Genomic DNA, 71,864 nt, shown 5'->3' on the forward strand with positions numbered 1-71,864 from the left:
TCTAATAATACCAACAGAGAAAGGCGAGGCTACTTCAGCCATCGGCGAGCACCTCATAAATGCTCATTAGCACATATATATTTTTATAATTTAGCTCTGTATACATGTGTTTGTGTTTGCCTGCCACGCAGGGGCATCTGAGTCAGTGGACTGCCCGCAAACGGGCCCAACCGCGCCTCTTTTGTAACTGTGTTTCTCCCACACATTTGCTTTCATGCCGAATTGCATGAAGGAGCACACCTGCACTATGTCCCATGTATGTTGTTAGACATCGATGTGTAGCCTGCCACGTAGTTGCAGTTGGTGAATATTGGTGCAGGAGTGATGAAAATCGTGAAAACTGCTATTCCACATGTCGAACTCTACAACAAGCAACGCGGCAGGGCAAAAAATGTGCAACTTGCTGAAACCTCGTCCGCGCGGACACTCGGTGGGATTGCATAGCGGCCGCTATGCAATGCGAGCAGGTCAGGGCCGCCCTGAATTGTTGGCCACCCAAACCGCCACAGCAGCAGAAATCACGCTTATCGCGACATGAAGCATGGCGTGTTTAAATTTAATCCTTCCCACGTAGCCGTTCAACAAGGCCGGGGACGCCGACAATACCAGTGCTGTCGGTGACTGAGTCTTCGCTAGATCGGCCGCCGAGCAAAAACATCCTCGAAACGCGAAGCCGACTGTACATCATGTCAATGGTGAATGCTTTTCAGGACTAATATATGTAAAAAGTATAACATGCATAATCCCTGACCTTTACGTGAGCGTATGCCACTAAATTAAGTGTGGGGGCGCCGAAGTCGTTCAGAATCTCAACGGCAGCATTTTCTGTTCGGCCTGTGTAGATTATAGCGTAGATTTGCAGTGCTCGTGTTAGCCGTGAGCAATTTTTCCTTGTTTTCAAAGTGCACAGAACCGTGCAAAATGATCAGAGTTGGTGACAAAGAAATGACGAAGAAGCGGTTTTTCTGGAGCCAGCTTACAGCTGCCGATCGGTAGCACAAAGTGCAAGATATCGTCTACTAGATGTGCCTGGACGAGTGCTACGCGAATTGGGAGGTGGCGGGGTGAGTGAGTGAATCAACCTTATTGTCTGGCAGAAAAGGGATCTTTCTTACCCTAGGCCTTCCCCTCTAGAGGAGAGGTGCCTTGGGCAGGTAGAAATCCGCTTCAGATGCTGGCCAAAATGCCTTAGATCTCGGCGGCTTCTTCAGCCAGTACTGCTAGCAGCTGGTGTTTTGGGGTTGGGCTTTCCAGCAAAGCCTTCCAGGAGTCTCTACTGTCAGTGTTGTTTGCCCTGCCTGGGGAATGCAAACACTCCCATTTTATGTGGTTCAGGGTACCCCTCTGCCTGCAAACCCTGCAGCTCTCATCTTCAAAATCTGGGAATATATATTTCTTCAAGACCAGATTTGGATAAACATTAGCTTGCAGATGCCTCCATGGCGTCATCTGTTTTTCATCTAGTCTTGTCTGGAGGGGGTAGTTTCAGACGCTGCCTTTTATAATCTTAATACGACAGCAGATGCCCTTCTCTGTTGTAGTCTTCAGCTTGCTCATTCCAACCTGCTCGGCAGTATGTCGGGGGCCACATGGGAACAGCAGGCTATCGCTGGTCGCTGTTGAGAGCCCCAACTTGTGATTGCTTGCGAAGAGATCCAGTCTTTGCCCGTCAGGCCGGACAATGTACAAGTAAGTGCTCTAGAGTCTCTACGGCACTACAGTCTTAGCATGACGGGAGTCCAATCCAGCGAAGCTGGTGGAGCTGTTCCGCTGTTCATACACAGCCAATGTGCTTTCTAAGAATAGCTGCGTGCTGAGGTGCCGTAAAGTCGGAGAACCTAATTGTTCGTGGGGCTTTGCTGGCTGCAACGTGGACGTTTGGATGAGCAGCAAGTGTTTGTTTTAGAATTCTTGCCCTTGCCACATCAAATCTGATGATAGAATTGGTGACAGATGCATCGCCAGTGTGGGCACTCTTGGCCAGGGTGTCAGCCCATTCATTGCCTGGGACGCCAACATGGGCAGGAAGCCATTGGAGAATGAGGTTTGTGCCTCTGTCCTCAACTGCTCTAAGCTTGTTGCATAATGATTGTACAGCAGGTATGCTGTACTCAGGCTTGCATAGGAGCTGCAAGGCTGAAGGCTGGTTTGGAATCACACAGGATGGCAGCAGCGGCAACATTAGAACTGTTAAGGAGGAAGTCCGCGGCCAGGTGTAGTGCCGCTAGCTCAGCAGTTGTGGAAGAAGCTCCGAAAGGGAGGCGGCAGAGAGCACTTGAGTTGGTGGCAGGGACGAAGCAGGCTGCAGTTGCAGCAGTCCCATCTTGTGCCACCGAACCGTCGGTGTAGATTAGAAGTCTGCCATGGTGTTCTTCGTCTATTAGAGCAGCGGACTCTTGACACATTGCACATATAGGTGTGCTTTGCTTGGAACGTATTCCGCTCACTTTGAGTTGGAGTAGTGGATGAGAGTGAGGGGGAGGCCTCGGAGAGGACTGTGGAGGGGGGTCCGCAAATTCTGTGGCAAACGTACCGACTATGCGACCCATTTTGGAATGAGGGGTGTTGTGAAGCTGTGCGATGATGGCAGCAGTGCCGGGGGCTCGCCTCATGCGCTCAACTGCATTCAGGGCGAACGTTCAGCGTGTAGTGAAGCAGGCCATTGTGCAGCTTCCGCATAAGTAGCTACAACTTGGGAGAAGTGGGGGAGGCATAGGAATTTGCGACTAGCACTCCGCTGGTCAGTGTCAATGGCTTGCCATAGGAGAGGGGGGATGTTGACAAATTGTAGAGCATAAAGGATTTTGGCCAATGCAATGTCATTGTAAAATCTCATGGCAAGAGATGGCAAGGGGAGCACCCTTCACCCTTAGTTAGCAATTTGTTTGTGGCCGAGGTGACTTGGGTGGATGCCTTTCTAAGGGAAGAAACGGCTGGGCGCCAGGAGAGTTTGGGGTCGATTGTGAGCCCCAAATAGCGGGCCGATTTCCTCCAGGGAAGTGGAACTCCTTGTAGTGTGAGTGGCAGTATGAGGTACATAGCCGCAGGACGTAGGTGAAAAACGAGGGCTTCGGTTTTTATGGGGGACAAGGAAAGCCCGACACTTTGGAGAAACTATTGGACTGTGTGTAAGGCAAACTGCAGCTCAGCGCGCTCGGTGGGGCCGCAGTGTCGAGTCGCTGCAGTAAAGGGCTATGTCATCTACACACAGGCAAATGCGTACTCCAGATTGAAGGGCTGTGATGCGACGGGGAAGTTGTGACAGGACGAGGTTAACCCATATATGCCTGAACTTGGGGAAATTAAGAAAAGGGATTTATTTTCCCGTAATAATCGCTTCTGTAGCCTTAGAAAGGAGAATCAACCTTTTATTCAAGAAAAATATTGTTTGAACTGTGTTACAATTTGAAGCATTTGACATGGACTCCGATGTCGCATTTTTCACAGCGTGTGGTGGTCTTCCCATGGCAAAGAGCACGTCTTGTTTGCTTGTCTTGAGGGATCACTGTGTGGTGAATGCGGTCAAATCGGCTTTGGGCGTCCAGTAAAATTGCCGGCTTTTTCCACGCAATGGCTTGGCTCCATAACTCTTCATGTATGATATCGCTATCGTCCTTCGAAAACAGAGGAGCTCTGTTTTGTTCGTTCCCATTCTGTACAACTGGAATGCATTATTTTCGTATGCATCAACCAGATCTGTCAGGAGTGAAGAATACCACTTCTTTCCTCTAATGGCTATGCGGTACTTGGAAATATTTTAGTCTAGTCTACCAACTCCTCCCATGTTGCCATTATACCTAGAAATCAAGAATGGCTGCTCCACCGTGACTTTGGACCTGTTCTCTCTCTAATATCGTTTTACCATTTGCGTTGGTTCGACCCCGTGAGCATTTGAGACGACGGTCACTGTGCTGTTGGCCTTTCAGCGACATACAATAATTTCAGATTCAGCGTCGACTCTGTAATCGTAGAAACCTCGAGTCTTACTTTTCATTTTCTGTGTGAGGATGGGACAGTTTTCTATTCGGTTATCCCGCACGGTGCCCGTGCACTTGACACCCATTGACGAAAGCATTTTAACAAGTTTCAGATTTGAAAAGTTGTCAAAGAAAACATGAAAACAGTAATCAAGCTTTTCTTTCATCCTGGACACCATTTCTGTAACAACAGATCCTCCTAGACCAAGTTTGTTTTTGTCACCCGCATTGACGCCATACTTCCCTTGGTAGGGCTCAACAAAGAGCAAATAGCCCAATGGGGTGCAAACGCACTACAATTTATAACGAAACCTGATTGGTTTGCCTTTCATAAACTTCTTGCATTCATGCTTTCTGAAGTACTCGCACATGCTTTCATCAATGCTGAAGCAGTCTAGTAATGGAGCATACAACAGAAACCGTTCATTCAAGAGACTGAACAGTGGTCGCAGTTTTGTGAGTTTGTCTTCTTGTACTAGGTTGTTGTCAGCCACATCTAGGTTTGTGAAAATGGCTTCAAATCGGTCGCGCCTCATTGAGTTCGCGACGAGTTCATTATGAGAATCACGTGAGTTTTCCCACAACATGCGACGCCTTGGAACCGGCACAGCCACTGAGACGCATAATGCCGAGAAAACATCTCATCTCACCTGCGTTCCCGTTCAACAACCGATTCTTCTGTCGTGCATAGGTGTTGGTGTTTTCAACAAGCACGTTGATGACTTCAGCATCGAAAAATTTTTCAAATGCCTCTACTGGAGTCAGCGGTGCTCCTTCAGCGGAGTCTGAATCACACGAGTGGCCAGTTTGGAAACTCGCGTTCAAGTCGCGTTTATCCCACTTGACACGTCGTTTCTGTTGCTTAGCTGGTGGCTCCTGGTCGTTCTCGTCCTCACTTTACTCGGAACAAGTGTCAACAACTTCAGCACGGAGAGTGCTCCCTGGCAGATGGTCCATACTGGTGCCTTCTTCATCACCGCTTTCTCCATCTGTCACTGCCGCCGCGTGATTTTCGGGCAGAAGAATGGCCACTGTAGACGGTACATCTTCCCCAGCGTCAATCTGGTTTAGAATATCGTTGAGCGTTTGCGGACCTCTTCTGCGGTAAAATGAGCTGCAGGGAATCTCTTGACTGCAAATGGAAAAAATTGGAGGCTTATCAAGGTTAAGCCCAGTGGATGCGAAGCATGTTAAGCAGCTGCCTCAGTGTGGAAGGGGCTTAGTAACGGAGACGTGGTTTTAGGTTAATCGTCGCACTTTATTCTTTGCAGCCCGGCAAACACACTCTTATGGTCCGTAAATGCATGACTCTTGGTTTGCACGTCACTTACGCAAAGACGCTGGCGCGGTTGCGGGCACAGAGACTGACGCGACGGCGGGCGCGCGCCGCTTCATCCCTGGTGTGACGTCACATATCACGTGATGCAGCGATGGTAGCGAGGGCGCGAACCTAAGCGTGGAGGCCTCCGCCGGGCGACGTCCGACGGCGCAATATGAGGCCGCATCTGCAGCCGGTGTGACGTCATCACGTGACGCCATGTCACGTGACCCCACTTCAGGGTCAATGGTGGCCACTGCCGGGCGTCGCACGAAGGCCCGAAACCTACGTTAATATGCTTCGCATAAAAACAAAGTTTCTACTGTACGCCTATATGTATTTTATACGCTACTTCAAAGCTACGCGCACGACGCATCGTGCATTCCAGAGTGACACGACGACCCCCGATCTGCCTAGCGTCCTACATATAGGACACCGCTGTTTGACAGACCAGAAACAAAACAATTTTGCATATACCGCAATGATATCGTTTTCAGAGCATCTTTAGTTACTCAGGAATAACTGAGAAAACTCTCGACAACATCAAAAGTTGTTCGAATTTATATTACTTACGTTTTCTTCCGCGGCATGGCGTTCATCGAAGCTCTCGTGGAACAACAATTTTGAGACTGCATGCACGTGGTGAGCTGTGTTCCCACGCTAACCAAGACTTGCACGCGAGAAGGGTAGGGCCTCAGTAACACCCTATAGGGGGCTCTAGCTTTTTAACAAAAAAAAAATGTTCGAGTTATTCATAAAATTTTCAGCGTCCTACATATAAGACACTAGGCATATATGGGTTAAAGAGAAAGGGGCTGAGTACGCTGCCCTGAGGGACGCCAGAGAGGACACTGCTAGGAGAGCTGAAGAGGAACCAGCCTTAACTCCAAAAGTGCGATCAGAGAAAGTTTTGGATGTAGCCAGAGGTTCCTGACTACACCGAGAGAGCGAAGGGAGTCTAAGATGGAGCTGTGAGATATACAGTTAAAGGCGTTTTGGACATCCAGTAGGAGGAGGTATGCACACTTATGAGTAGCTTTAGACTGCTCGAGAAAAGCAATAACTTCTGTGATGCAGTCAGTTGTGGATCGGCACCTTCTGAATCCGCCCTGTTCCGGTGCAATTGCCCATTGCATCCGCTATCCATTGGAGGCGGTTTAGCACTAGAGACTCTAGGACCTTTCCAGGAACAGAGGGGAGGGAGATAGGTTTATATGAGCTTAGTTGTGAAGGTTGCTTGCCCTTGTTCAAGAATGGGATAACTGTCACTGACCGCCACTCATTGAGAAGGGTGTTGGAATGAAAAAGCGTTATACGCCTTGAGGAGGCGGGCGCGCTGGTTAGTGTCGAGGTTTTTCAACATTTGGTATGTAATACCATCAGGCCCCGGGGCTGACCTTTGCTTCCTAGAAGCTAGACTTGCATCTAGCTCGTGAGGGGTGAAATTATGAGTAAAGAGCTCTAAGATATCATCAGCAAGATGAGCCGGAACAAGGGTGATGCGAGCATGGGAGGTGGCAGCGGGCGCTGCGTCACTAACGGCTAAGGAAGTAGCAAGGGGGTCAGCGAGAAGCTCAGAGAGGGCAGTGTCTGCGATTCCACGTGCTACCGCTATGGCGAGGACAAGTGTTCGGGGGACACGAGGCCGGAGCATTGACGAAAGGATTTGCCACCCTCGTTTCAGCGAGCGGGACCGTCTGGAGCTCTAGAGATTAATCCAGCTGCGTCGGTGGAGTTTTTTGGCATGGTGGCGGTAGCAGGCATCTAGGCGGTTATAGACTGTCCAGTACTCGGGTTTGTCCGTGTGCTTTGCGTCGGGCTGCGCGCAAGTTAAGTAGTTTCACATCCGGGACTTGGGATCCAGGATTCACAGCACAGCGGGTTGTGGCGAAAGTAGCTCAAGCAGCGATGTGTCGAAAGAAGTTTGTCGGCACATTGAGCACTACGCAGCTCCTGGAAGAGATTCTACCGCACGACATGGTAGACGTTCTCAGGGGGCGGGTCTTGGAGCGGAGTGATTTCGATGGGAAGATGGTCCGACCCAGCTGTATCTGCCGAAGTTTTCCACCTGTAGTCGCAGGTGGGGGAGGCGAGCGTGAGGTCATTTGCCGAAGGGGCCGCCCGAGAACACACAAAGGTAGGGGAGCCAGTATTCAAAATATTGAGTCCTGCTGCATAGATGGCGTCGAGCACTTCGTGGCCTTGTCTGGTAGTGCTCCGTGAGCCCCACTCTGTGTTGTGCGAATTGAAGTCACCACATATGAGTGCGTCACCCCCAAGTCGAGCGGTTAAGTGCTCTATGAAGCGAGCATCCCAGTGTGGCCAGGCCGAATGTAGATGGATGCGATGGTGGTGTCCGTATTTCCCACAAGGACCTTGATGGCAATACACTCAATGGGTCCACCTGTAAGATCGTCGACAGCGACTACAGAATAAGGTAGTGAGGCGCACATAAATAGCCGTGTGAGGTGTGCCGGGAGGATGGGAAGTATAGCAGCACGGATTAGCATTGCACAGGGATGAGGCACACATTGTCGCACCACTATATCCCAAATATCCAGGTAGGGGAAAATCTGCGTTAGCGTGGATCTCCTGGCGAGCCAATTCCACTGCTTGAGTGGTAGGATGGCTGCGAACTCTGGTTAGCGGCGGCGGAGGGAGGAACAGTTCCACTGTATCACTGGCGGCCAATATACTTGTTGGTTTTTAGCCATGTTGGTTAAAGCATCATGAGCGGCAAGAGCCGCCGTGCAGAGTTGTCGTGCAGGTGAGTTGGCAGGAAGATGTCCCATGAGAGCCACCACGGCAACTGCGAGTGCGGCTGTGATGACTTCGCGCTGGTCAGTGTGAGCAGGGCGTGGTGCAGGGGTTGCGCGTGGAGACGAGCTCGTGACACCGCAGTAGGGCTGGGGATCGTGGGACGTTGAGTTGCGTGGCTCAGGGCTGGTTGCTGAGTGGTCTCGTGGGGGTTGTACGGAGTTTGTCGGCTTTACTGCTTTGCCAGTGCTTGTAATGGCAGACTTAGCTCAATCCTTCCTCACTAGTTGAACGGCCTCTTGCCGTGTGATGAGTTTTCGCTGTGGCCAAGGTAATGGCGACCTGCCTCTCCTGCTGCCAGCATGGGCACCTGGGCTCTGTAGCGGCATGCTTCCCCTTACAGTTGAGACAGTGAGGGGCGACCACATCGCAGTCTTCAGTTGGGTGAGAAGTACCACAGCGAAGACAGCAGGGGGGCAAGGTGCAAGCCGCAGTGGCATGCCCACATTTGAGGCATTGTAAAAGGCATGGGCGGCGAACGTGCACGGAGCGCCGGAGTTAAAGTCCTTGGAACTCTGAAAGTACCACAATCAGCAGGCGGCGTGTGGGAACGTTGGGTTGTTGTTGCCAGGAATGGTCGAGCGTGGCGAACGTGTCTGCTAGACGACCAAAGCTCCGCTATGGCTCGTGGTGTCCCCCCTGCAAAGGCGTCGTTGATTGATTTTGCGCGGAAAATAATGAATGGTAGTATTAAAGAATGAAAACTTACATGGGACAAGGGTTTACGAAAGTATTTAAAGCTTTGCACGATTGCTGCGCAGCCACGATCGTGTACTTCAGTCCTCGGGCGTGCGTGCACAGCGAGATGCAAGCTTAAGCTTGTTCTATAGCACTTAGTTTCTTGCAGCGTAGGTTATTCTGCTTTATATAGCCGAAATGAGTAATTCTAAAAGGCTCGCAAACGCATGTTCTTGAGACCAGGCAAACTGTTTATAGCAGTCATATATGGCGCGTTCACGTGAGAGCTCGCCTGAAATGTGATGTGTATAGAAAGTTATTCTCTTAGCGCTTGCTGTCTCATTCCCGTCATACTTCTCTTCGTCTTGTCGCGCACTAGTCGGAGTGACATGTTATACAGCTCCAACCACGCTGGCGCGTGAGGCCAGCGCTCTGAATTTGTGGCTAGATGGCCGCCCAATGAAACCTTTTCGCGACTACTTACAAGGGGGGGAGAAAAGGGGGAAGGCGCAGATAAGTAGCAAAGATTTAAAGCGCCAAACCAAGGAGATTATTTGGGTAAGCCTTGCCGTGCAGACAAGCTGTGCGAATGAAATCGGAAAGCTAACGGGAGAGTCCAGCAACCGCGAGGATATGATGTGCTTTCAAAGTGACTGAAGAGACCAGTGCGCAACCCATGCTCGCCAGCATGTGTGCAAGGCAGTCGCACAGCGAGCTATCCGCGAAACCCAACGCTCGTTCGTACCGCTGAAGTCATCGTTCTCGAAAAGTAGTGTGATGCCCCCTTCTCATGACCTTTCCTTGCTGTCGGCTCCTAAGGTTAGCGCACGTTAATGAAGTCAAGGTTATTTAACACTGAACCCTAACGGTTTGGCACCCTTCATGGTCCGTATAGTTTTGGTAATTGTTTTGTACTTAAGGGAAAACAATTCAAATGGGCAACATATATTAGAAAAGCACTGATATAATTGCGGGACTAATTACTCATTAGCCAATATGAATGACCTCCAGAAAAAAAAATGCGCGAAAGTCTGAAAACCAAGCTGTCGCGGACAAAAACTCTACAGCGAAACATGCAATGGAGACTCGCTACAGACGTCAAACTAACTAGTAAATCTCAGGATGAACGTTTAGTGACTCCAGAAACAGCTGATGAGTTCACAAAATACTTAACTCGCAAAGCCAGGCACCCTTCGTTGGAACAATTTTGTCGTGCAAATGCAAGGCTATATTGCCGCATAGAAGACGACGCCAAAGATGATGACTGGGCCCCACAAGCGCGAGCCTGGAAGAGAAGGAAGTTGGAGCGCAAGACTCGTCCAGGTTGATTTATTAAACCCGTCCTATCTTTGGGTCCTCCTTGGCGTTCAATCGAGACGTGACACTGGTGGAGGTGCTGGGTAGACGGTGTTAGGGAGCACCGAATTTCATTCCTTACAGCCTGCACGAGGGCCTCTGACGACTGAGCTTTCGTAACCGAAATTCGCTGCAACTCCTCAAGGACAATTTCTCTAATCATGCCTCGAAGAGTGGTCTGATCTGTGGCAGTCAGCGCCGCCGCAGTCGTCGGCGCACAGCTGGCTGGTCGGTTGTACTGGCGGCACCGATCTTGGAGGGCTCGCTCTATAGCCGTAGCGTCCTTAATGAACTCACTCACGGTTTTAGGTGGGTTGCGTACTAAGCCGGCAAACACCTGTTCTTTGACACCGTGCATGAGATGCCGTAACTTCTTTGGCTCACTCATATCAGGGTCGGCACGGCGAAAAAGGCGAGCCATGTCTTCCGCAAACATAGCCACGCTCTCATTCGGCTTCTGGACACGCACTTCAAGCAGGCGCAGCGCATTGTCGCGTCGATCAGTTCTCGCAAAGGTGTCTACAAGCTGGCGGCGGAAGTCGTTCCATGTGGATAAGCTGGCCTCGTGGTTTTCAAACCACGTTCTAGCATTATCCTGAAGGGCAAAATAAACATTGCAAAGCTTGTGATCTTCGCTCCACTGATTAATCTTGGCCACTCGCTCAAACTGGTCAAGCCAGTCCTCGACATCTTCAAACGCTTCCCCGCGAAAGCACTCTGGCACCTTGGTGTTCTGAAGAAGGTGTACCCTCTTCCTCGCATCGACGATTCCCTTGATCGCCTACGAAATGCACGTTACTTCTCATCAATGGACTTGAAAAGTGGATATTGGCAGATAGAAGTAGACGAGAGAGATCGGGAGAAGACAGCATTCGTCACTCCCGATGGATTGTACGAGTTTAAGGTCCTTCCGTTCGGTTTATGCTCAGCACCAGCAACATTTCAGAGGTTGATGGATACTGTGCTCTCGGGACTTAAGTGGCAAACATGCCTGGTGTATCTTGACGACGTGATTGTGTTTTCGGCCACATTTGAAGAGCATCTACGCCGTCTGCTAGCTGTATTTCAGGCCATATGATCTGCGGGCCTCACACTAAAACCCGAGAAGTGCCACTTCGGGTACGAGGAGCTGCAATTCTTAGGTCACCGTTAGCCAAGAAGGTGTCCGGCCTGATCCTTAAAAGCTCTCCGCAGTCGCCAAGTTCCCGACACCTACGGACAAAAAGACATTGCGGCGTTTCCTGGGTCTTTGCGCCTATTACCGCCGGTTTATTGCTGGTTTCTCACGAATCGCCTGGCCATTAACTTCGCTGACGCGTGACAATGCTGTCTTTCACTGGGGTGAAGAACAGGAACAAGCGTTTAATGAGCTGCGGAGACGTTTACAGACACCACCTGTCCTGGCGCACTTTGATGACGACGCCCCTACACTGCTTCATACGGATGCCAGCAACGTGGGCTTAGGTGCTGTGCTGGTGCAGCGCCAGGGTGGTGTGGAAAAAGTAATTGTTTACGCCAGCAGGACCCTATCTAAAGCAGAAGCGAACTACTCGGCAACCGAAAAAGAATGCCTTGCAGTGGTATGGGCGGTTATGAAGTTCCGCCCTTATTTGTACGCTCGCCCCTTTCAAGTCGTTAGCGACCATCACTCGCTCTGTTGGCTGACGAATCTAAAGGACCCTTCAGGGAGACTCGCGCGTTGGAGCCTTCGATTACAAGAATTCGACATGGCAGTTATTTACAAATCTGGAAAAAAGCACGCGGATGCTGACTGCCTTTCGCGAGCGCCGGTCGAACCTTTCACTATGACCGATGAAGACACTGCATTTTTAGGTGTCATAGATGACGCAACGCTTTCCCAACAGCAGTGAGAAGACCAGGAATTGCTCCCTCTTATTGATTTCTTGGAAAAACGAACTACCGTTGTGCCTAAGATTTTCACCCGAGTAATCTCTTCATTCTTTATTCGCAACAACGTGCTTTACAAGAAGAACTTCCGCCCTGGGGGAAACAGTCATCTACTCGTCGTCCCATCTGTTCTCCGCAGTGAAGTTCTGCAAGCGTGTCACGACGAGCCAACCGCCGGTCACCTAGGCTACACCCGCACGTTGGCTAGAGTCCAGCACGGATACTACTGGCCAAAACTGCCTGCGACAGTGAAACACTATGTACGTACGTGCATAGACTGCCAGCGCCGTAAGTCACCCCCTGTAAAACCAGCTGGCCTACTCCATCCTCTTCAAGTGCCAACAACACCTTTTAAGCAAATCGGCATGGACCTCCTGGGACCATTTCCGACGTCGACAGCCGGAAATAAATGGATAATTGTCGCCACCGATTATCTAACCCGCTACGCGGAGACCAAGGCTCTGCCAAGGGGTACCGCCGCCGAAGCAGCTCGGTTCTTCGTGGAGAACATTGTCCTGAGGCATGGCGCTCCGGCGCTCATTATAACTGACCGAGGAACTGCATTTACGGCCGAACTTTTGGAGACCGTTCTCCGCCTCAGTGGTACCAGTCACCGTAAAACTACAGCCTATCACCCCCAAACCAATGGGTTGACGGAACGCCTCAATAAAACCATTGCAGACATGCTTTGCATGTACGTTGACGGAACCACAAGAATTGGGACGAAATTCTTCCCTACGTCACGTTCGCCTACAATACGGCACGCCAAGACACCACTCGTATGACACCATTCAGCCTCCTTCACGGGCGACCAGTAACAACTATGCTGGATGCAATGTTGCTCCCGAATGCCGACACCGACGATCTCGATCAGGACGCCGAGGAAATCGCTCAGCGTGCAGAGGAAGCCCGCCAACTAGCGCGTGTGCGGATCAAGAATCAGCAAGAGCATGATGCACGACGCTACAATCATAGACGCCGACATGTCATGTACGAACCTGGCGACAAAGTGTGGGTCTGGACGCCTATTCGCCGCCGTGGACTCTCCGAAAAACTATTGCGGCGATATTTCGGGCCATATGTTCTTCAGCGACGTTTAACCGACGTCACTTATGAGGTGGTGCCAGACGGGGTGTCGACCTCGAAGCGACGCCAGCAACAAGCCGACGTCGTCCACGTTGTACGCATGAAGCCGTACAACTCGGACTGACCTTGACCCCCTACTCCCTTTTATGCTCATCGGGACGATGCTTCCTGAGGAGGGGGGCAAATGCCGCATAGAAGACGACGCCAAAGATGATGACTGGGCCCCACAAGCGCGAGCCTGGAAGAGAAGGAAGTTGGAGCGCAAGACTCGTCCAGGTTGATTTATTAAACCCGTCCTATCTTTGGGTCCTCCTTGGCGTTCAATCGAGACGTGACAATATTGTATTTGTGAAGATCCGGCTCATGCGTACCTCCACCCCTTTTGAATCATTAAACGTTTTTCATCACCACCATCAGCACACTGTTCTTTGATTAGCAAACTTTCCACTCGGGACAGTAAACAGCGCTTTGCCTCATTTTCGTTGCTACATCCGAAGGCGCAACACCCCGGCATCTTCGGAGACCCAGAGCGACCATGTTATGCATGTTTTATGCACACGGAACAATATCGAACGAACTTAGTCGTAAGCACGCTGCCCGCATACTGCCGAGGCCCTACGATGACTGCGCGTCGTCTGCTTGAGCGGACCATCTATGGCGAGGCTTGGGCACATGATCGCAGCTGGCCAATGGGCGGCGCCGCGGCAAAAAGAAAACAGCTACGGTACTTTCAGAGTTCCAGTGACTTTAGCCGGAGTTTGTACAAGGCTATCTTTTGTGGTGGCTCAGTTCCTGCAAAGCGGATGACGAGATCTTTGCCGTTGCGCCAGCATCCAAGGATAGGGACGCTGCTTTCAAGACCATTGAGGATCTCGTCCCCAGAGAGGCTGGGGACGACAGAAAATGAGGCCAATGGAGGTCTTGCCACCAGCTTCTTTAGCTCGCACTTTGACTCCACAGATGTCGTTGACAGCCAGGAGAGGATCGAGATCACTTGAGGGGTGGGTGTCCACAGCACTGCCATTGCGGCTCAGGTTTACCCTAACAGACTTAAAGGTAAGGCGGCCAGAAACTTTGCGATGGAGTCCCTGCTGGGAGAGAGGAAGTTGTCTTTTTTGCGAGCAGGAAAAAGAGGATGGTTTCTGGGTTGGCAGCTTCAGAGTCCGTGGGTGGAGCTGAGAAGCGGGCCACTGGGGCTACGCGTATGGAGGCGTTAGAGGTAGTGCCAGGAACACTGGCAGAGGGCTTTTCTTGGGGCACTGTTTGGTCCACGCATATAATTGCCCATGTTTTGGTGAAGTTCGGCAGGAAGAATCCATACAGAGAGGCTGCAATCATCAGTTGCATATGTGGGCTGTTCTTTTCAAACGTCGGCTGCTGCAGGAGGTTGACACTGATTGAATTTGCGCAAAATAAATGTGGATAAAACTAGGCAGTAAGCATCACGGCCACACTGAGGCCGGCCGTAGAGTGCAAATGGTGCGGCGCATCCTAGCTCCCACTTCATTTCCCGCCATTAGGACACGTGACTTCAATGAGGGGAAAACAAAGGCTGCAAAACGGGGAGAATCTTTCTCTCTGCAGTGCATGCAATTTTTTTCCCCACTTTTCTCTTCGCTTCGGCTTTCCTGTCGCCCCCGTGGTTCTGCCTGCTTTGCCGCAATTGATGGGCAGGAGGGATGGACCGATGGACTCGGTAGGACACTGCTTTCTGCGCAATGAGAAGCAGTTCTCTTTCTCCTTCACGCTTTTCCGTGCAGGTGCTAAATCTCTCTCTCTTACCCCCTCCCTCCTGTTCTCCCCCATCGTTCACGAAGCGTCGAGGTCGTCCTTTTTTTTTTTACGGCGTCTGTGGAGCCCTCTCTTGACATTGCTTGTGGCATAGGTTAAACAACGTAAATGTTTTGCACTGCCCTCTTCCGACCAACCTAGATACGGGCCTCCTTCCTGAGCTGCTCCAGGTCCCGACGGACCTGGCCATTACACCTAGGGTCCTGGCAGTGAGGGTGAATCCCTCACGAAACATTGTGGCCGTTGATGCTGCCACTGAGGAGTCTCACTGAGCTCCTGGAGATCCAGGCCCTGGCTGCGTCTCCAGGAGCTCTCCTGTGGTTTACACTAAAGGTCATGGCATTCCGTTCGAATATAGAGGGATGCGTACCAAAACAGTGCACGTGTACTGCTTCGAACTTGATCAGCCCGAAGTTCTGACCAGAGAACTGGAGGCCTATCGTAAGGTTGTGGGGGAGTGATGGAGCATGTGCCTGGGTTCCCTGATGTCCCATCAGGTAATGTCAGGGTCCATATGGAGATGACCAAGGAGCTGCCAAATCTTTTGAAAATCGGGGAGAAGACAGTACAGTGTGAGTACGACAGTGTGGTGCGTGTGTGCCGCAAGTGTGGCGGCAGGGGACATCTGTCCGCAGCATGCACGACACCGCAGTGCTCGCGGTGTGCTAAGTTTGGGCACGAGACGTGCAAATCAGCCTGTCCCAAGTGCGGCGGTGACGACCGGTATGCCGACTGCACTAAGCGGACGTACTCGACGCTGGCAGAGATCCCGGAGGAGCCAGAGGCACCTCCGGAGAATGTATCTTCCCCAGGTCCATCGTCAGAGGCCGTCATCACGCATGTGGAAACAAGCCAGGACGAAGGAGACCTAGCAGCAGCCGGCGCGCCGAGTGGAGCCGAGCAGGCTGCACACTACGCGAAGGCATAAGGTGGCGCTCACGCTGACATGCCTGTAAAGCCCCTTGATACTTTGAAAGTTACGCCAACGATTGAACTTTGCCGCCGCCGCGCTACCTCCTCGCCTCCTCCTCGCCGCTTGCGCGCCCCTTCGCTGAAGGCCGGCTCTCCGCCCGATTTCCTGAGCGACGATTGGTCTCCCTGCCGTTGCCATTGGAAACCGACGCGCGTCCGGCGTTTTCCTTGTGTTTTCTTTTTCCTTCGCGCCATTTTTCCCCCAGTCTCGGCGAGCGAATATTGCGCGCTGTGCTTTTATTGCAGCGTGCAAGCTCTATGCCGTGCTGTTGCGCGTACAACTGCAGCAAGCGACCTGAAGATGGTTATGCGGTATTCATGATATCTCAAGGCAAGCGTGACGGCTCGCGCACGAGTCAATGGATTCACAAGATTAGTCGAAAGACGTATATTCCTAGAAACAACAGAGTTGTTTGCGACGTCGAGTGCCTTTCTCACTCCCCGTAATAACGCGTCACCTGACGCTGCGTTTTTTATTCCTGCTTGCTGCTCAATATTTTTGCAGCGGCAGCATGTTCATTGTATAAAAATAAGGTTGTCCTCTGCAGCATGCTGAATATTCTGCGAGGCTCCAAGGCTCCATCATTTAACACGCTTCGACTTCTGTACAGTGAGAAACAGGGCGCTATAATCTGCTTTTTGCTGTCAGAAATAACTGGAAAATTACAGTCTCTCGATTGCATTTGTCGCGATTATGCTAGGATCCCTGGCCTCCTTCACTAAAAATCAAAATTCGGGCTTGTAGAGGAGCTAGCCTTTCCAGCTTTTACTTGTAGTGTGCGTCGGTTACTCGGGAGCATTGAATGCTGGCCCTGAAAAACTGTTTGGCTAGTAAACCCGAGGTATTGCGGATAATCTGCACTAGTTAGGTCGTATGGCATTTTTTTTTTTTCAATTCTTGAATGTGTCTTGCCATGCTTCGACGCACGCGTGGGTTAAAAAATATGCGTTCGTTTTATCAGGGATACGGCCAATGTGCAGGAGGTGTTCATATGATCACACACTTCTCTTTGACCATGACTACAAGGCGTTGGCAGGTTACCTTCGCTTTGAAAGCTGGAGCTCTAAAAGCGCGATTCCGCGTATTCATTTATTGCGAGAAAAGTTATCCCATCGATGTCAAATCAGCCGGAATCATTGCATCAATTTTCTGTATTTACGAAACTTAAACAATCAATGATGATTATAGTTATTATGTAAAAATAGGGGAACATTTTGCGAGCAACAATTCTTAACACTGTAACATATTACTCATTTCAATTGTATGCAAGATTTTTTTTTTTCACCTAGCCTGAGTAATTATCTCATCGCTCTATGTTCTAGCTACATTTCACTGAAGACCAGTTTGAGCCGCCAATATTACACGAACTCGAATTTTCTCTCACCGACCTGTCCTGAAGTAAAGGAAGCCTCCTTGACAGAGACATGAACCTCGCGCTGATAGTAGCCAGTTATTTCTGTGGCTTGATCTTTTCCCACCTCCATTTATGAGAAAACAAGAAAGTATACGAATTAAAAGTCAATGTATAGTTGTCTCGTCAGATATTATGAGATAATAGAGATATGACTGACAACGTAAGTCAATGAAAATTGAAGTATATCAATGGGTCATGGGACGGCATCAGATTAAATAGTGATGGTTATGAATAGTGATAGGTAAGGATGGTGACTGTTACGGATAATAATAGTAAATTATAGTAATAGGCCCGGATAGTGAGGTGATAGTGTTCGTTGCGGATAGTGACAGTTACGATAGGTCTCTGGCATTAGTAGATATAGTGATAGATAGGATAGCGATAGTTAATGAATTGGCAGTTATATGCTTTCTCATTTCCGCACGTTGAAGACCTATGTGCACCTTGTAATTTTTTTATTTGATTGTTGCGTTCAATGAAATCAAGCTCTTTTACACAGCGCATGAGACCACAGCATGCTTGCCCCAGAACTTCAGTGTATCGGCAATAGGGCCCACCACTTCTCCCAGTGTACCCTGCTGTCTTTTAACCACACGCGAAGTCAGTGAGTGGCCGCGTACTCATAAAATTATTTAATCCCTCCATCAGCATCATATCAAGACTGCCGTGGCTAACCTGTTCCTTGCCTCGAAGCAGCAAGGAACAGCTCAAAATTTCGTTTTATACAAAATTAACTAATGAACGCAGATTATCGCGGATCGCTAACTAGCACAGTGCCATTACACTTGGCCTAAGCTTTCCAACGGTATACGGTTCGGTGTTGCAGCTAAAATTTAGATTTTAATTGCAATTTACTAACTATCAATTAATTTGGCCCAGTAATTGATTGAAATACATGTACAATTAACCAATAATCCAATCTCATGGTTGATCATGTGACATATACTATGCTTAGAGAGATAGCTTGACAGTAGCGAAATAGACTAAGTCCTGCTTTAACCTTCTCTAATCTTGAAGCTCAAAGCACCAGCCTGGATCGTTTTCTGAAGTTTTACCGCGGTGACAGATTTCACGCTCTAAAAGAAACAAACATAAAGTCAGAGGCAGTACTAGATTAAGTGCACAAAGTAAAACCTTATCATGAGACTTAAAAAGTGTCTGTAGCACAGAACTCGCCTGAAAGCTTTGTTTATCAGTATTCCCCATTCAAACAGTTCTAAGAAGAAAGCAATCAATTCATGAACTTTACTATAGGCATTCTCAATGCTTTTCTCGCAATTTTTCAAAAACTTTGTGCACTCCTGGAGCGCAGACCTGGCCCGAAAGCTCGCGCTTCACTCACTGCTGCGGCCGGCCGGCGGGCGTCAGGGGGAAAAAGCGTGTCGTGCGCAGCGCTCGCCGCCGCCGCGCGAGGAGAATCGAGGAGGAAAGCGCGGCGCGGAGGAGAGTGTCGCTACTTTCAAATTATCAAGGGACTTTACATGCCTGAGGTCCCCGCTGGCGAGGGTGGCGGCAGGGGAGGGGGTAAAGCTGCCCCTACCCCTCCTCCTGCGGAGCCACGTGACCAAGCGGTCATGCCAGACGGAGAGCGACAGGCATCAGAGGAACCTGTTGCCTCAGTCGATGCAGTGGCTGCTGAGACTGATTTTCTGCTCGCGCAGACAGCCAGGAAACCCCGCTTGCGCGGCGGCGTCGCCAAGCGCAGGAAGAATGACTTGGAGCAGGACTCAGATGGGAATTCCACCGCGTCACCCTTGGACCAGCCCCTTGCCAAAAGGCCGGAGGTTGAGATCACCGGTGGTTGGTTCGCGTTGCTTTCGGACGACAGCGGCTCGGACACGGAGATGGACGAAAGTGGTGAGAAGGATTCTTCAACCCCTTGTGTTCATTGTAAGTCTTCGTTGCGACTGTTCTGAGCTATCGCCAACCACCATCCCCTCCTCGCCCGAGGCGGCATCTGACGCCTCGAGTACGGAGACCCCCCTTAGCTAAAGTCTCTTGCTCCCCTCTGCTGTGTTCTCCAGCTAGCGCTCTTTCCGTTCCCAGTGTTGTTCTATTATTAATTGGTCGCAGTGTTAGCTGTTCTATTTTAAATAAACAAACCGCCATGGCTTCCGCTCTCACCATTGCCACTTTAAATTGCCGCGGCATTTCTTGCCGTCCGAAACAAGCAGTGGTTATCGAACTCGCGCGAGCTAAGAATATAGATATACTGGTTTTGCAAGAGACTTTTGTTTATTGCTTAAGTCAGATCAGGAACTTCGACGGAACCTTTGGCACCAGATCTTTTTGGAGCTATGGAGCATCGGACTCCCGCGGCGTTGCCATTATTTTAATAAAATGTTCTAGAGATTCTGATGGTCGTGTTTTGTCTTGATCTTGACTAAGGCTTACGCGTGGTGAATGTGTATGCTCCATGCAAGGGATGTGACCAGGATGTATTCTTTCCGTCTTTGGATGCACATCTGGTCAGTCCTTCCAAAGTTGTTTTTGTTTGGGATTTTAATTGTATACTTGATGTTACGGACCAAGTGTCCATTCGTGGCACCCCACGGTGGCGGGACCGCAATGGGGCGTAAGCGCTTGGGGCAATAGTGAATGAGCTAGAAAATGTTGATGCATGGCGCTCGCTCCGCTCAGGACAGTCAGGCATGACTTAGTCTTGGCGGCGCGTGCAGAGCCGGATCGATAGGTTTTACATATCTGTCACCGGTGCCCAGCACGCAATCCATGTGGACATTTTCCACAGCCCTTAGCAATCATAAGTTAGTTATTCTCGGCTTTGCTCACGGTTCGGTAGTTCCTCACGGCAAGGGACTGTGGCGTCTTAACCCGCTATTGTTACTTGATCAGGAGGTAGTGGATGACATTAAGTCTCTTTTAAGCTCCGATCTGAATGATTCTCTCGATGGTGCTGGTTGGGATACAGTGAAGGATAGTGTACGCGATCGCTGCCGGTCCTGGGGAATGCGAAGGGCACGTGAGGAAATTAATATAGTCTCTGGTGCGATCCTCCTGCTTTCCGCGCCTCTCTCCGGGGGACCGGGGATGACTGCTACACTGCAGTCACTTCGCAAAGAATATCGCACTCTCCTCCAGCGCAGATGGAATCGCTTGAGGGTCACACTGCGCGCTGAGAAGTGGGAAAGGGAGACGTGGTGCAGCAGGCATCTGCTCCGACGCCACTTAGCACGCACAGAGTTCACTCTTTCTGCTGTAACGGACCTCGATACAGGTTCCATTGAAAAACACCTGAGGGCATTTTGAAATCGGCAAGGCAGTTTTAAGTTAATTTGTATACACCCTCCCCTCCACCAATGACCTCTTTTCCTTTTGAGAAGCCGTCTGGAACAGTAGATGTCCCAGGTGGTCTTTTAGAGGCAGGTGAAATCTTAGCAGCCACCAAAGGTGTTGAGAAGCCTCATTTTTCATTTCCGCGTTCTTTGTTTCAAACGTCGCGTATTGTTTCAGGGAGCATGATGCACAATGTAGGAATCATATATGTCTGATAAATAATTTATTATTGCATGTTTATACTGAGCAATTTCTGTTTCGGTTTCTGAGCGCCGGATTAGGCCATGACATGACAGCTAGGGAAGCGACACACTGGCTTGGTCACGTGGGGACAAATAGTAGTGACGCAATCTGCTAGTAATTGTCTGCTGTCGCATACACATGCTGCACCGGCGCACCCGGCCAAGCAACAGCTATGTTAGAATTGAATTTCGATGAGAGCGTGTCGTCTTCGGAATACGAGGACATCGACGCCTTTTTCAGCGAGAACGGTGGTGAAAACGCAATTGAGAATTCAGAGAATCATTTTCGCTTAGATGTGCGCGCCAACGATGACGACAGCGAAGCGATGGATGCTCAACAAGATCAGGCGCAACAAGTTCAGCGCAGAGGCAATATTGACTACTAAGACTGTTGGCATTTTCAAGTAGGATGGACAGTTGGGCGAGTTGGTACAATTGCATAGTGGGTGTTGCAGCGCGAAGGCATGAAGCACACAAGAGGAGTACAACAGACGAGCACTCGTCTGTTGTGCTTCTCTTCTTGTATGCTTCGTGTCTTCGCGCTGCAACACCCACTTCAACGCAGGCGGCGTAGCCCCTTAGACGAGTATTCATCGGAGTAGTATATATTTCGTGCATATTGTCCTGTCGCTCTGTGAAATTAATTTTTTTCTCGCTGTTGTGGACTATTACTAAAGGTATAGACTGCTAGAGCTTATAAGAGAAACATATTTACGTCTTCATCGCCAGTGCCTATTACAGTATATTTGGTCATTACAGGTACTACGAACGGTAATGCTGATGTAATGTTTGCCACTTTGTGGTGTTTACTTCGCAGTATGTAGTGCACAATCAATGGTCACATGCAGTCTTCATTGTGGCGCTTTCTGTCTGCATTGCATACGGTACACTACGCATTACGATGAAATGTATATTTATTGCAGGTGCACCTGTGGTCGCTGTCTGCCGATGGATAGCGAACGGGAGTCGGTGTGCTGCTGCGAAATCCCGCAGGTTGCCGCCCGTGTGCCTGACGGGGCAGAGTGCGTAACAAGCCACCCCACATTCGTGCATGCATGCCTGAACATGCATGCACGAATGCACGAATAAGCTCATGTGCTTACATGTGTGAAGCACATGAGCTTATTAAGGGGGGGCGTGGCATTCGGGATCAACTTTCCTATTTCTTCATGGATTCTGATAAACATTGGCAGGGTTACTGGTAATGCCTCTGTGATATCACCATAAAAATTTCAAATCTTGTACCAGGCTTGAGCCATTTACAAAATGAGATAGAAGACTTGTTCAAAGTTCACTGCATTCCATCCAGCATGAATGGATGAGGTCGTGACAAAGAATGCCACAATCTGAACCATTTCTCAAGGAATGCAGCGAAAAAAAACGCATCAAAATAGCTTCAACGGTCACGAAGAAATCAGCTGAACAATCAGAGCAAGTGACAAAAAAAACATTGCTGAGAAAATGGCTTCCGAAATTGCACCTTCTCTTTCAATCATCAAAAGGCACCAGGGTTATAGACTTTTGTGTCCTTTTTAACACGAGGCTTCTTGGATGCCTTGCCTCGAGATTAAAGTGATTTTGCTGCCTTTCTTTTTCGCAAGATATCCTTTTCCGCTGCTCTGCGAAGGGCATGTTGGCCAGTTTGCAGCCCAAGTGTAAGCACGGCGGGTCCCTGCCTTGAACTTGCAAACTGCTTCGTTGAGAGCCGTCTCTGTTGCAGTCAAAGATGCATTTTTATCTTTTGGCAGCAGCGACCAAATTACTGAATGAAGGCTTTCAGCCGCATTCTGGGTTTTTTTCCCAAGACATCGGCTGAGGAGCTGGACATCAGATAGCCGCTGATAAACAGGCAGCAATGCATCTGCGACATGCCTTGCAAGCTGGTAGTTGTGGGAGGGCAGAGGTTTGCCCTCTGCTTCTGCAGCCTGGTTTTTTGCACCAACTCTGTGGTCCTTGGGGACAAAGTTCGTGATGTGGCTGCTCATCGGTAGATGTTACGTGGTAAAAAGTTGCCATTACAGCTTTCTGCATCTCCTCAACGTTGTCATGATCGTGCAGGGACTTGCCATAGTAATTTGTTAACTTCTTAATTAAAACCTGAGTGAGGCCACCTTTCCCACCAATAGGCCGACCCGTTTTGCTTTTTGTGACAAGAGCACGCAGGGCTGTGCCCATCCTTTTCTTGACATGATTGATACAATCCTCCTTTGTGAAGGGGATAAAACCACATGTCTTATCTTCGCAGAGTGCTAAGAAGGTTCTGCTGTCCCCATCACAAACAATGTTTGTGTAACGCAAACCATGCTTTTGAAGGGACCTTCTAAATAAGATTAAGGCCGCTTCAACTTCCATTCTGCCAGATTTAACATCAGTGTTTTTTTGGCAGATGTGGGATGCTTTCCACTCTTCATAACCGTCATCTCCTTCTTTGGGGCCCACCGTGCATCCGTGGCACCGATTTGAAAGTACGACACAATCGAACACCAGTCCCGTGTAGAACTCAAGGACCGTACCAACACCTATGTGGGACGTGTGGCCACGTGTCAACCATGTCCCATCATAGACAACTGTAATATTATTATGAAAGGTGGGGTCCATCTCGCTGTAAACAGCGCGCACAGCTGCCGCAGCATCAGAAAAAATTTTCGCAGCAGCTGTCTCACTGGCCGGTCGGAATTCAGATTTGAGATGTTTTTGAAATGTCTTGTGGTGTAACCCTCTGTGCGAGACATTCATTATCGACCAGAAGTTCAAAGCTGTTGCCCCTTTGCAAATGCTTTTTACAGCTTGTATAGCCCTCAAGTTAACATCGAAAATTCTGCGGCCTTTTTTCCGCGGTGATGACCACTCCTTTGCGACGGTACCGCAGAAAGCGCATGTTAACTCCAATTGTGCTGCCAACCCAAACCTTGTTCCCAGCTGAACCGAAAGTCCTGGTTGAGAGCACTGCTGGCACTTGGCATTGCCGAGAAGCGCATTTAGTGCCGTGACTTGTACAACAACGAACTCGTCCGTTTGTTCTGTAGTAGCAAGCGCCTCGCTGTCACCCGTCAGTTCCATTTTCCGCGCGGTCGCCGGCACGGAACTCAGCTTTGCTTGCGCTTTCACGGCGGCTTCCTGCGATGCTTCTGGCGACACAAAACGCGGCTCCAAGTGCGCCTGAATCGTGCGCCCGATGCTTGTGGACGGCGTGGCGTCATCGTACGAAGTGCCAAGAGAACCCACAACATGCGCGGTGCCTTCACTCGATGTTTCCGACAAAACACGCAGCTCCAAGTGCGCCTGAAGAGTGCGCCCGGTGCTCGTGGACGGCGTGGCGTCGTCGCACGAAGTGCCAAGAGAACCCGCGACGTGCGCGGTGCCTTCATCACTTGATGCTTCCGGCGATGCAGAGCGCGGCGTAGAAAGTTCAGAAGTGGACCCCGTGCTTGCACACGATGTTTCGTCCGCGTGTGAAGTGCTCGGCAGCGGCTCGGGAACGGCGCCACCAACACTCGTAGCCGCGCACGAAGTACTCGCCTGCGCGGCCGGAACTTAGTGTGCTGCACATCATAAGTACTTGAAGCAGAAGACTTCTTCACCATCGGCGATTTTCGCTTACGGGTGCCATAGGCACGTGCCGTCTTGTACTTCAGAGGTCGCCGACCCATGATCGCCAGTGAAAGCCGTATCAGAAACTATGCTCCGCGCGTACTGACAAACATGGCGGCCATGTAATCCGTTTTCGAAACTATGCTCTGCGCACGCAACAGACACGTCGAGCCGATGATTTGTGCGCAAATGACAAACCCGCGTGCGCAGCGAGCATGGCGAGCAGCGGAGTCGCCGAGTCAAGAGGCGCGCGAAGCAGACGACGCACCCGTCAAGGAGACCAGTTGCGCAGCGCGCTGCTGTCACGTGGCGCGCGCAGCCAATCGGAAATTACCGCGCAACCTTGAAACTTTTGCTTTTTATGCGTTGGTTTCCGCGCTGAGGAGACCGCTGGAGTGGGAAATTTGAAGTCGGAGGAACGCGCTTTCCATAGAGACCAAGATGGCCGCGCTACGTTTGGCGGTTGCCGAGAGATCGGGGCTTGAAAAACGCCGTTTTTTCGCGACTTGGAAGAAATTTTCCGCCACCCCTGATCATCAAAACGATGATTTGATGTACTTGATAGTTTTCGACGATGAAAATTTATAATTACACAAAGTATGACTTGTAAAAGCAGAAAATAAATATTACAAAAAATCGCTTTTTTGAACATTTTCCGTGAATTGAAAGCCGCGTCCCCCCTTAAGCGTGTGTACTGTTCACGTGCAGCAGAAGATATTTCGGAAACACAAGCGATTTTTCCACGCACCGCAACGATAGAGCAGCTTGATTTAGCTCTCTTTCGCGTAATGCAGAACGCCATGGCTACCACTAGATTTTTTTTTTTCAATCTATATGTGTTCTTTCTCCATCACTAGTTTTATCTTACAAGTCGGAATTTAACCCCCGAATTTCGTAAGCAAATCCGAGAATTTTTATGCACATACTGGGCACTCCATGCACGAATTCTTATTTTCCGTCATGCCATGCAAAAAAAATTCAGCCATTACCTAGCATCCATGCCCAAAAATAGCACTAGCTGTCATCATTTGCAAAAATGGATAAGACAGCTGGTCATTGCCCATAATGATGCCTCTCCAGTCTAGTTCCAGATGTTTGCTAATCAGTTTTTTTTTTTCTTTCTCTTATAGATACAGGCACACGGCATATAAACAGTTTACCCGGTGGGTGTGCACTTGGTTGGGCCGTCTCCAGTAAAAAATAAAACTTGCTTTGCAACAACAAAAAAAAAAATGCCAGAAAATACAGGCGTTCTTAATTCCATGTTTGCATTCATCACTGTCACAACTCTGCTCCAACACAAAGAACAGCACCAACTTAACAGAAAAAGTGGTTAGAGTGATAGTGAGAGCAGTTAACATGGCCAATACATGCATGACTTAGTTCAAAAGTAGTCGCAGCTTGAGCAGAGGTGAAGAGAGAATTGGAATTGCGGCATTGGCTCCTTTTAGGTTGTTGGTCTTTGGACTGCCAAAACAATACATACCGTAAAAACCCGCGTATAATACGAGGTTTTTTTCCAACTTTCAGCGTTCCAAATTTCCGCCTCGTATTATTTGCGGATCCCAAAGTTTTGCGAGAAGTTTTGGTTTCGTTGTTGCCGCGTGGCTACGGCTTGGCTTTGTTATCGATGTGCGGCTACGGCTTGGCTTCATTGCCCTAACGTGGCCGCATCCCGCAGTGGCCACGACGTCGAGGTGTCGTCGAGTGCGCACGTCAACAGCGCATGTGCTCGTGCAAACCATGCTTCGCGAAAAAGTGCACGTTTTTTTCTTTAAGTGAACGAGCAAGATGCCAGGGTCTCGGAAATAGTACTCGGCTGCTTTTAAGAGAAAGGTGATTTTAGTTGCTGAAAACATCGGCAACAGTGCGGCCGGGAGGCAGTTTGGCGTCACCGAGGGAAGCATTCGCGGATGGCGACGACAGAAAGAAGCCCTATTCGCGTGCAAGGGAATGCGAAGAAGCTTTCGCGGGCCAAAGAATGGCGCATTCCCGGAAATTGAACTCCCTTTGACGGAGTTCATACGAGAACAGCGAGCAGCGCATCTAGCTGTGAGCGTAGAGTTTATGCAGGCAAAAGCTAGGGAGCTTGCAAGGGAAAAGGGAATTCCGAGCTCCGCCTTCAAAGCAAGCAAGCACTGGATATGTCGCTACATGTGCCGTGCTGGGTTCTCGCTACGCCGGCGAACCTCGATTTCACAAAAGCTGCCCGAATCCTTCGAAGAGCTGCTTGTGGCTTTTCAGCGCCACGTGATTTCTTTGCGAAAGACCAAGAACTTTCAGCTGGGGCAAATAGGCAATGCTGACCAGACGCCGGTTTACCTGGACATGCCATCGCCCCTCACCGTCCATCAGAAGGGCTCTAAACAAGTTTGTATCCGGTCTACTGGAAACGAGAAGGCGCGGGTTACAGTCATGCTATCGTGCACGGCAGATGGCCGCAAGCTCCCGCCCTATGTCATCTTCAAGCGCAAGACTATGCCGAAAGGTGAGGAGCTGCCGAAAAATGTCATCGTGAGATGCCATGAAAAAGGTTGGATGAACGAGGATCTTGTCCTCGACTGGGTGAAGTCAGTGTGGTGCAAACGGCCCGGTGCACTGTTGTCCTTTCCATCCATCCTCGTGCTGGACGCGTTTCGTTGCCATTTGGCCGACTCGGTGAAGAGGCTGCTACGCGACTGCCGCACTGAACTTGTAATTCCGGGTGGGATGACCTCACAACTGCAGCCTCTCGACGTTTGTGTCAACAAGCCTTCAAGGACGCAGTCAAGCGATGCTACGCGGAATGGATGCGGTCAGGTGAGCCTGCAGTGACGCCGGCCGGGCGGCTGAAGCGAGCATCGCCAGCCACGCTGTGCAAATGGATTGTGGACGCATGGGCAAGCATCCCAGAGGAGCTTGTGCGCCGTTCGTTTAAGAAGTGCAGCATCTCAAACGCCCTCGATGGCACAGAAGATGAGTACCTGTGGGATGATTTGTCCGACAAAGAAATTTCCGAGGAAAGCGCTGCTGAAGATGAAAGTGATTGAAGTGTGAGGTCTGATTTCAATAAATGTCTTGTTTTTTCTCGCTCATATTATATGCGGTAAAAACATTTTTTTTCCATTTCGCATCTCCAAAATTTCACCTCGTATTATATTCGGGTTTGTATTATACGCGGGTTTTTACGGTAAATATGTCAAAAGGGAACCTGCGCTGCCCAGGGGGCGCGCTTAAAATCAGACGCCCAGCGCCACCTGGTTTCAAAATGAACAAGCGTATACAGTCGAACCCGGATATATCGAACTCGAAGGGGATCGTGAAATAGTTCGATATATCGATAATTCGATATACAAAAATTGGCTTGTGACGGCACTTACGATGCCAAAAAACGATACCGTATTTGTCGTGTCAGCAACCCACTCACATAATGAACCCACCCTGCACTTTTGCACAGAGAATTTGAAAAAAAAAAAAAGAAGCGTTAATGCCAGCTCGCTCACATGCAAGCGATTGAGCGATCTCAGGGACGAGCGGTAGCGACAGAGCGAAAATTTTCAAACTTGTTAGAACTGCGTCCCTCTCGTTGCTCGAGTCACCGCGGCAGCTCTAAACTAGGTTTCTGTGTTGCCGCGGCAAAAATCGCGAGTGTTTTCGCTTGCATGTCAATGGCGCGCGTCAGTCCGTTTCGGTCGTCTGATCCACAGCTCATTTCTTGGCAGCATGCCAAGATGCTGCGCGGCGATAACGTCAGGGCGCATTTATCTTTTGATAGCTCCTGCGGTGGCGAGGAGCGAACTTGGCAGAGTGCCCGTGATGGCTTGATTGCACAAGCCTGGTTTGATTTATCACGCCGCGCTTGGGGCGGTCGTCATGATCGCAGCAGCTGACCGCGTGCTTTCGTTGATTCATACATGCAAGGATAAACGACTCCCGTAAAAAGAAAAAAAAAACTGCCGCTTAACGTCCGAACAGCACAACGATAAGAATGACTCGCAAGAAAAAAAAAAAAGGGAGAGCTGTCGCTTTTTAACGTCCGCAGGCACCATAGCCACCTCAGCCGCCGCGCGCGCAGAGGGTTCGCAACGCACGCTGGAGAAAGCGTTGACGCCTGTCTGAAAACGGGCTGAGCTGGCTTGGCGCATGCGTAGCGCGTGCTGAAGGAGAGAGATAGCTTGGAAAAGGATGGGCACACCCACGCACATGGCTTGCAAACGTCATGTGTTGGCGCGCGGAAAACGATAACTGCAGATGCTCGCGCCTTTGGTAAATGGGCGCGGCGCTGCCCAGACTAGCCGTCGCCGAACTGTCCCCTCTCATTCCTTCCGCACGTGGCTTGAAAACGGCACGCGGCAAACGGCCAAGGGTGATGCGATCGTCTTTGGGGAAAGCACACTTTCCAGTGTGTGGTGCGGAGTTCGATATATCGAACGACCGGTGAAATTAAGTTCGATATATGACGCGGCTTTCCTATACTTTTTCATGGGATTTTCAAGGGGATATTCCGTGAGTTCGATATAACCAAAATTCGATATATCCGGGTTCGATATAACCGGGTTCGACTGTAGTAGGACGGAGCATGCCGCTCGTCGTACAGTGGCTGCGCCCATCGGCTGATTTTGAGCTTTCTATTTCGTGCGTAATGCTTTTATCGCAAATTTAATGTTGTGAAGAACTTGGAGTTTCCTTTTTAATTGCTTGAAGGCGCCACCTGACCTCCTCAGCTGCATGCCATCTTGGCTACGAGCTGTGCCGCTGCTGCATCATGGAAGCTATAAAGTCACTACGCGTAGGTTTGAAACGGTTATGATTTCAGTCTTTTTTTTTGCTTTTGGGCGCTTGCAAAGTACAGCGTCTCTGCACGGTGAATTACGGGCACACTTTCTGGCAAATAATATTCTCCTGCTATGAAGCATCGCTAGTGGAGGGTAAATACCGTATTTACTCGCGTATAACCCGCCCCTGCATATAACCCGCACCCCCAATTTTGAACCCCATGAAATAAAAAATATATCCTCGCGTGTAACCCGCACACTTACCTGAAAAAATGAGGACTAATAAGTTACAACTGAGCAAACAGTCACCATTTTAGTTTTCAAAACAAATATATTTGAAAACGACTGCCGCAACGTTGTCAGTACTGTCGTTCAATTGTCAATCGTTGCTGCTCTCACTGCTGCCGTCCGAGGCTTCATCGCCGCTCTCAAAGACGTAATCATCTTCAGAACCATCTAGGCTGTTGGTTATGGCACACTTCTTGAAAGAGCGTAAAGGCCGTTGGCCATCCACTGGGCATATAGCCGCTTCACGTGAGCCTTGAAAGGCTTATTGATGCACACGTCGAGTGGTTGGAGCATAGAAGTCATGCCGCCAGGTATTACGACAAGGTCTGTGCCGTTGTCAGCGAGGCGAGCTTTCACCGCGTCAGTGCAGGGGCCTCGGAAGGAATCCAGCACCAGCATCGAACGGCATGCCAACAAGGCACCTGGTCTTTTTTCCCATATTGCTTGAATCCAGTCAATGACGAGGTCACTGTTCATACACGAGTTATCTTCCACTCACACAACAATTCCTGGGGGAAGTGGTGTACTCGGTAGAGTCTTGCGCTTGAATATTACATACAGGCGCAGTTTGGTGCCGTCGGCCAAAGCACACATCACTGTGCAGCGCAGCTTGGTGTTGCCGCTAGTCAGCACACTAACAGATTTTGCGCCCTTTTTTTCCAGGGTTGTGTCCATGGGCATCTCGTAATATACTGGCGTTTGGTCAGCATTTCCCAGCTGAGATAGCAAATAGTTGCGCTCTTTCCTCAGTCCGATGACGTAACGTAGAAAGTTGAGCAGCTTCTCCTCGTAAGCGTCGGGAAGCCGCTGGCACATGGTATTTCGCCGCCGCATCGAAAATCCATTCCTGGCCATAAAGCGCTGCAGCCATTCGCGGCTTGCATAAAACTCGCGTGAAATATTCATTTCCTGGGCCAGCTTCAGGGCTTGCATCTGCGCCATCTCTGTAGACACAGCGTGGCCACGACTCCTCTGCTCCTCAATGAATTTGGCAAGCTGCGTCTCGAGGTGAGGGTACACGCCAGTCTTCGGGCCGCGAAACGCTCTTCTGTCCTTGTGCGCAGCTTCAAGAGTCTTTTTTTCTTCCGCCAGTCGCAAATGCAAGATTCGTCGACATCGTTCTTTCTTGCAGCAGCTCTGTTGCCGATTTGTTCAGCAGCAGTGACGATCCTGAGTTTCTCCTTTGCCGTGAATGATTGCCGCCGAGACACACTCATGATGCCTAAACAAGGCTGGCCAACTGTGCAAACTGGGCGTACAAGAAACTGCACCTTACTCAAGGCCCATCAACGTCTGAACAAAGCGTATGCAAAGCGTGCGAAAAGCGTGGCTGGCGTGGCGCTATAGACTAAACAGACTATAGATGTGGATTTGGCTATGAGCTGCGTTGACCTCTTGTTGGCTGGATGGATGGATGGATGATAGTGGCTTAGCCCTTTGTAACGGGCGGTGGCTTGCACCCCCTAGCCTAAGATTCCCCCCCCTTTTTTTCCCCCTTAATTTTGTTCGTATTGTGAACTGTAATTTGTCCCTCTTTTATAGACTCGCTCGTCCCTAGCCCTTTTCCACCAATCTTCCAACCTACTCTTTGTCACCATTACCCTTCTCTCATCCACCCGTTCGTCCTCCCCTGCAAATCCCAGGGCACCCTCTATATCTATCGCCGCGTCTTCGGCAATGTCCGGGCGAAGTGTTCTGCATCGCAAAACGATGTGCTCCGTGGTCTCTGCTTCCACGTGGTCTTCTTCCAGTCCATACTGGCCTTCGGTGGTCAAAAGGATGGTGCAATATTAAGAGGAGATGCTACTCGAAAAAAAAATATTTTTAATAAGCCACCCAGAACAATGAAATTTGGTGTCCTTAAACTGTATTTCCTGAGTTTTTCAGAACACTAATTGGTTTTCTTGTAGCGCGCATACTTTTTGCTCAGTGCTGCTAAACAAGCATAAAACAAAGGCCTTTTGTGCACATGCTTTTGCATAGAAAATTTTCACTGGGAATGAAGAGCAGTAGTTTATTTTGTAGCTTGCTAATTTTAAAATCCAGATAACTAGCACCAATTTGGACATGAAAGTTCCTAGTACGGTAAAAAAATTATGATGTTATCCTTTTATTCTGGGGGATCATTACTGTTATATCAAACCTCTATAAACTAATATTTTGGATACTGAAATTCTGAATAGATATCTGCAAGCTACACATTCTAAAGAGTATGTGTGCCAAGTTTCATTGTGATACGACAAATATCAGTACAAAAAACCCTGTGCGCAAACTTGGAAATTTGCTCAAACTGCAAAAGGAGAAAAATGCATTTCAAAAGTTCTGTATTCAATAAAATGCGATTGAAACTGCATGAAATTTGGCATGGAAGGTCATGGGCTGCACAGCAATCATCCCCTACCACTAGAACGCCCCAGCGTCATAGGTTAGTCCTTCATGGTCCTTGCGAGCAGTGTCCTCCATTCGAGCCTTCCTCTCCATGCTACGGCGGTGAACGCGTGCCTCAGCAGTTTGTGTGTAGACATCTTTTTTATGCGCGTCCCATCACGGGAGTCACTGAGCACAAGGCGTCCCTTAGATGGAAAAATGCCAAGCTCTTCCAGGACCCGCTCGAAGCTTGTGTGTCCCCTGTTGAACCACAAGACCGCAAGGGCTGTGGCAGTTTCAACAGCAGTCCGAGACGCAAACCTCGTTTTTGGGCACAGCAACCATATTTTGCTGTTCAGACTCTCTGCAGAGTTTTGCGTCTTGCCTCGAACACAACGAACCAGCAGTTTTTCCTCTGTAAGCCACTTATATATTGGCAGCAATGCCTTCCCTTGGGCTTTTGTCAAGAGGGGTGTGTGGTCTGGTGGCGGCTGTCCAAGGGCTTCCGCTCGCCTGTGCTTACACCACAATGTAGCACCCTCTGGGCAATACCTGTGGCTACTAGCCCCATTGCTAGAGCACAAATGCAGATACGATGCCCAAATGCTGCAGTACATAGCATGAACATCACCCCTGTTGTTGGTTATTGCTATTTGATAGTATGCCTGCAGTTTCTGTATCGTGGGGTCCTTCAGCTTCTCTCCGCGCGGAAGTGGTGTCTTCAGTTGCCGAAGGGCTGTCCCTAGGCGCTTTGCAACATGGTTAGTGCAGTCCTCTTTCTCTATGGTTGTGGCACCATACACCTGAGCCTCGGATACAGCAGTATGTGCTTTACTGTCTCCATCACTCAAAAATGTTGTGAAGCGTAGTGGTGTCTCATACAGCGGCGTTCTCTGCCAAATGCGAAGTGCTGCCTCCTTTTCCATGGCATGCGACGAGCACTCCACATTTTTTTCGCACACGGGACGGTGGAACGCCTGCCAAATCTCCTCTTCATTGCTCAATATTTTGTGCCGACTGCATGCCAAGCAATAATTTGACAACACTTCAAAATCGAGGCACAGTCCACTGTTGAGGGACACAACAGTACCCACACCATTCTGACTCTTATGGCCCCTCTTTTGCCATGTGCCATCGTACATAACAGCGGCGTCTACACCGCCGACTCCTGCCTCGATCTCGCGGGCAGTCTTCATATTTTGCGCGGCAGCGTTCATGGCCGCGGAATGCACTTTTTTTGCGATGCCATGAAATGTCTTCTGGTGCATCGGTTTTGAAAGACCGATAATGGCGCAAAACTGCACAAGTTGATCGTAGCCAGCACCGATTGCGCGGGCGGCTACCACTGCTTTTACATTTGTAGCAAAGGCGTCGCACGAGCTCCCGCTGTCGTAGCTTCGTTCCGCGCTTCCGTCTTCGCTTGCCGCCGCACGCCTCGAGCCGCCGTCTCCGCTTGCCGCCGCACGCCTCGAGGTGTACGATGCAGACAGAACAGATTCGAGACACTCACGGTTTCCACAACAAAGTTCGAGGAACGACGAAAGTCCCTTGCGTTTTTGAAGCGACTCGCTGACGAAGAGTTGGCTCTCGCCACAAGCAGGACACGTCGCGCCTTGCACGAGTAGCATCAGCACATCGATGTCACACACTACCGCACTGGCAGAGCTATCACTCGCTCTTTCTTCGTTTTCGAAGTCCAATCTTCCTTTCAGGAGCACTAACAAAGTTCAAGGTAGAGTCGATCTCCTCGGCGCCGATGCTGTCGTTAGGCCTAGTAGGTTCCGGGCAGCTTTTCTTGCGTATCGTCGGCGTCGACCTGCACCTCCTTCCTTTGAATTTAAATTTAGTATGAAACTTCTGCATGCGAGTACTGCGCTTTTTCGGACTGACCATGATCGCAAAACTGAAAAAACGCAGAAGTGACGGTGTGGCAGTCTCGCAATGCTTGCGAGCGGCAGAACACAGTGGAACCAGGGGGTAGGCTTCACTGCACAAACTGGTCACCCGCAGCCAATGGCGTCGTCAGAATCGCACCACGTGATCAAAAAACACGCAAGAAAGGTTGCGGAACGCGCTTTTTTTAATTATTTCTAGTGAAAATACGAAACTGGTGGCCGTTGCACATGCGAGAATAAGTCTGGGCCTATCTCCGTCAAGCGACCGCCATGGCGTGCGGAGAAGCTGCCGTGCACGGCAGGCGCGCAAAGATGGGCAACTTGCGAGGCAACTTTCGGTTTCTCCGTCGACCACGACTCATACAAACGTATTTTTTACTAATTTCTGGTGCAGATATCACTTTCATTTTTCTAGATAAGGTAGCTGAATGCCTAAAAATTCCGAAATAAAAAAAAATCGAAAAACTGAAAAAAAAAAACCTAATTTTTTCGACCCGCATCTCCCCTTAATTTGCACTGCAACACACGTGGATGTCGATGTGAATGCGGACTGCACGGCAGGCCGCGCGTTGCCGTGAAGCCGACCCGCCGAACCCCCCTTCTCCAGAATATTCGCGTATTACCCGCACCCCCACATTTTAAACACTTTTCTTTTTCAATTTTTGGTGCTGGTTATATGCGAGTAAATACGGTATATCACAGCAAAATGAAACGACCTCACTGCTATAATAACATTCAGTAGGATTTGGCAATACTGCACGCGTTAAGAGCATTGAACGCATGCAGTACTCACCTACTGCCCATTTGAGGAACACTAATGATTCAACTAGCTTCGTGATGAGAAAAATTGTCGATTAAATTGGTGCCTCGCGTGTCGCGAAATATAATGCACCGTTGTTAGGGCGATGCCGTTGAACGCATCTGTAGAGAAACAAAGGTCTGCAGTCGCGTTTCGGTACTTGCCTATTTACGAAAACGAACGACAAGCAACTGATGGGTTTATTTGTCCTTTGTTTATTCTTTGAAGTGCATAACACCGAGATCCACTGTGAAGCATGCATCTAAAAGGCTCGCACTGCTAGCAATGTAAAAAGTTAAGTGGCTGCAATTGTTCTGTAGGCGGAAATGATCAGTTCCCTACAATGTGAGAGCGTGGGGGAGGATTGTCATACTTTAAATCATCATCATCATCATCAGCCTGATTATACCCACTGCAGGGCGAAGGCCTCTCCCATATCTCTCCACTTAACCCGGTTCTGTGCTAGCTGCATCCACTTGACCCCTGCGAACTTCTTAATCTCATCCGCCCACCTAACTTTCTGCCGCCCCCTGCTACGCTTTCCTTCCCTTGGAATCCAGTTTGTTACCCTCAGCGACCATCGGTTATCCTCTCTTCGCACTACATGTCCTGCCCATGTCCATTTCTTCTTCTTAATTTCCACTAGAATGTCGTTAACTTGCGTTATTTCTCTGACCCACTCTGCACGCTTTCTATCTCTTAATGTTACCCCTACCATTTTTCGTTCCATAGCCCTCTGGGTTGTCCTCAACTTAAGTAGAACTCTCTTGGTTAGCCTCCACGTTTCAGCCCCATAGGTGAGTACAGGCAAGATGCAACTGTTGTATACTTTCCTCTTGAGCGATACCGGTAAGCTGCTAGTCATAATCTGCGAGTACTTGCCAAATGCGCTCCATCCCAATCTTATTCTTCTTGTTATTTCCTTTTCATGGTCCGGATCTGCGGTTACTACCTGTCCTAAGTAGTTATATTCGCCTACTACTTCCAGTATTTCGCTACCTAATGTAAACTCCTGTTCCTTCCCGAGGCTGTTGAACATTACCTTAGTCTTCTGCATATTGATTTTCAAGCCTACCTTTCTACTTTTCCTGTCTAGGTCATCAATCATTATTTGCAGTTCATCTCCCGAGTTGCTTAGCAAGGCAATGTCATCAGCAAATCGCAGATTACTGAGGTATTCTCCATCTACCCTTATCCCTAACTGCTCCCATTCCAAGTCTCTGAATACTTCCTCTAAACAAGCTGTGAATAGTACTGGGGAGATTGTGTCTCCTTGCCTAACACCTTTCTTTATGGGAATTTTGTTACTTTCTTTATGCAGAACTATGGTTGCTGTGCAGCCACTATATATATCTTCCAGCACTTTCACGTACGGCTCGTCTACCCCCTGATTTCGCAATGCCTGCATCACCGCCGAGGTTTCAACTGAGTCAAATGCTTTTTCGTAATCAATGAATGCTATGTATAAGGGCTGATTATATTCCGAGCATTTTTCTATCACCTGATTGATGGCATGTATATGATCGATAGTAGAGTACCGTTTCCGAAACCCTGCTTGATCCTTTGCTTGATTGCAGTCTAAGGTTGTCCTGATTCTATTAGCGATTACCTTAGTAAATACCTTATACGTAACAGACAGTAAGCTGATTGGTCTGTAATTTTTAAGGTCCTTAGAGTCCCCTTTCTTGTGAATGAGGATAATGTTTGCATTCTTCCATGCTTCCGGTACCGTCGATGACACCAGGCACTGCGTATACAGGGTGGCCAGTTTTTCTAGCACGATATCCCCCCCGTCCTTCAGCAAATCTGTAGTTATCCGATCCTCTCCAGCTGATTTCCCCCTTTTCATAGTTTCTAGTGCTTTCTTGACCTCGTCCTTCGTCACTGGTGGAACGTCTGACTGTTTTTCCCTATCGCCAATCTCATTACGGTCCTGACTACTTTGGCTACTGTAGAGATCTGTATAGAACTCCTCGGCTACTTTGACTATCTTTTCCATATTAGTGATGACGTTGCCCGCCTTGTCCCTTATCGCATACATCTGGTTTTTGCCTATGCCCAATTTCTTCTTTACCGCTTTAAGGCTTCCCCCGTTCTTTACAGCATGCTCAATTTTCTCCATGTTATACTTCCTTATATCGGCCACCTTGCGCTTATTGATTAGCTTTGATATCTCGGCCAATTCGATCTGGTCTGTTGGATTGGAAGCTTTCATACTCTGCCGTTTCTTAATCAAATCTTTCGTCTCCTTAGACAGCTTACCGGTATCCTCTCTAACTATCCTACCGCCTACTTCTACCGCGCACTCAGTAATGATATCTCTGAAATTATTATTCCTTGCCTCTAGGGTAATGTCGCCATCCTCAGTTAGAGCTGAATACCTATTCTGTAGCGAGATCCTGAACTCTTCTGCCCTCCCCCTCACCGCTAATTCGTTGATGGGTTTCTTTCTTACTAATCTATTGCGTTCCTTCTTCAGATTTAGGCTAATTCGGGACCTCACCATCCTGTGGTCACTACATCGAACTTTCCCGATTACCTCTACATCCTGCACAATGGCGGGGGTTGAACACATTATGAAGTCGATTTCATTTTTAGTCTCTCCGTTAGGACTTTTCCATGTCTATTTCCGGTACTTGCGTTTGCTGAAGAAAGTACTCATGATTCGTAAGTTATTGCGCTCTGCAAACTCAACTAGTAACTCCCCCCTGCTATTCCTAGAACCAATGCCATAGTCACCTACTGCCTTGCCTCCTGCCTGTTTTTTCCCTACCTTGGCATTAAAGTCGCATATTAGTACAGTATACTGCGTCTTTACTTTTCGCATTGCCGATTCTACATCTTCATAGAAGCTTTCAACTGCCTGGTCATCATAACTACATGTAGGTGCATAGGCCTGTACAACCTTCAGTTTATACCGCTTATTAAGCCTAATTACGATGCCTGCAACCCTCTCATTAATACTATAGAATTCGTCTATATTACCCGCTATATACTTATTGACAAGGAAACCTACTCCTAGTTGTCGCCTCTCTGGTAAACCTCGATAACACAGTACATGCCCTTCCTTCAGTACAGTATATGCCTCATTCGGCCTCCTAACCTCACTAAGCCCTATGACATCCCATTTCATGCCCTCTAGTTCCTCTAACAGCACTGCTAAACTAGCTTCACTAGCTAGGGTTCTAGCATTAAACGTTGCCAGGGTCAGTTTCCAATGGCGGCCTGTCCAGCGGAGCCAGGCTTTCTTAGCACCCCCTGCTGCGTCACAGGTCTGACCGCCGCCGTGGTCAGTTGTTCCGCAGCCGCTGGTGACTGAGGGCCGGGGTTTTATGGAGCTTATCATAGGAGGTTGTGGCCAATTACTGCACCAGGGTGGCCAACTCCTGTTCTGGTGAGGGAGTGCGTTGCCGGAGGTGTTCATCGGCATCAGGTCGCACCCCAAACTTTGCAGTTTTGGCACGGGCCGTCGTGGAAGCGCAGGCCGGGTCCGGGACATGTAATCATTGCCGATGGGCTTGGAACCATGGGCCCGGGATGGTCTTCAAACGTGGGCCAGGGAAGGGGCTGGAAAATCCAACCCGTGCAGGGCTCTAGTAAGGAGTGTAAGAAACTTTCTGTACCGAAGCCGCAGCAGATGTGCCAGGGTTGTTCATGGCGCGCACACCAGTCAGTTCGATCGCACCCGTCCGTGCCTCGTTTACCACAACAAAAGCCACGGCACCAAACCGCCGCCGCGGCACCGGCGGCAACCTCAGCTTATTCTAAATCAGCTTATTCTAAATCCGCGCTCTCTATTTTAAGAGTCAAGAATGAAATACATCGAAGGATGGGGTTATTATCGGCGACGGTTAATGAAAAAAAAAATCAGTACAAACTTTAAATAACAAAGTTGCTATGCTTTGTTCCTTGCACAGAATGAAAATTGCCTCAGGCACCATCTAACGGGGGGATGTGTGTGGTTATACACTGACGTATCCCCCTTTCCACCCGCCCCGTGTGCCGGCTGCTACTGGAGATCGGCTTATCTATACTATTTCGTGCCCAAATAAATGACTTCAGCAATCATGGTCAGTTATCAGCATGCGTGCCTTATAACAACCATTCATATTGAGGCAGCTAGATCGTACAGCACGATAATTATAATAGGCAAGTTCTTGATTGAATATGAAGAATATCCACCTATTAATTCGTAGGTGTCGTAAAACGAATATCGCATGAATATTATCAGCTGTACTTCAGCCAACGAACTAAATCATCCAGCTTAAAAACAAAAAGCTTCTTTTATTCGAAACAAACAACGAACGAATGAATTCTCTAATTGTGGATCGTTTTTCAATCACAGCTCATTTACTGACCTATTGAAAAATTGTTGAACGGTCACTAGGTGAGTTGCGATAGTTTAATGCAGGATTGAAAGCATGCCGGTTAAGGCAGTGCGCGACTCTGCAATTCCGACAAAATACTGCGTATTCGGATAGGTTGCAAACTCTCTCGGTTTGTCATCTAGATGATCGCAATATGCATATCGGGATGCCACTTACATTTGCCCTTTGTTGACTTTAAGTTGCCATCCGTCTTGCAATGGCCCCACTCACGCCCAGTTCTAAAAGGCACCCTTCGCAAAACGTTCTCATCAGGTTGCGCTATTGATAAACGCGAATAAACAGAACTTTATATGTACAGGTGTGCACATAAGTAAACGGAGCACGCTATTCTGTTCAAATTAAAATCACGCATTCTACACTGGATATAAGAAAACAATATTTGTCCTAGTGAAAAGGCACTGGCGTAGTTTGTACCGGATCGCACATACCACGACTGCGAATTTCACTTATCGAACGCATGAAAAATAATAGAAGAAAAAGCGTGCTCTGTTTACTTTTGTCCGCAGGGGTACGATACGACACGACAGAAGCCACGTTATGAAGTGCAGTGAGCAGCGCTCAAACGAGAAGCTCAACAATCCTCCGTACTCATCCAGTCTCCTGAATTGAGCTGAGTTCTACCGCCACTGTGTTTTGTACAGCTGCAGTGAAATACAGTACAGAGCAATCTTTTTATCGTAACAGAGCACTTCTGAACGCAGCAGCATGCCTTTGGTTTCGCGATAAAATACACTCTTCAGCACCTCCAGCCGCGGCAGTCTTAGCCGTACTAAGGTAGTGGCGTGACGGCCACTAGGCGGCGCTGGCGGCATGCGGAAAACTCCAGCGCAGGTTCCCTAATGAGAGTGATGTGAGTGAAATATATAAAAAGTGAGTCCTCCATGGCACTGCCAAGTGTGCCCAGCACTAGTCATCACTACAAGACCATGTGCTATACCCCAGCTGATCTGCTCGGTTCCAAACCAAGAGCCCGATTTCTCTTTACAACTGCTCTAGCTATGACTGCTGCGAGTGCGCACAACACAGCCCTCTACCATTGTGTCCCTCATATGCTGAGTCGCTTTGGGATATTAATTGCATAAACCATGGCAACACCGCAATAACTAAGCAAACTTCTAGCACTTGCCACTTTAAGGGGAGACGCTCCTCGTAAAAACTTTTTTTTTAATAATGAAGTTAGAAGGCTGAAATTCACACAGCTGGTATAAATTGAGCTCCTGTTTCTATATATGTAATCAGTTTTTTGATAGCTATAGTACAATTTATATGCTCTATGAAATTTATAATTATCACCTTTCTTGTGCACACAATTTTTGTTAGTAATTATTATGACAGAGCATTTTAAAATACCCTGTGTAGTTCATTAGAAGCCACAGAGTGTTGAAATCTAGGTGAAATAATTTTTATCTGCATCTTCTTTAACAAAATAATTTTTTGAAATTAGGGTGTCATTTTCTTTTGTTAGTCAGTACTTTGTTATGAAATTATAATAAATATATGGTGAGACTAGATATATAAACAAGATTTCAGCACTCTATACACTCCAAGGAACGTCTGTGCAGAATTTCATTGTGATCCAAGAACTACAAGAGGAAAAAATTGTGTGCACAAACTTCAAAAATGGGCAAAAACACCAATTTGAGAAAAACGCAATTGAAAGTTTATTTGCATGTGAATGCCAAAGTTCTCGCTCATATCACTTCAAACTTGGTGCAAATGTAGCTCAAAGTGTTCACTACTGCACTAAAACTCTAGAATTCCCCTGCTGCATATGTTTTGCCCTCACGGTTCTTGCGAACTGAGTCCTCCGTACGGGCTCGCTTCACCTGGCTGCAGCGATGAGACTGCGCTTCAGCAGTCAGCTTGGTCGACATCTTCTTGATCCTTTTTTGGTCGCTTTCCAAGCTGAGTCTGATCAGCTGCTTTGAAGGGAGGACACCCAGTTCTTCCAGCACTTTTTCAAAGCTGGAGTGACCCCTATTAAACCACAGCACTGCAATGGCGGTGGCAGTCTCCACTGCAGTCCTTGAGGCAAACCGAGTCTTTGGACACAACATCCAAATCTTGCTGTTCAGGGATTCAGCAGCATTCTGAGTTTTCCCTTGCAAACAGCGGGCAAGCAGTTTGGCATCTGTCAAACGTTTGTAAATTGGCAGCACTGCCTTTCCTTGCGCTTTGGTCAGGAGGGGTTGTGGTTTGGAGCTGGTTCTCCCAGAGCTTGGGCTCTCCTTTGCTTGCACCACGACTCGTTCCCATCAGGGCAAAACTTGTGGCTGTTCGCTTCATTGGTGGAGCACGAATGGAAGTAGGATGCCCAGATTGCACAGAACATGCCCCTTACATTGCCCCGGTTGCTTGTTATTGCGATTTTATAATAGTTTTGTAGCTTTTGAATTGACTTGTCAGTGAGCTTCTGTCCACGTGGGAGCGGCGTCTTCAGCTTTCTTAGGGCGGTACCAAGACGTTTGGCAACGTGGTTGGTACAGTCTTCTTTGGTAACTTCCTTCGACCCATAAACCTGCGCTTCACAGACTGCAGCATATTCCTTGCTGTCGCCGTCACTAAGGAATGTTGTAAACTGCATGTTGTACGACTGCATCCTGCTCCAGATGTGTAGCGCTGCTTCACTTTCCATTGCATGTGACGTGCAGTCCACATTTTTTTCACACACAGGAGAATGGAATGCACACCATGCTTCCTCCTCTTCATCATCAAGTACTTTGTGGCTGCTACAACCTTGACAGTAGTTTGTCAGCACCTCAAAATCTAGGCAGAGGCCAGTGTCCACAGAAATGGCAGTGCCAACACCATTGTGGCTCTTGTGGCCGCGCTTCTGCCAGGTCCCATCAAACATTACAGCGACGTCAGTGTGGTCAGCTTGCAATGCAGTGATTCGCCTCGCTTCTGCAAGGTTGTCGGAGGCTGCTTTAGTGGCTGCAATATGCACTTTCTTCGCAATGTTGTGGAATGTCTTGTGGTGCAGTGGCTTTGCTAACCCGCGTCTCCCCTTAATGCAGGCTATGAGACATTTACAAGGAATGGATCAGTACACTGCACTATCGTCTGCATTTAGACCACAATACCTATCATATGCTTGTCATTTTTTAGATGAACTACAGTGATTTATCTTTGCAGTGGTTCTAACAGCCAAGATTTGCTATAAATACTCAGTTCATGAGTTGAGTATGCTCGTCACGCAGCTAAAACAACTATCTTCTGTTTTCATTTCGGTGCTGTGCTCACCACGAAACCAGCAGGTCACAGTGTGAATTTAGCACCACCTGCACTGTCACCTGGTCACACCATCCGCTGGCACAGGGGTATGGGGAGCAAACAGTGAGGCCATTGCACCTGTTATGGCGGCAAAGAGCTTAACTCTGAGAAAAGGTTTCACCGCTCCGAGAGGTTACAAAGGCCTTAGGAAAGAATGCATTCCCCTCTAGAGAGTTGCTGTGGCTATAGCAACTAGCCAAACAGACTGCTTCGTTTGGCTGTTGCATAGCATTAACACATCATGGGAGAATCGGAGAATACTGCTGAGTATTTGCATGTAACTGTTTAACATAGTTTGTCTATGAAAGTTCTGAATTTGCTTTTTCAATCACAGCAGTAGAAGTTGCACATCAAAAATCCCTTGTTTCTTTGCAGCTTCTGCATAAGTGAGTAGATTGAACATAGAGCACAGCGATGATGAACATGCACAAGCTGAACAAGTTGCATCATGATACACATTCCTAACAAAACAAGCTGGTGTTTTGCCTTCAGAGCTATGCATAAGGTGAAAAAGGCACAAAAAGGAAGCAGAATGCAGACAAGATATGATTCATGTTACAAATTTGAAGAGAATCAAACCAAAGCTTAGCAAGCAGCACCTGACATAACAATGAGAAGATGAACTGACGTGGTGACTTGTGCCATGAGACATAAAAATGCAGTTTCAACAATAGTCACCGCTTTGGGAGATGGTCGAATGTTACAGTATCAATGCACACGTTACAACATTAAGTAAAATTTCCACCACAAGCATTTTACAAAAATGAGTAACATTGGACACATTACGTAACGAAACGAAACACCTAACATGTGCTTCAACTGTGGGGCATATAATCACAAGGCGTCAAGCTGCCTCTTCTCTTTGCGATGTATCAGGTGTGGAGGTCCCCACTGTCAGAGCGAATGTACCTCCTCCACACTGTTCTGCATTTACTGCAAAGGACCTCACCGTGTCACCGACCCTGCATGCCCTAGCTGGCAGTCTGAGAGCAGGATCACTGCTGCACTACGGGGAGTCAGCAACCCCCTAATCCGCACACTTTTTTGTAATTATCGTCACCGATACTCACACCATACTTCAATGTAGTTTATTCTTGGCTATTAAGATAGAGCTTACATTTAGACTAAGATTTAATGTATGGCATCTCTCCCCCACGCTCTTACATTGTAGAGTACCGATAATTTCCACCCAACGTTTATCAACAGGACACTTGCCGTCACTTAACCGTTTATAGTGCTAGCAGTATGACCCTTTAATTGCACGCTTCACCGCGGATCTCTGGGTTACTCGCTTGCAATGTCGTTCATTGTTGTAAACAAGCAGGTGTCATATCTCGACTGCAGATTTTTGTTTCTCTACAGTTGCTTTGAATGCCGTCGCCCTCAAAAACGGTGAATTATATTTCACGACACAGGAGGCAGCACTTTAGTCAAATTTTCTCATCATGAAGCTAGTTGAATCATTACTGTTCCTCAAAACGGTAGTAGGTAAGTATTGCACGCATTCAATATGCACCTAACGTGCTCAGTATTGCCAAATAATACCGAATGTCAATGGCAGAGAGTTCGTTCCATTTTGTGATATTGCCACCTGCGTTGCGCCGCGCGACTGCTGTGCTTGGTGCCAACGACAACGAAGCGGTTGTTGGCTCTAGAGGCGCGTTGGGGCTGGACTCTGTTATTGGAACTAGAAGCAGACTTTATTCTCGGGTCCTCGTCTACGTGTACCTTCACGGCTCCCTTTGGCTTGAGTCGATACAATATATATACCCTTCACTAGCGATGCCTCATCGCAGGTGAACCTTATTTGCTAGAAAGTGTACATGTAATACACGGTGCAGAGACGCTCCACATTCCAAGCGCCCCACAGCAACAAAAAAAAAAACTGAACTCACGCCAACGGTTTCAAACCTGCACGTAGTGACATTATAGCTTCGATAATGCAGTGGTGGCTCGGCTCTTAGCCACGTTGGTAGGCTACTTAGGTGGTCAAGTTGCGCCTCTAAGCCAATGAAAAAAGAAACTCCAAGTTCTTCACAACATTAAATCGGCGATAAAAACATTATACACGACATATAAAGCTCACAGGCGCAGCCACGGCACGACAGGCAGCGTGCTCTGTCCTACTATACGCTTGCTCATTTTGAAACCAGGCAGTGCTTGATGTCTGGTTTTAAGAACGCCCCCTGGGCTGCGCAGGTTCACTATAAGTGGCGCCCTTCACCGGACATGTGGGGTTCGGATCACTACCCCATTGCTCTCACCCCCCAAGTCTGGGAAGGGGGTGACGGGCCGGCTACAGAGTGGTCAACTGGGACCGGTTCCGGAGTCTCCTGCACAGCCCCTTCCAAGGAGACATCCTTGCTCATGTGTCCTGTTGTGATAACGCTGCCACCCTCAGTTGCGAGGTCCAGCCTGGCCAACCTGTCCGGACCTCCAGCTGCTCCAGTTCTAGGCTCGGAAATGTCAAGTGCAGAGGAGGGCCCTGCGGAGGGAGAGGCCAGAGCACTGGACTGATTATAACCGCCTGGATGCCCAGTGCAGGCGGTCACACAACCGTCGCTGCAGAGTCTCCTGGGAGGGGATCTGCTCCTCCCTGGTTGCTACAAGAAACACCTCCGGGGCCTGGCGTCTCTCCCGCTCCCTCCTAGAGGACCTCATCTGGCCATCGCGGTCCTCCATGGCTACTCCTTCGATGACCTGGCCGAGCGAAAGGCAGATGAATTCTGCCACCACCTTAGGCCAGTGGACCCTTTAGACCTGGTGGCCATCTGCAGTCTCGTTCACTGCCCGGGAGCTGGCCATGGCCCTCCAGCGGACCAAGCGCCGCAGCTCCCCAGGCCTCGACGGGGTGACCTACCAGATGCTCCGCAACCTGGACGAGGCGTTGTGGGAGGACCTTCTGGAGTGCTACAACCAGGTGTGGAGCACTGGGGACCTCCCTGAGGACTGGATGACCGCCCGCCATGGTCCCCATCCGCAAGGCTGGCAAGCCGCCCACGCAGCTGGCCTCCTACCGACCGGTCTCCCTGACCTCGGCGCCCGGCAAGGTCATGGAGGCCATGGCTCTGGAGCGTCTCACCTGGGTGACCATGGCAGCGGGCTACTTCCCAGAGCAGCAGGTGGGCTTCAGGCGGCACCGATGTACTGGAGATGCCATAGCTGACCTGGTGTCCACCCTAGAGGATGCCCGGCACTCCAGGCACACTGTCTGCCTGGCCCTCCTCGAAATCTGGGGGGCGTTTGATGGCTTCTCCCATGGGGCCATCCCGGAGGCCCTGGCGATTTTGGGCATCCATGGAAACATAATGTCCTACATCACCAGCTTCCTGGCCAACCGGAAAGTCCAGGTACGCCTGGGCGGTGTCACCTGCGCCCCCTGGTTCTCGCGGAGAGGAGTCCCACAAGGAAGCCCGTTCCTATTCAACCTGGTCCTGGCCCTCCTGCCGAACTTCCTGCCGCGGGACCTCCGGCACCCATTCCGCATAGCCATCTATGCGAACATCACCATCTGGTGCCGGGGGCCCCGCTGTCAGAGGCCACAGGTCATCAGGGGCATCCAGAAGGCCATAGATGGGATCAGCGTGTTCCTGCTCTCGGTCGGCCTGGCCCTGTCTCCCAGCAAGACAGAGGCCATGCTCCTCAACACCAGACTGGGAGCCCGCCGGGGCACCACCTGCCTCTCTGTGGACAGTTGCCAGCCCCCATGGAGCGGGGAGGTGCGCTACCTGGGCCTGCGGATCGACAACCGCCTAACCTGGCGACCGGCGGTCCACCACTTCCTGGCCCAGGCTGCCAGGGTCCAGGGGGCTATCCGGGCCCTCCTGGCAAGAGGACGGGGCCTCACCGTCAAACTGGGCCTCCGGCTCTTCCAAGCCGTGGCGGTGGCTCAGTTCCTCTATGCCCTCCCCTGGTCCACCTCACCATTGCCCAGCTGCTCACCATTGAGAGGCGGCAACGGGTGGTCATCAGGCTCTGCTTGGGGCTCCCCCGGAGCACAGCTATTGCGGCCACACTCGCTGAGGCCGGGTCCTGGCCAATGGAGCTCCAGGCTAGGAGGACAGCCCTCCACCACATCGAGCGCCTCCATAATGACCCTGATGGCTGCCCCCTCCTGGACCGCCTCCTGGGTTGCCCTCGCTCCCGCATGGGCCACCTGGCGGGTGAGTTCGAGCAGCTCGTGGGTGGCATTGACGAGGACCATCCCCTCCCACCACGACCGGACCTGGGCCGGCCGTACTCGGTAAAGCTGTTCCTGCCTGGGGCTGGGACCAGGAAGACCACGGCTGCTGCGTGCCTACAGCAGGAGGTTGCCTGCCTCCTGGAGGAGGACCTCGCTGGGGTAGCCCAGGTCTTCACTGATGGCTCGGTCCTTCCTGGGCCCTGCCCGTCGGCTGCGGCTGCCTGCACTGTCCCGGCCCTCAGCATCTCCAGGCGGGCCAGACTGCCATTTGTGGCCTCCTCCACCACCGCCGAGCTGGCTGCCTCCACCTGGCGGCGGACATCCTAGTGGAGCGTCCGGCCATCCGGAAAGCGGCCATCCTCACGGACTCCCACTCCGCTCTCCAGCTTCTGCAGAAACCAGATGGCGCCCCCCGCTATGGTGCGTAGTCTGGTGGCACGACTCACCGCCATTAGAGTTGGGGGTGCCACCCTGACCCTCTGCTGGGTGCCGGGCCACTTGAGTGGCTGGCAACGAGGCAGCCGATTCCCTGGCCAGGGCAGCCCACGTCCTGCCACCCCCACCAGCACTGCAGTGGGACTTCTGGATGTGGCGAGAGACATCATCCATCGCCACCTGGTCCTGGACCATCCGGACTCCAGAGTCCCTTCGCTGCCGAGTGAGCCAGCGCCGACACACCACGCCGCATGCCGCAGACCGGGTGAGCAGACTTCGTCTCACTGCGAGCCCGCTTCCGCGCGGCCGCTCGCCGCAACCGCCGCCTCGCGTCTCGGTCGTTCCGTGCCGCTCCGCTAGGGCCGCGACGATACCCCTCTCCCCGCCCACTGTCCCTAGTGGCTCGCGCACGCTCGCTCCGCCCCGTCGCCTAGGCCCCGCCTCCCAGGCAAAATTTTTTGCCGGCGAGCGTGTCACTCCTCGCGACCACCGAGCGGACCGGACTCCCTTCTCAGGCGCTCCCACCACTTCGGTCGCTGTGGCCCGCGCGTCATCAGCGCTTTGCCATTGACTTCGCTGCCCAGCCGCAACGGGTCCGAAGTGCCAGTGCGGGTTGTGACCCATGGAATATTGCGTCCTGCCTTGAGAGGAGTGCTCGCTTACTCCTCGAGAGACATCACCAAACCCGCCGCGTCCTCCATGATGCCACGTCGCTGGCGCTTCCGCGCCAACGCGGCCGCCCGCCCCGCGTCCTCGCTCGTGACTCCCCGGTCCAAATGCGTCGTATGGCCAAGGCCAGGGCAACAGCGTTGGACTTCCTACGGAGGCCGAGGGAACCTCTGCCACCCCCCTCCAGGAAGAAGAGGTCGACGCCACCTGACGACAGTAACCTGGAGGTGCCTGCTGTCCGGGATGATGCGGCTTCGGGGGCCCTGGCCTCACAGGGCTTGAGCCCTCTTGTCCGGCTGGCGCTGGCCTCGCAGGGCCACTCCTCGGCCCGTGGCGTGCCCGCGCCCAGAGAGGCTTCTGTCCAGGGAGCCCCACTGGACAATCCGATGGCCTCGATTCCCCCTGGTGATGACCCGGAGGGTTTGGAGAGCCTCCCACCACCAGCGAGACCTGCCCAGGAGTCCATCCTACAGAGCCAAGACGAGGTCTTGTCCCAAGTGCCTGGGGAGGTCGAGTGGCAGATACAGGGACCCAGGAGGCGCCGCAGTGGGCCTCGCCAGCGCCTTCCCCCGGAGCAGCCACCAGGTCGAGTGGGCACTGCCCTTTTCCAGCCAGCCGAGAGAGGGGCCTCCTTAAGCCGCTCCAGGGTGGCCATTGCGGCGGACCTGGCTGCTACACCTGGGGTCCTGGCGTTGAGGGTCAACCTCTCACGGAACATCGTGGCGGTTCACGCTGCCACTGAGGCGGCCCTCACGAAGCTCCTGGACATCCGGACCCTGGCAGGGGTCGCAGTCCGGGGCCGTTCAGCCTCGTAGAGGGGCAACTCCATGGGGTGCCGGTGGACATCCAAGAGGAAGACTTCTCGGCTGGCATAGAGGCACCTTTCCCTGTGCTAGGAGTCCACAGGGCTCGGGGCACTGCACTGCGGGTGCGATTTGGAGCCCTGGTCCTTCCTGCCTGGGTGACGGTCTTCCGACTGCGCCTCCCAGTCCGATCAGCTCTCCCACGTCCAGTCCAGTGCGGCCGCTGCGGCCTCTTGAACCACGTCACGGCCTCCTGCCAGGAAGCCATTCGTTGTAGGCGGTGTGGCTGCCACCATCAAACTAACACCTGCAATGCTGCGGCTCCTCTCTGCACCAACTGCGAGGGGGCCGCACCCGGCTGATACCCCCTCCTGTTCCCATTGGCAGGAGCGTCAGGTGGCGGCTGCAATGGCAGCATCCCTTTAGCCTTTCTCACGATGGGAGGTGAGGGCCAGCCTGCGGGAGAACTCGGGTGCCCCCACATATTCCAGGGTCTTCTAGACACCTCCCCGGCCCCAGGTGACTGAGGACTACTGTCTGGCCTCCCCCTCAACATTGGCGAATGGGACTTCGGCCACGCCACTGTCCCCAGCCACATTGAATGGGAGGTTGGAGGAACTGTCCCGGAGTTTGGACACCACATTCCGGGCCATCTCAGCTCTCCTGCCAGCAGCCGTCCTCCAGCAGTCCACCCACCAGGGAGGGGCTGGCCACCAGCATCACCATGGCTAGGGCTCCGCCAGAGGTCCCCCGCCCTAGGGTCCTGCAGTGGAACTGTCGGGCCCTCCGCCTCCGCAGGGCGGAACTTATCAGCCGGCTCCAGGCGGAACCCAACCCGTTAGGCGTCCTGGCCCTCCAGGAAGCCTACATTCATCATGGGGAGTGCCGCCTGCCGGAATATCAGCTGTACCTGAGCCAGACGGCCTGCCAGCTGGACACATGCGAGGCTGCCCCTGCCCCCTCCATCCAGTAGGCAGATCCAGGGTGGCCCTCTTCGTCCACTCATCCCTCGCCCAGGCTGATATTCGGATCAGTAATGCAGTAGTGGCCCCCATGGAGGCAGCCTCTGTCAGGGTCAGATTTGGAGGGTTGGACATGTCTGTCGCAAGCGTATATGTCCGTCCCATAACCCCTTGGTATGCCACGTCCTTGCCACTGCTAGCCAGCCTTTTAGGCGACTGTTTGCTCTGCGGGGACTTCAACGCGACCCACCTGCAATGGGAACCGCAGGGCGAGCCGCCGCGGCTGAGACCTGGTCGCCGCCCTCCGCAGCACTGCCCTCCATGTCTTGAACACAGGGGTTTCCACCTATGTCCAGGGGGGGGGGGCGTACATGCATCGACCTCACCATCGCATCCAGCCGATGCGTGTATAGGGAACCTGCGCTAGAGTTTGCGTACCACCAGCATCGCCTAGTGGCTGTCGCGCCACTATCTTAATAGGATATCTGAGACTTCCTTGTCTGTGGGAAGTAATGAGCATCTAAATTACTGCGAAATCAAAAGCATGTTGCTGTGTTTAGAAGCGCTTGGTTACAATAACAAGATTGATATGTACTCTGTCCCACTGCAGCTGTACAAAACACAGTGGTGCTAGAACTAGGCTGGATTCAGGAGACTGGATCAGTATGGAGGAGTATTGAACTTCTCGTTTGAGCACTTCTCATTGCGCTTCATAAAGCAGCTTCGCCTGCCATACCGTGCATATAAAGTTTTGTTTATTCACTTTTATCACTTGCGCAACCAGATGAGAACGTGTTGTGAAAGGCGTCTTTTAGAACTGGGCGTGAGTGGGGCCATTGCAATATGGACGGCAAGTCAAAGTCAACAAAGGGCAAACACGTCATCCTGATATGTGTATTGGGATCATATAGATGACAAACCGAGAGAATTAACCTATCCGAACGCGCAGCAGTTTGTAGGAATTGGAAAGATTCGGATAATGGCCTAACTGGCATGGTTTTAGACTTCTTCCTGCATTGAATTATCGCAACTTGCCTAGTGACCCTTCAACAATTTTTCTGTGGGTCATTAAGTGATCTGTGATGAAAAAAATCCACAATTAGATATGTCTTTGTTGTTTGCTTCGAATAAAAGATGTTTATCCCATCGGAGCCATCGCCTCTCCCTTGACCTGACCGTTGTCAAAGTGTGAGTATCGGCACCGACACTTTTTCTGGAATGCACAACTTCGTGCACAGAGTTGATTATTTGCTCCTGAGCACTTGGCAGGCCTTCGCGTCATCAAGGCAGCTTCCATACGTGACTCTCCCCATCCACTCGTCCATCAAACTGTCTGACTACATTCCCGTGCCCCCTTCGTCCATACCGCATACCAATGAGAGCCCCCCTCTGGTTAACTCATCCACATCCAAGTCGATCACCCCCCTTGCCAACTCCTAGTCCTCAGCTACTCTCACTATCTGTCCCCCCTCTCATGCCTCCTCCACTAGATCCATCTGATAATCCTCCTCGTAGCAAACTTGGCACTTCCATATTCTCGGACCCTTCACCCTCCTGTTACATGAAGCTTCCTTCCCCTGCTACTCTCCGTCACCTCCCTAGCATCCACTCCTGTGTGCGCCTTTGAGGCCGTTTCCAACTTTGTGGGGTTCATATATGGCCTGGACAGTGAGATCACGGCAGCGGATGTCCTTGTCCTCGGGCTGACACCACCCTGGGCAGTTGACTTGGCAGACCTGGCGGCCTGCACGGCCCTGTTCACTGCCCGGGAGCTCACCATGGCCCTCCAGCGGACCAAGCACCGCAGCTCCCCAAGCATCTGCGGGGTCACATACCAGATGCTCCGCAACCTGAACGAGGCACTCCGGGAACATATGGAGTGCTACAGCCAGGTGTGGAGCACCGGTGACCTTCCTGAGGATTAGACGACCGCCATGGTTGTCCCCATCCGCAAGGCTGGCAAGCAGTCCAAGCAGCTGGCCTCCTACCGACTAATCTCTCTGACCTTGGCACCGGGCAAGTTCATGGAGGGCATGGCTCTTGAGCGCCTCACATGGGTCTCCATGGCGGCAGGCTACTTCCTGGAACAGCAGGTGGGCTTCCGGCGGCACTGATGCACTGGAGATGCCATTTGTTCTTTTGCGAAAGTTTTTGAAATGGTTATGTATGAACGCACGGGCTCATACTTCAAGCAGAAGATCTCAATTCTGCAGCACGGGTTTTTAAAAGGTCGATCTGTGGAAACGAATTTATGTAGCTTTCTTGATTATACTGGCCCACATGTATTTAATCGCGGTCAGGTAGACGTCTACTTTGACATGACTAAAGCTTTCGATACGGTTTCCCATGAGGTACTTCTGATGAAGATGGAAAAATACGGACTTTGCCCCATGTACTGTAGGTGGCTCAAAAGCTACCTTGGCAGCCGCCGTAACATCGTCCGATTTTCCGGCTGTGTGTCCAACGAATTTCTATCTTCGGGAGTGCCTCAAGCCTCCAACTTAGGATCGTTGTCGTTTTTAGTGTTTGTTAATGATTTGCCGTTACATATCAAGAACTCCAGAATTTTGCTCTTCACAGATGATTTCAAATTATTTCGTAATATTGGAGATATTGAGGACTGCCGCAAATTGCAAGCTGACATTAACAACGTCGAGAAATGGTGTTTGTTGAATCGCTTAAAGTTGAATATTAAGAAGACTTCCGTCTTGTCTCTAACTAGGAAATGCGACGCAGTTGTGTTTGATTATGCACTTTTGGGGGATCATATTTCTCGTGTGGCCCATGTACGAGACCTCGGTGTTGTTGTTGATTCAAGGCTTGATTTTAGACTGCATGTAAATTCAGTTGTGTTACGAGCATTGAGACATATCGGTCTTATATCTAGACTAACAAAAAACTTTCAACGGTACGAATGTCTACGCACTCTATACTGTGCCCTTGTGAGACCGCGTCTTGAGTTCGCGTCAGTAGCCTGGAATAACGTATGTGCCACCAATTGCTCAAAAATTGAAAATGTCCAGCGTAACTTCATACGCATCTTTTATGATAGATATATTGGACGCCGCCGTTTCTACAACTACGATTCTCTCTTGGCAGACCTCAATATGTGTACTCTTGGCGACAGGCGACTCATACGTGACATGCAGTTTCTGCAAAAAATTGTGCGCGGTTTCATTAACTGTGAGACCTTACTGATGTCACTGAATTTTCGTGTGCCGCATGCAAAGGCTGCAAAATGTTTTGACACATTTTATCCAGATTTGCATGCCAACTGTCCAATGACTCGTATACAAATCTTGTACAACAAAACGTTTATTGACACGGACATATTTGCCTAATTGTTGTTTTCATGTCTGGTTTTAAATGTTATTAAGTGTTCTGATGTATCTGACCTAGTGTGCGCTCCTTTAGGCCACTTGGCTGTTGAGGCACACTCAAATAAACATTATCTATCTATCTATCTATATTGACCTGGTGTCCACCCTGGAGGGCGCCCGGCACTGCAGGCACATCCTCTGCCTGGCCCTCCTCGACATCCAGGGAGCATTCGACAACCTGTCCCATAGGGCCATCCTGGAGGCCCTGGGGATTCTGGGCATTCACGGGAACATGCTGGCTTACATCACCGGCTTCCTGGCCAACCGAGAAGTCCAGGTATGCCTGAGTGGTGTTGCCAGTACTCCCGGTTGCCACGGAGGGGAGTCCCACAGGGAAGCGTGCTGAGTCCCTTCCTCTTCAACCTGGTCCTGGCCCTCCTGCCCAATTACCTGCCACGGGACCTTCGGCATCCAGTCCTCATGGCCATCTATGCGGACAACATAGTCATCTGGTGCCGGGGGTCCCGCCGCCTGAGGCTCCAGATCATCAGGGGCGTCCAGAGGGCCATGGATGGGATCATCATGTTCCTGCTCTCGGTTGGCCTGGCACTATCTCCTAGCAAGTCGGAGGCCATGCTACTCAACTCCAGACAGGGAGCCCGCCGCGGCACCACCTGCCTCTGTGTGGATGGCCGTCAACTGCCATGGAGCAGGGAGGTCTATTTGGGCCTGCGTATCGAGAGCTGCCTAACCTTGCGACCGGCGGTCGGCCACTTCCTGGCCCAGGCTGCTAGGGTCCAGGGGGCTATCAGAGTCTCCTGGCAAGAGGACTGGGCATCACTTCCAAACTGGGCCTCGGCTCTTCTAGGGCATGGCAGTGGCCCAGTTCCTCTATGCCCTCTCCCTAGTCCACCTCACCGTGGCCCAGCTGCTCGCCATCGAGAGGTCGTGCGGCCATCAGGCTCTGCCTAGGGCTCCCCCCAGAGTACCACTATTGCAGCCACACTGGACGAGGCCGGGTGCTGGCTGATGGAGCTCTTGGCCAGGACAGCCCTCCACCACGTGGAGCGCCTCCACAATGCCCCTGATGGCCGTTCCCTCTTGGATCGCCTCCTCGCTCCCGCATGGGCCACCTGGCGGACCCCTGTTCGAGCAGCTGGTGGTCGGCGTCGACAAGGACCATCCTCTTCCACCACGACCAGACCTGGGCCGGCCGTACTTGGTCCAGCTATCGCTGCCAGGGGCTGGGGACCAGGCGGACCACGGCTACTGTGTGCCTCCGGCCGGAGGTTGCCTGCCTTCTGGAGGAGGAGCTCGCTGGGATGGTGCCATGGCTCGCACATGGCACCAAGCAGCAGTGGGTGCCCGCCGGCACGCCTCAGGAATCTTTTTTCCTCGGAGGGGATTACCATGTCGTTTGAGCAATGCCGGTAAGTGTGGACTTGTTTGGTTTCAGACTGTAACGCAGCGTAACTTTTTTCGGAGTTTAAAGGCGCCAGCCAGCTGCCATTGGCCTTAGCCGCGATGGTAGGCCACTCCAGGCTGTGACCTTTCACCTTCTATGCGTGCATTCCTAAGGATGTTTCATGCACCGGTCTCTGTAAGGACGTTGTTAAGATGTTCTCTAAGAATGAGTTGGGTGGTGTTCAGAATTTTGGAGCAGGCAAGTTTGAAGTTTTCTTCAAAACGAGGGCAGCGATAGATCGCTTTTTAGCTGAACCCGTGGTCCACGCAAAAGGGCAAGATATTCCGTTTGAGTATAGAGGGGTGTGTACCAAAACAGTGCGTGTGTACTGTTTCAAACTGGATCAGCCAAAAGTTTTCTTGACAAGAGAACTAGAGGCTAATGGCAAGGTACTGGGTAGAGTAATGGAGCACTGCCCGGTTTCCCGGATGTCCCGTCAATAAACGTCACAGTCCAAATGGAAATGACTAGGGTGCTCCCAAACCTTTTGAAAGTGAAAGAAAACATTAGTGTGAGTACCATGGTGTAGTGCGCGTGTGCCGCAAGTGCGGCGGCGGGGGACATCTGTCTGCAGCGTGCACGACGCCGCAGTGCTTGCGGTGTGCTAAGTTTGGGTACGAGACGTGCGATGCACCCTGTCCCAAGTGCGACGGCAACCACCGGTACGCAGATTGCACTAAGCAGACATATTCGACGGTAGCAGCGATCCCGGAAGAGCCAGAGACACCTCCGGAGAACGTTTCTTCACCAGGTCCATCGTCCAAGGCCGACATCACGCACATGTAGATGAGCCAGGACGAAAGAGGCTTATCAGCAGCCGTCGCACCAAGTGGAGCCACAGGGGCTGCACCCCACGTGAGACTGATAGCGGTGCTCGCGCCAACATCTTGCCGGGCTCCTTTGGCTCCGACGCGCTGCTGTCGCCGGCAGCGGAAAGGGTAAAGCTGATCCTCCTGTGGAACCACGTGACCAAGCAGTCATGCCAGACGGGGAGCGAGAGGTATCGGAGAAACCGGTCACACCAACTGGCGCAGAGGCGGCGGGAACTGGCTTTCTGCTCGTGCGGACAGTGTTTTTTTAGATTGTAGAGGCAGGCAGGCAGCGCTTTTTTCTCCTGCGCGGCGCGCACGCACGTGCGCATGGTACCTGGTGGTGCCGCCGCTATGGCATAGCCTTCTTCGTCGCGGCTTCGGTCGTTAGTGTTCTTCGTTCAAGTGCCGAAAGGCATTACTAATATCCAACTTTGTGAGGACCTCGTTAAGAGGTTCATAAGTCTGAGTTGCGTTGTGCCCAGGACTTCGGTGCTGGACAGTTTGAGGTGACTTTTAAGACCAAGCAGGTGGTCGATCAGGTTAGCTAATCCTGTCGTGCACACGACGGATGTTGAGATCAAGTTCGAGTACTGCGGAGTTCACTTCCGGTTCGTGAGAGTGTTTCGTTTTCCGTCTGATTTGTCAGCCGCTTCACTTCTGTCTGAGCTAGAGGCGTACAGAAAGGTGCAGTCGAAGGTCCGGACGTGGAGAGTGGTAATCTTAGGATTAAGATGGAGACTCCTTGATCTGTTCCTAACCTTTTGAAAGTTAGAAAGAGGGCCGTGCAGTGCGAGTACGACGGAGTGACGCATCTTTGCCGCTTGTCCAGACGCATGGGGCACCTTGCAGCAGCGTGCCCAACTCCTAAGTACAAGCGCTGCGTGCAGTATGGTCTTGAGGATTGTAATGCAGATTGTGCGTGCTGCGCAGGTGATCACGTCATCTCCGCTTGCACAAAACGGTCGTTTGCTTCGGTGACTCGCCATCGCTCCGAGCGAGCCGGCAGCCACTGCCGCCCCCATCCCTGACGAAGGCAGCCGCTGAGTCACCAGCAGAGAAAAGAAGGAGCAATTTGCTGGTGGCGTGGGTGAGGTGGCCGTTTTTGCTGTGCCTGCTGCTGCGGGAGAGCTCTCCGCCACACTCGCTCCACCTGAGGATTGTGAGCAGGCTCCACCCGCGCCCTCCGCTGCGCCGGCATCGGAAGCAACCGCACGCCGCACAGGCTGAAAAGGAGCCTGAGGATGCTGCCTTGCAGGAGGCCGCTGTGGCAGTCCCGGCTGCCGAGCTCCACAAACCGCCGCTATCGATGCGGGATTTGCGGTGACAAAGACGAAGCAGTGCAGGAAGCATGTGCAAAAGCAGGAGGGAGCGGAGGTTGACACAGACTCCGAGGGCGCCTCCCAGCCAATGACCGGGCGGCCTGCTGCCAAGCGGGTGGTCGTGGCGGTGGTGCAGTGCCCCTCCAACGGGGATGAGGAACCGGTCGTGGCCTCTTCTGGCCAGGACAGTATTGACACGGAGCAGGAGATGGACATTGGTGAGACTCGGCATCCTCCTCCATTGAGCTAGCTCCCTGTTTGTTGTGTAAGGGCCAAGGATGTGACTTTTGCTGAGGCCGATGAGGCAGAGGGGAGCTCTGCCTCACCATCCTCTTCGTCCACACAGTCGGCTTGCTGCTACTGTAACACGATTGACTGTGAATGCTTTCAGCGTTCTAGTTCCTCCTCGTCTTCATCCTCCTCCACTGCGGCATAACGAGCGAGGAGACAGCACTAACCTTTTCTCACATAGGAAATTCACACTGGTACGTACCGCTGCACTGCTGTATGCGCCTGTGATCCACTCTCAATTGAACATATATGCGTTACTCGTGCCCTAATCTCCTGCCAGACTCGAACGAAGCAGTGTCACGTCAATGCGCTTGATGTGACGATTGTAAACAAATGAACTCATTCAGACGAGGCATCACCCGAGTTTTGTTGCATGAATTTAGTAATTTATATGTCGGCAAGAGCAGCAAAAGTCATGCTCTCAGCTCCCGCAACTTCGAGTATGTATACATTTTGTTCTGGCGGGATATAACGCGAGAGCGCGGTATCGACGAGAAGCCAGGCCACTGCCTTGCTGCGCGCACGTAATCCCATTTTGAACACCAGTAAAAATACCGAAACGCTAGGACAGCTATCGGCAGTCACGCGCTGCCGTGTCACGAGTTTAGCACATTTCATTTAGCTGCGCTCAACATTGCGACTTTGACCATAGACATCATGCTGCCCCAATTTCTTTTCTTAATTGGTATAGTTGTTGAAATGAGTCTGACAGTGGGTAGCTCAAAAGATGAACACAGAAGGCAGGGAGACAGGACACACACTAGACTTGCAACTGAATTTTACTCCGGAAAGAAAGAGTTTATACGCATTTTTTATCTTTATCCAGGTGCAACCAAGGAAGATAAAAAAGTATAAACGCATTCTCTTCGGAGTAAAATTCAGTTGCAAGTCTAGCATGTGTCCTTATTTCACTGCCTTCTGTGTGCGTCTTTCTTGTGCACTAGCCACTATATGTCAGACTCATTCATACCCCAGTCAAGCGTACAATTTAAAGTGCACTTATAGGGAGTGCACTTCACAGCTCCAAAGACACTTTATGCTATGCAGTGCTAAACGGGAAAGCGGAGTGCACTCGCATTAGCACTCGTTGGTACGAAACTGGCAACTGAAAAACATACCTGAAAAAAAAAAATTGCAACCTCAGAGCGTGAAGATAAGGGAACTGCTTCTTAAAAAAGTAAAACACACAAAAATGCTTAAAATTTGGCACCGGGACATGATTCGGAGATCTCACATAACAAACGCCACAAACAACAACCACCCACTAGCTGAAAATGGTGTCGCCGCAGTGGCGCACCACGCTTAATTTGAAAGTTGCGTATACGGTTACATGATGTTTTTGTCATGTGATATTTTGCTCATGGCTATTATAGAACAATTCCTCAGATAAAAATATGTAGAAAACACGTAAAATCAACTTGTATAGATATTTATTACATATAATGCATTTGTGACAAATTTCTGCCAGCGAGGCTACGCACTCAGACCTCAAAGTCTGTTTTGCGAACGCACTCCGACTTGAGTGCACACTTTGGCAAGTGCACTTACGTTATGCCGTTTAGCAGCGGTAGAGTGCACTTTTTGTGACACTTGCCGTAAGTGCACTTTGTTTTGCGCGCTTGACAGGGGTATAAGTCAATCTATGAATCCAATAAACGATATTTAAACTCCAGTTGCATTGCTCACACTGTCTTTTATTTACAGGTGCTCATGCGTGCACTGTGTCCCAATGGACACTGAAGAATGTTTGTGCTGCCAGGAAGTCCAACAAATAACCAAAAAACACAAGGACCCTTAGTGCATCGTAAAAACGAAGAAATTAGGAATGTGTGCCTCAATACTACAGTCTTTAAAGTGGCACTTGCACAACGAGGCACCAAAGTAGCTGCAAAATCTGACAAGGAAGCTTTTAACCGGTAAGATGTTATCAGTTTTGCTAAAAGGTAAAACTGCTGGAATGAAACAGGACAAGAGAGGAAGGAACAAAAACGACAACACGGGTGCAAACTTTCAACCTGTTCTTTCCTCTCTTGTCTCATTTATTTTCATTTGTGCAATTTTACCTTTTATCTGCAATGAACCAACTAGCCCGCAGAAATGTTCTTCACCAGTTTTGATGTTGAATAATGCAAATACACTTTTTATGTCCGCAGGCAAATGAGGTATGCAGCATACCGCCAATTCGTGTGGTTGACATGGAAGCGGATGGGCAAAGGCAGAAGAATAATTCTGCCAAGCTGTGTGGTTAGTGCAATCAGGAAACGTTATGCATCATAAAATGGACTAAACACAGGTTTCAGACATGTCTGAAAATGCACTCAGGCTAAGGACAGGAGACATGTATACTGGAGAATAAATATATATTGCAAATGACAATTTTTTGATACTGCTACAGTGGATACAAGCCAAACACAAGTAGAAATACCCTTCAAGATACACAATTGTGGATTGATGCCATGACGCTATCACCATTGGTTGGAAGGTGAAATTGTATCTGACAATAATAGCATTTTAGTACACACATGAGTGGAGATTCAAACTGTTTGTGTAAACTCTGCCTTTAATTAAAGACTACCTGCGAGCACCTGATCTCAAAGCATCACAGTTGCCCCTGCTACCAACCTAGCTGAAAGCTCACATTCTGCAAAATAAATGCTGTCACCATTCTCAAGCTTCTCATTTCAAGATCATTTATTTGTTGTTGCCCAATGGTGCATGTGGGCAAGTTGCTTAGAGAACTCTCGCATACCATGTAGACAGTCAGCATGAAGAAAAGCAATGCTTCACCAAGCCAGCAACAGACCAAGTGATATATGTGTAAAATCTTACCAAGCATACAACTATATTTGTGACATGGTGACACTAGGAGGCCCCAAGGTAAAAACTGCCAGGAAGGGGGGGTTAGTACTAACACACTATTACAAATTGCTGCAAACAGATGTCACAATATAAATAAAACATTGAATTAGTAGTAGCAAGCAAAGGAGACAAATGAATAAACAGCACATTGATTAGTGCATTAGGCATCGGTGAATATATTCATATAGCATTCTTTAACATGAGTCTGGAATGAATGTAAAGCACATGGTTTAATTTTGACAGGCAACGTGTTCCACAGTGCTATGCTGGCAAATCTAGTGGTAAATTTGATGTAGTTTGTTCAAACCTTGGAAAGAAGACTGCAACAAGACACCCAAAGGGTAAAGAGCTCAAATATACACATTTAGCTCGAGAGCAAAAAAGTGGTTTGTGTGAATTTCATGCTTCCATGTGCAAGAGCAAAAGCACCGGAAGTGTGTTAAACCACCGCTCTGCAATATGTGCAGGTCCTAGCAGCAATTCGGCCAGTCAATGCTCTCAAGAATTGATCTCTGGATTCCGTCTTCCATGCTTCATACTGACATGGTGGGCAAATAGCAGCCCCAAGCAGTAGGGATCACTCAATCTGTACAGCTCTTCAAATGGCACCAACAACCCTGGGACAATGCACAATGATACACATGTATTCAACATACATGCAGAATCTGAAATCGAAGTGCTGGCTGTTTACACTACCAAATCTGTCGGACTAATAACATAGGTTCCTGTGACGATTCCTCAAGGTGTCCCAGATGGTTCCCCGAAAGTCTTCTTGTCGGCACCCAAACCCATATCCATGGGGAAGAAGCAGGAAGAGAAAGAGCTAAATAAATACTCTTCTGCCTTAGAGCAGAGACTGCCAGTATGAGTCCCGCTAGCGATGTGTGTCATCCATTTTCTGGGCGTCTCCCTCGCCCTTCTCTTGGCATGGTGGTGACTCGGTTAGGCATTCTGAGGCTCAGCCCTTACAACCCTATAACAATTCTTGTGACAAGGCAAAAATGTCGCATTGCATTACATTCTCTGCTACTATGTTAACCTATGAAGTATTGGAGCTGTTTCATGGGGAGGAAGCAGCCTGGACTGAGTACCTGGAACGAGTGAAGCTGTTTTTTAATGACAACTGCATTCCAGAGGAAAAGAAAAGGTGGGTGTTTCTGACGTGCTGTGGCCCAACACGTGCTCTGTTATGGAGCTTGTTGACGCCCAAGATGCCCGATCAAGAGTCCAGTCTCCATAGATGACATGCTCGCCGTGCTGTCATGCTACCTCATTCCGAAATCTTCCGTGGTGGTGTGCTGCTTCATGTTCAACAGTTGCTATAGCCAACCAAATGAATCTGCAAACTACACAGAATCACTGAGAAAGCTATCGCCAAACTATTAGTGCACCACGTTTTTTACTGACATGCTGTGGGATAGACTTGTTTGTGGCAATAATGACGCACCAAAGTAGCAGCACCTCCTTGAAGAACCAAACCTGATGTTCGAGTTAATAGTCAAGCTCTTTGTGCTGGAGACTGTGAAGATTGAGGCATGTTGATGCAAACGCTGGGCATAGCCAAAGCTCGGCCAGTGCACACTGTGTATGAGCGCACATGAAACAAAGGTTGTGATTGCTGTTGAGACCCACACTAAGCAGCATGCCAGTCACGGTGCAACACATGCATTATGATGAGGTATTTAGTAGGAGTATGTCACTATGAAACTACAGACAAAGCAGAACACGTCAAGTAGGCAAAACAAGCAAAGGCAATGGAGCCAGTGCAAAGCTTTGAGAATGATGGGAACCTTTCTGCAACCAAACCGCTAGTCTACAAGCTGTGGCAAAGGAACAGCGAGTAAACGTTTTCATAATTGTGGCAGTTTACAAGTTCCAAGCAGGTCTCTATGAATGGAACTGGACATAAGGCAATGGGTATTTTCGAAATGAATGAAACTGCATCCCAAAAGCAATTTTTTGAGCTCAGTAAATCCATTGGACGTAACACAGAAGAGTTATTGTTGAATACTTATGCTTGTTAGGGGCAAGGTTACCATGCCAGTGCAGTTTTGGTGAAGAAAAGCTACAATGCAATTGTATGTAGCTCCAGACTACTATCCAGCCCTTCTCGGGAGAAACTGGATCAACACACTGCAGCTCAACCTAAGTGATGTCAGAGTTGCTGGCTCACTTAAGAGCATCGGTGAGCTCCTCACTGAATGCAAAACCGTATGACATAGTCATACATTGCTAGCCTTATTAGTCATCGACATAACTCAGCCAGACCGAGACACCACACATTTCACTTGCTACCAGAAATCAGCATGAACATTAGCAAATTGGGAAGCGGTGTACTGTTGTATGCTGTTTTCATTTGAACAAAATTCAAATAACAAAATTGTTGACATCAACCCCACTATAGTGGTTCAGTGGATACGGTGCTCAACCAGGGGTGTGAAACTCCCTATACCTCCCAGCGGCCACGAATTACAGACGCTAGCGCCAAACTCCCCATTATAGGATTATAGCGGGCGGGGGCGCGTAAAAAATGGACTTGACGGGGGAGGCCGTATAGCGGACTGGTCCAAAAAAACGGTGCGCTGAAGGGGGTGTCGGTAGGCTGCTTCAAGCAGCGTGGGTCGCGCGCTCGCGTGCGCCCGCGCCCGGGAAAACGCTCTGCCCGTGGATTTTCTACCGCATCATCGTTCTGCCGCGGCGCGACCATGCGACCGGCTCGCGGCAGGAACAGTGTGATGGAAAGAAAAACCACAAACATAGCGCTCTCGAGGGCGCAGGCGCTCGCGAGCAAGCGTACCTGACCGCAGCAAGAAATAGCACAGAGAACAGCAGATATCGTTTCTCTTTTTTATTAGCTGCACGTGAAACAGAAAATGAAAAGATGCGACAAGGTATCTCTCACACACGCGCACTTTACATAGCTAACAGTTTACAGAAGTGTTATGTGTTCTGCGCTAACATTGTAATCTTGCATGCCATGCTTTATCACTACAAAAGAACCCAGTTTGCCGGCACTGCTTCTGTCAGCATGTGTACAGTTGATATGAAATGAAATAAATGATGCACATATTCATTCTACGCATTCCATACCATCAAAACAATGTAGAAACATGAGCAAATACCTGCGTTCTAGTTACCTAGTGGTTGGGATTTGATGCAAGTAATCACATGTCACTGCGCTATACATAACCAAAATGCATGATTAAAAATTTACACTACCCTTCCTGGAAGAACCGTCTTCTTCGAAACGCACGTCTCTCCACAGTACATGAAGGTAACAAGTTCAACAACACGAAACACAGCGGATATCGCCGACTGTAATGGCCAGCATAATGAGCAGACGAGATGGGTCCACGGAACTGGAGGTGCACGCAGACAAGTCTCTCGTCTCACGAAGGGGCGAAGAGCCAGCAGGAATGAGATGCACAGAGTAAAAGAACCGCGACGAAAAATCGCGACTTTGGCCGATAAGCCAACACGCAGAGAATTCACAGCGCTAGGCCACGCAGACGACCGACGCAGACGACAGTTCTAATTCAAAACGAGCGGAGTCGTAACGGTTGCAGCGGTTCACGCGACGAAGCAAGCCACGCAGTGCAGTCGGCGGCGCCGTCAGTGCGAGGGGAAAATTTAGGCGCGAGGGAGAAGTCCTCCTCTCAGCTTTTTCTTTCCTCCTTTCACCCCCGCTTGGGAGAGTTAGACGGGACGGAAGTGCCCCTGACTTTCCGCGGCCTGGCTCAACTGCTGAATAAGGATGGGGGACCGAATTCCAGGCATGTCAGCAACTTTCAAGGCATCTGTATTCTGCAATGTCAGTGGATGTTAAAAAACACCAGGAAGTTAAAATTTTCCTACCCACCACTATGGCCTTTCTCATAGCCTGAGTTGCTTTAGAACACTGAACCCTATAACCAAACTACTGACATAACCAACCTAGGCCATGCTACAGCTTTCACATCTGGAAAAAACATGACATTTGTAGCCATACTGTAAGAGCTATTCCAAATCCTATGCAGTGTCTGGAATGAACAGCATTTAAATGTTGATGTTATGATTGCCTCTTGTTTGGCACAATTTTCAGGATGATGCACAGCCGACCAAACTATTACAACTGACTGAATCTTTTCTTCTTTTGCCGCACAACCTCATCCTTTGACACCATAGGGTACTGGCTGCTTAGTGGTGGTGGTTTTCACACAGAGGACTGTCCTGTGTGGTTTCTTCTCCACCTCGGCCATGACTACTTTCAACAGCCTCCTCACGTATCCTGTGAAAGTATTTGAGATGGCATTGATAATTCAGTAACAAATAAAGTACACTCGATCATACCATGGGTGAGCTGCTCCTTCACAGGACGAGATGTTGCTTTGCCTGCTGTGGCCTTTGGGTACCTCATGCTCCACCTTTCTCTGCCATCCTGCATACATGCCTGGTTTCTTCCACTGTTTTCATTGTGTAGTGCTGCTAACGGTTCTGTAAGTCACATATGGTCAGTACAGTTATACACAATATCATAATCATTTTATGCTATTCAGGGCAGTACAAAAGAACAAAATATAGAGCAATAATTTTTTGAGCCTAAACTAAAGCACAGTTCAAGCAGAAATCACTGGCATTCTGCAAGAGGTGACAAGCTTTTCTTCCCCAATGATCGCATGGGATTTTCAACAATATGAGTAGGACTAGAGAAATGCAATGTAAGCAATGTAAATACAGCATGCAAAGTAACAGTGCTTACCAAATGAGGGGAACCAATGGTACCAAAAGGAGCATAGGTGTTTTTTTTTGTGCATGCACTGGTCACAGTAAAAATAAACCATGCTGTTGCGAGATATGGCTAGACTGTCACGGTTAAAAGTTTTTTGTTTTTGTGACTCAAATGAAGTAAAGAAGGCCCCAGGCCATTGAAAGTTACAGACTGACTCCCAAGTGGCTGCTCTGTACCACTGCATAAGGAAGAATCATTATTATTCACCAAACCTGCAGCCCTTTGCAACATACAAGTTCAGCTCTTGATTTTGTTTAATGTCGCACCCAAAGCAGGAAGGCCTGCAAAAAGAGGCTATGGCCTAGCATCCACTTCCCGTACACTTCATGAAACGTGCCATGGCAGCAAAAATGAACTTGGCACATGCAAACAAAAAAGCAATGGTGATATGGTTGCTTGCTTGGTTATCAAGTATTTAATCACTGTGCATATGCAGCAGAATGAGACTGGAGAATGAGAATGGATATGAGGCTGTCTGTGTAGCCGGTGTGGCGCATTGATAAGACGCCCGACTACTGTGCCAGAGCTCCCGGGTTCGAACCGGACCTCGGCGGCTGAGTTTCGATGGAGGCGAAACGAAGTGGCGTCCGTGTGCTGTGCGATGTCAGCGCATGTTAAAGATCCCCAGGTGGTCGAAATTACTCCGTAGCCCTCCACTACGGCTCCCCTTTCTCTCTTTCCACTTTCACTCCCACCTTCCTTCCTTTACGGCGCGGTTAAGGTGTCCACAGAGCAAGTGTGACAGATACTGCGCCTTTCCCTTCCTGTGAACCAACCAACCAACCATGTGTAACCATTTCATCCACCCTTGCTTTACATATAGAATGAAAAAAAAAATAAAATAAACAGCACTGCAGAATCTGCATTGGAGTAATGCAAAAGCAGGGATCCTGCTGTTGGTTGCTTCTAGTTGCTTAATTCACGTGTTCACCCATTTTAGTCTGGTACTTTCAAATTGTGCACCAATCCCTCCCAATGCCCTTTTTCGGCTCTACTTCTGGTTGCATGACGTCACATCCTCTACATGACAATAATTGACTTGTTTATCCATTTTAGTTTCGGTACTTTCAAATTGCACGCCAATCCCTTCCTATGCCCTTTTTTGGCTCGACTTTAGGTTGTGTGACGTCATATCCTTGACGCCACCTTAATTGACTGATTTAGTTAACTTTAGTATTTGATACATTTGAAGGTGGCTCACTTGAAGACGGCAGTGCCAAGTCCGATGAAGGTTGTGAGCTGCTGGGCATTCCGAATTTCCCAGGAGTTCTCCAAGAACCTGAACATAAAAAAATGGCCATAAGATATAAACATAACATAAGAAACTAGTTAACAAGCAGAATTGGATTGCCAAGTACAAAATGTATAAAGGTCCAAAACTGCTCATTTTCCTGAACAAAACTTTTCATGAGCAAATAAAGGCTGCCTTGCATTCGTCGATTCAGCAGTGTGATGACTTTCTGCATCGCACCGATAGCCTAATCATGATTAGCCAATATGCTCACACACTGCAGCGTTGTGGCCATTGGCTGAGCATGCCTGCTGCAGCCCAATAATTTTACTGTGACACCTTACTATATATATTTCTGTATTTTCTCGTGATTGTCCTTTTGTGTTGTCACATTTCATCTGATGCTTGCATTTGCACATAGCGAGTCACCTCATGCACCTACAGTTATGTACAGCTGCTTTTTGTTTTTTTTTGTTTACTTCTCTGTCCACCCTGCCAAGATCTTGGAAACAAGAATGCAGTATAATAAATAAATAAATATATTAGAACATAAGCGTGCCAGCCGGCACTGCACTTTCACGAATTAAGCAGGCTGGCTGGCTGCCGCGCGACTGACATTTGAAGCACATAATGGTTTTTACAACAAATTCTTGCGTTCAAGCGCTGCAGCGTGCATATTAAACGAAAAAGCCACGAACGCCGAGTGCCCCATATAGTATATGCACTAGCCTTCATTCTAATCAACCCGGAGCACACCATCAATTCCTCTCTTCCAAAGCACCGTCGAGCGGCGCTGCTGCTCCTGTCAGAGAGCGCCATCTCTGACAGAAAAATAGAAACGGGATACACGCGGCGATACCATCTAGGCTCCCGTGCAAGTTTTCTCCTTTCGCTGTCTTGCTTTCGCACACATGCAGACGTCTTGTGCTGCTTTGTCGCGCGCCGCAATGATCCGGTGGGGGTGACTATGGTTTATTTTTGGGGTGGGGATACTGGTCACATCTTATGTTAGCCATCTTTGTGGCATCACTCTTGGTGACCAGGGGGAAGGGGAAGTTGGAATTAGGGGGAGGTTGCTGATGCCGCAGATGACGCCGCCATTTCCGCACGAAGCACTATAACCCCATGCAGGCCTACAGTATAGAGCTGAGGCCAGTCTCCTCCCGATAAATCAGGAGGAGCCGGTGAGAAGAAAGTTGGTTCCGAGCCGGGAAGAGCAATTGCCCTTCCGTATCAGCAGGGAGACCAAGATTCCGGTAGCCAGTCAGAAGTTTCTGGCGATGGCCAGCGGAGGCTGGACAGATAAGGAGCAAGTGTGCCAGTGTTGCCGCAAGAGGGACAGGCTGGGCTGGGAGCTCGGCCACAGGCATACATACGGGACGGAGTCCACGTGCAGCCTATTCGAAGTCGTAGGAGGAGGGATTTGTCCTTCCGTGAAAGTTTGTCAGAGAGCCGTTGGAGATGTTCACCAGCGGCGATACGACGGTCAGGATGGAACGACCTTACCTACCTTCTCAAGAGGGGTCTTGAAAAGTCGAAAGGTGTGACATCCTCAGTGACTGGGGCGCCGTTGTCGTGCGCCGCTTTGGCAAGAGCATCCGCCTCCTCATTGCCCTGGACTCCAGTATATCCTGGAACCCAGTGAAGGGCCAGTTGATACCCCGAGTCCTGAAGGGCTAGGAGTCGGGCCCGGAGAATGTTCACCGAGAGGTTGGTGCCGTGGTGGATAGTCAGCAGCTGCAGAGCGGATCTGGAGTCACACAAAACATTCACAGGTCCAGGAGCGACACTGGAAGTGATGAACTGTGTGGCTAGATGAAGACCGGCTATCTCAGCAGCTGTTGAACTGGCAGGGAATGACAGGCGGCAGGACCTAGACTGGTCTAGCTGCGGTGCTGTCATGGCAGCAGCTGCTTGCAAGGTAGCGGGACAAACCGAGCCATCCGTAAAGAGGAGTGTAGATCCTCTACACTACTCTAGGAGGGCTGCAGTTGTCTGCTGGAAGGCAGGTGCAGGCATGTGACGTTTGGTGTGGCCGTCCGTATCCAAAAAGACGCAAATGCTGGCCCAGCTCTCCCGGGAACGGCGATTGGTCTGACGACGGCAGCAAGCATCGATCCTGAGGAAGGCCTTCCAATGTTCGGGAGGGTGGGTGCGTTTGGCCACTCACTCAGCCCTTCGTCTGGAGGCCCTAAGTCCGGGACTGGTGCATGGAGTGGGACTGCACAGGTGATTGTGGAGTTCTTGGCATAACGTACAAGATACAGGAAGTCACCTGCTAGTGGGATGTCTTTAACTCGTTTTCTGAACTCGGCGCATTTAGTAATGGGGTAGAGCTTTTTCCTCCTCCTACACCTCACAGAGGGGTTAAGGAAGATGGGAAAATGATCAGAGCCCAGAGTCAGGTGCTCTGGCCCACGAATAGTGGCAGGCATCAGAGATTAGAGCCAGGTCGATGAAAGAATGCCGTCCTGGCCGAATGAAGGTTGGGGAGGTAGGCTGTATGAAGTGCAGGCCTGCAGCATTGATTGCGTCCAAGAGCTTTTTGCCTCGGGTGGTGCTGGACTGGTTGCCCCATGCACTGTAGCGGGAGTGAAATCCCCGCAGATAGGAACATCCTTACCTAGACGGGAATGGAGGCCAATGAGGCAGAAGGGGTCCCAAGGAACTCGTGGAGGGGCATATACTGAAGCGATGGTAGTGTCCGTGTCATCCATACGGACGCGCACGACACAGATCTCCAGTTGTCCTAGGTCAGGTTGGGCAACATCCATCAGTGTGTGGGGTATGTCACTCCTCACTTAGATGGCTGTGCGGGGCCTGTGTTGTGGATGCAAAGGATCCAGGCAGGGGACATCACTACAGTCCTGGTTGGAACAGCATGAGCAGCCGGAATACCCGGTGAATCCTGGTAGACGGAGGTTCGCTGGGACTCGGGTCTCCTGTAAAGCAGACATCAAATTCCAGAGTATTCTGGAGGATTAGATCTTTGAGGTCCGCGTGTCGTACCCGCAGGGAATTGGTATTCCACTGCAAGACACGCGGTCTCCTGGGAACAGGGTTGCATCTGTTCCTATGTCTGGCCATGATGGCGAGTAGTAGGGCTTCCAGAAATGAGAGCAACAGCTTCTCCCAATCGGCGAGCGCCAGAGTTGGGTGGGAGCTGGGTCATGAGCGCTTGGACACCAAGTCGCAGCGCTTCGGTTACAGAAGTGAGTGTGGCTTGGATATCCACTGCCACAGGTTGCTGAGGGGCTCCCGAGCTGGTTCGCTGGGGGGCTTGGGGCTCCGTGACTGGAGGGCCTTTGAATAGGATTCAAACTGGGCAGACCCAGTGGGCTTAAAAGGGCGGAGCTCGTTGAGCACTTGCCGCCGGTCTCCTGGTGTTGTCTTGCGGAGTGCCATGGTCAGCTGCTGTTGGTGTCGCCACTTGGGACACGAGGAATCAGCAGCCCGGTGCCGACCTCCGCATGGAAGCACTTGGGAGTGCTAGAAGTGCACTTCCGAGTGTGGTGTGATCCGCCGCAGATGGAGCAGCGGTCAGACCTGGTGCAAGCGGCGGAGACATGATTAAAAACTCCGCAGCGGGTGCACTGTGGGGACAAGCTTTGAGTGGACGAACAGCGAACTTCATCCCACTAATGTAGACATGGTCAGGTGGGGGGGTAGCGAAGCGGACGGAGACAGGGTGACCTCGACGACGGACTCCGAGTATCTCTACATCCGCCTCAATGTCCTCTGCAATGTCCTGTTCCCGAACTTCGCGATCGACGCCGAAGATGGTACCCACATGGAAGTCCATGCGGGAAGCCTCGAACGAGCGAACGGGAATAGCGAGAAGGGACTTGAAGGACAGGAGGTGATCGCGGGCTTCATGCGACGAAACATTTGCAGCAACGATGTTACGTTTCCGGTTGAGCCGGACCTCGATGACACCTGGCTGGCCATACAGGTAGGCACTCATATGTTCCTTGGTCTCCCTGAAAGAAGTTTTCCTCTCGAGGGGTGAACAGCACCGTGGACACACGAGTCACCTTGGGGCGGTTGGTTCGACGAGTGACCGTAGTCCAACCACCGGTATCCCGATTGTGATCAGGAGCCGGGTGGTTAGAGTGAGAAGGCTGTTGTTCCGAGGTGGAGATGTTAGCCCGGCCCTGAGGTGAACCAGGGAACCTCAGGAGGTGAATCAGAGGGTGGTAGGGTAGCGGGCGTTTCATAATCCTGATGTTCAAGATCCTCCGCTAAGGCGGCAAAATAGTTATGCAGAGGTACTTGACCTTGGGAAGTGAGCTCCTGCGAAGGCCCGGAGGGACGAGGCTTGCGAAGACGGTCCGCAGTTGTGAGCAGATCATCCAGAGCCTTGAGTTGGGTAGCAAGGTCTTCTCCAGCTGGGAAGACGGTAGCAGATGAAGTGTTGCTCTCACCTGATATGACAGTTTCGAGGGCCTGGCGAGATGCCTCTGGCTGTCCGGTGGAGAGCAAAACGGAAGGTGACCGACAAGATTCGGACGACTGGGCTGTCGCAGCGGCATCGTCGGTGACCTTGCGCTGTTGGCGCTTGGCCTTTTCCGTGCACTGAGGCTTGGGAGGTGGGTTGCTGTCGGCAGCATCCTTGAGGAATTGTGCCGCTCGCAGCCGGGTCATAGGGGGAGATGGGCTGCGGCTACCAGTTGGAGATGAAGAGACGAGGGGCGGTGGAGACCCTGAGGCAGGAGAGGTGACAGGTTTGCGACAGAACTCCACAATGGAGGGGGTTGTCAGCAACCGAAATCTGTCATAGAAGTCCTCAAGTTGGCCCCGGACATGGCACTCGAGATCGGCACGAAAGGATGCCAGATCTCGGCCGAGGCTGCGAGCACGGCGGCGTTCCGGTTGGGGTCCGCCGCGGCGAGGGGTACGTTGCTCCATAGCAGCAAAAACTGAAAACCTTCAAGCGGGAAAAGCGGCAGAAACCGCAGATTAGTTCGCTACAGGCTTCAGGCTTACCTTGATAGCGAAGGTAGAACAAGAGTGCAGTCCGTTGAGAACCAGGTGGGGCGATGAGTTGGTCCCAGCGGCAAGGCGGGACCATGCAGCCGAAAGCCTGGCATGACCCCGAAAGGGGCCGGCGGCGGCGTTGCGCTTCCTCAGTGGAACACGGTGAAAATCCGAGTGGTGGAGTTCTCGATGATTATTTCAGGTGGAAATCCACAGAGGGGGCACACTGGGGCACGGCGGCATTCACACAACACACGCACAATGCGCCACAAGCACAGGGGAGGCTTCCGAGGCAGCTCGGAGTCGAGGAGCACGGCCGGGGAGCGAGCGGCGCGGCGAACGCGCGCGTACTCGTCGGAGCGAGCCGCGCACGCGTCCGAACGCGCCGAGAGCTGGAGGCGAAATGCGGCGACGAAAAGAGCGCACGAAATAGAAGGGAGCCAGCTACGCAGGTCCGCTCTCCTTGAAGTTTCCCAGGGTACAGTGAACTAGAATACCCAGGGGACTGCAATGATCCGGCTGCCATCTGTGACAGCGCTGTGCGCTTTCTCTCCCACGAGCACGAGCTCAAACAAGAGCTTATAAATACTTACATCCGCCCTGAACCAACAACCAACCTCCCCTTCTATCAGGGCGCAGACAATCTCTGTCTAGATGCTCCAATCACTTTTGCGGAGGTCCGAGCAGAACTCAATCGCCTCAAGGCGACTTCGGCGGCCAGCCCTGACCGCATTTCAAATAAAATGCTTAGGAATCGAGAAGACGCATCCATTCATGCTCTTACCGACTATTTTCAAGAATGTTGGGCCAGCGGTACCATCCCTCAAGAGTGGAAATGCGCCAATCTAGTCCTCATCCCCAAACCGGGCAAACCACCAACCTTGGCCAACCAACGTCCTATCTCTCTCACGGCCTGCGTTGGGAAGCTGATAGAACACGTTATCCAGACCAGACTCTCACGATACCTTGAAGACAACCATCTTCTACCAGACACAATGTTCGGCTTGCACCCTCATTTAGCGGCCCCGGACATTATGCTTCTTCTCCATCACCAGGTAGTCATGAGACGTACACTAGACACGAAAGTCATCGTCGGCCTCGACGTTGCCAAGGCATTCGACAACGTCCTCCATGAAGCGATTCTTCAACAACTTCAAGCTCTCGGTGTTGGACATCGCGTGTATGCGTACATCCGAAACTTTCTCACCGACCGCACAGTGCAACTTAAAGCCGGCACTGGAGATCCTTCCGTCATCTTTCCGGGAAACCGTGGCACGCCGCAAGGCACCGTACTTTCGTCGATGTTTTTAATGTCGCACTGATAGGCCTGCCGAAGCTACTGGCCGACATCCCCCACCTGCATCACAGCATTCATGCTGACGACCTCACACTTTGGATCACGCGCGGCAGTGACGGCCAGATTGAAGAGACTTTACAGACCGCGATCGAACGGATTGGAGATTATCTAAGTACAGTTGGCCTCACTTGCTCGGCGACAAAGTCTGCGTATATCATCATCCCTTCCCCGGGACGACGCCATTCAAATATACTTCCTGACATC

The 71,864-nt window shown here is 50.4% G+C and overlaps 1 protein-coding gene and 3 pseudogenes across 1 annotated transcript; 1 reads left to right on the plus strand and 3 right to left on the minus strand.

Moving 5' to 3' along the window:
- Positions 1 to 18,803: 18,803 nt before the first annotated feature.
- LOC146174592 (uncharacterized) lies at positions 18,804 to 21,909 on the plus strand. The gene is made up of 2 exons (XM_084583744.1): positions 18,804 to 19,175; positions 21,778 to 21,909. Exons 1-2 carry the CDS (start codon positions 18,893 to 18,895, stop codon positions 21,882 to 21,884), a joined length of 390 nt encoding a protein of 129 aa, XP_084439870.1. The 5' UTR covers positions 18,804 to 18,892; the 3' UTR covers positions 21,885 to 21,909.
- Positions 21,910 to 22,272: 363 nt separating this feature from the next.
- Positions 22,273 to 23,929, minus strand: LOC146174593 (uncharacterized; annotated as a pseudogene).
- Positions 23,930 to 31,793: 7,864 nt separating this feature from the next.
- On the minus strand, positions 31,794 to 33,747 carry LOC146174594 (uncharacterized; annotated as a pseudogene).
- A 6,940-nt stretch (positions 33,748 to 40,687) lies between these two features.
- LOC146174595 (uncharacterized) lies at positions 40,688 to 41,651 on the minus strand (annotated as a pseudogene).
- Between the last annotated feature and the right edge of the window lie 30,213 nt (positions 41,652 to 71,864).

This window comes from Amblyomma maculatum, chromosome 11, assembly GCF_055883805.1.
Source record: "Amblyomma maculatum isolate TAMU_Amacu chromosome 11, ASM5588380v1, whole genome shotgun sequence".
NCBI lineage: Eukaryota > Metazoa > Arthropoda > Arachnida > Ixodida > Ixodidae > Amblyomma > Amblyomma maculatum.

Coding starts and splice junctions, on each gene's coding strand:
- LOC146174592 (XM_084583744.1), top strand. CDS start 18,893: ATGCCAGACGGAGAGCGACAGGCATCAGAGGAACCTGTTGCCTCAGTC. Junction 19,176..21,777: donor CACGGAGATGGACGAAAGTG/GTGAGAAGGATT, acceptor TATTTATTGCAG/GTGCACCTGTGGTCGCTGTC.